The sequence below is a fragment of the Mytilus californianus genome, unplaced genomic scaffold (genome assembly GCF_021869535.1).
Source record: "Mytilus californianus isolate M0D057914Y unplaced genomic scaffold, xbMytCali1.0.p SCAF_12, whole genome shotgun sequence".
In the NCBI taxonomy this organism is placed as follows: Eukaryota; Metazoa; Mollusca; class Bivalvia; order Mytilida; family Mytilidae; genus Mytilus; species Mytilus californianus.
In genome coordinates, this window is record NW_026262604.1 from 14,533,579 (window position 1) to 14,594,526 (window position 60,948).

Below are 60,948 nucleotides of genomic sequence, written 5' to 3' on the forward strand. Positions count from 1 at the left end.
ATTACCCCCAAACTCAATCCCAGCCTTCCCTTTGTGGTATGGAACCTTGTAGTACAATTTTAGAGAGATCCATACACTTACACGCAAGTTATTTTTGGAAACAAGAAAAAATGCAATGAAGTTTATTAAACTAAAGTTATTGGCAAATTTCCAATGGAATTTATTAATTATAAAGTTTTTGGCAAATTTCCAATATACATAATTTAAAAGCAGTTTAGGTGAGATAAACAAAAAAGCTTCATCAGCAACATTTTACATTGGCAAATTTCCAATGAAGTTCATTAAACTAGAGTTATTGGCAAATTTCCAATGGAATTTATTAATAATAAAGTTTTTGGCAAATTTCCAATATACATAATTTAAAAGCAGTTTAGGTGAGATAAACAAAAAAGCTTCATCAGCAACATTTTATATTGGCAAATTTCCAATGAAGTTCATTAAACTAAAGTTATTGCAAATTTCCAATGGAATTAATTAATAATAAAGTTTTTGGCAAATTTCCAATATACATAATTTAAAAGCAGTTTAGGTGAGATATTCAAATGAGTTTCAATTACCAACCTTACACTGCCTTTTAAATTATGTTTTGTACTTAAGTAATTATCCATTAACCTGGAAACCCTTTTCCCCCCTTTTTTGCACCTTATTCCTTAACGGTTTGAGCCATAACTCCCAAAGACAATTCTTACCATCCCTTTGTGGTATTGCAATATCCAAAATCTAAATACATGGTTAGATTCAGCATATCAAAGAACCCCAAAAATTCAATTTTTGATGATATCAAATAAAGTTCAATTTTGGACCCTTTAAACCTCAATGTCGACCAATTTGATAACCGGGCCCAAATATCAAAAATCTAAATACATGGTTAGATTCAGCATATCTAAGAACCCCATATACTCAATTTTTGTTGAAATCAAACAAAGTTTAATTTTGGACCCCGATTTGGACCAACTTGAAAACTGGGCCCATAATAAAAAAACTAAGTACATGTTTAGATTCAGCATATCAAAGAACCCCAAGAATTCAATTGTTGTTAAAATCAAACTAAGTTTAATTTTGGACCCTTTGGACCTTAATGTAGACCAATTTGAAAGCGGGACCAAAAATTAAGAATCTAAATACACTGTTAGATTCGGCATATCAAAGAACCCCAATAGTTCAATTTTTGATGAAATCAAACAAATTTAAATTTTGGACCCTTTTGGCCCCTAATTCCTAAACTGTTGGGACCAAAACTCCCAAAATCAATCCCAACCTTCCTTTTGTGGTCATAAACCATGTGTTAAAATTTCATAGATTTCTATTTACTTATACTAGAGTAATTGTGCGAAAACAAAGAAAAATGCTTATTGGGCCCTTTTTTGGCCCCTTATTCTTAAACTGTTGGGACCAAAACTCCCAAAATCAATCCCAACCTTCCTTTTGTGGTCATAAACCTTGTGTTTAAATTTCATAGATTTCTTTTAACTTATATAAAGTTAAAGTGCGAAAACCAAATGTCTTCGGACAACGACAACGACTACAACCCCAACGTCATACCAATATACGACCGCAAAAATTTTGCGGTCGTATAAAAGGAAAAAAAAATCCCCCCCAATCTTTTGAACCCTCTTATGATTCATCACCCCCAAACTCAATCCCAGCTTTCCCTTTGAGGTATGGTACCTTGCAGTACAATTTCAGAGAGATCCACACACTTGAACACGTTATTGTCTGGAAACTAGAAAAATGCTTGTTTTTTGGCCCCTTTTTGGCCCCAAATTCCTAAATGTTTAGGGCAATTACCCCCAAACTCAAACCCAGCTTTCCCTTTGTGATATGGAACCTTGCAGTACAATTTCATAAAGATCCATACACTTGCACACAAGTTATTGTCCTGAAACTAGAAAAATGCTTGTTTTTTTGCCCTTTTATGGCCCCTAATTATTACAATTTTGAGGGAATTCCCCCAAAATTAATCCCAGCCTTCCCTTTGTGGTATGGTACCTTGCAGTACAATTTCAGAGAGATCCATACATTTGAACACAAGTTATTGTCTGGAAACTAGAAAAATGCTTATTTTTGGCCCCTTTTTCCTAAAATTTTTGGGCAATTACCCCCAAACTCAATTCCAGCTTTCCCTTTGTGATATGGAACCTTGTAGTACAATTTCATAAAGATCCATACACTTACACACAAGTTATTGTCATGAAACTAGAAAAATGCTTGTTTTTTGCCCCTTTTTTGCCCCTAATTCCTAAAATTTGGAGGCATTTACCCCCAAAATCAATCCTAGCATTCCCTTTGTGATATGGAACCTTGTGATACAATTTCAGAGAGATCCATACATTTGAACACAAGTTATTGTCATGAAACTAGAAAAATGCTTGTTTTTTGCCCCTTTTTGGACCCCAATTCCTAAAATTTTGAGGCAATTACCCCCAAAATCAATCCCAGCATTCCCTTTGTGATATGGAACCTGGTGGTACAATGTCAGAGAGATCCATACACTTACACACAAGTTATGTCTGGAAGTTACAAAAATGCTTATTTTGGCCCCTAATTCCTTAACTGTTGGTACCATAACCCCCAAAATCAATCCCCACCTTCCTTTTGTGGTATTGAACCTTATGGTAAAATTTCTTTGAGATCCATTCACTTAAACTAAATTTAGAGTGCGAAAACTAATGTGTCTTCGGACGACGACGACGACGACAACGTCATACCAATACACGACCACAAAAATTTTTTTGCGGTCCTTTAAAAACAAACAATCAACTTACAAAACCAACAACAATGAATGCCAAAAGATAAATAAATGAGGATGGCTAAACAATGGGCTATTTGAAAATAATTTTATCTGAATTCTTTCTAAAACATCATGTTGAACATCTCAATTTACTCCAATGACTTTAAATATATAGTGTCAACATTGTTTCCTACTGTTTCAAAGTTTTCCAGATGAACGTTTTGGAAGTTTTCTGGTATTATGATGCAAGTCAATGAAGATGCCGCATTATTTCCAAATTCAGTTGTGAAATTCTGGTTTTGGTTGTCTAAAACGATAACAGTATTTTTTGCTTGCTCTGCATTCTTTGGAATGGAACTTTGTTTGTTCAGGTTTTGTTTTTCCTTTGCTACAAGACAACGATGCTTTTTTGAATCAATGTGTCTGTTGAAGTGAGATTTGTTCCAGAAACTCATGCCACAAGTTACACATAATAATCTGTTTTTATCCACGTGAGTTTTACGGTGGATGTTAAGCGCAGAATTTGTCGGAAATGGTTTCATGCATTCGGAACACTCAAAAGGTTTCTCACCTGTATGAGATCTGACATGCCTGACATGAACATGTTTCTGTCCCGTCTTTTTACCACAATGGTCGCAGGTATAAATTTTATTCTTGTACGATTTTAGTTCCTCTTCTGTCATATGATATTTGATTTTATGATTTTTCAACCCTTCAGTTGACCTAAATTCTCTGTCACATGACACACATTTGTATTTTTTATCTTGCACATGCGTTCGCAAATGTAATCGTAATGTAGACGGTAGCTTAAAACACATTCCACAAGATTCGCATTGATGAGGACGCATAGAACTATGGGATATCATATGTCTATTGAAAGACATCTTGTGAATGAAACCTTTTCCACACTCTGCACAAATGAACCTTGACCCATTTGTGTGTTCCTCCATATGTGTCTCAAAATCTCTTTTTTTAAAGAATACATCTGAACACTGAGAACATCTAATTACCCTGTCTTTATGAACATCATTTAAATGTTTGTTGAATTCCAGATCAGTTTCAAATATAGCTCTACATCCCTCACAAGTGGTAGTAGTTTTGTGTTGCGTTTCTAAATGATAACTCAAATCTTCCCTTTTATCAAAACATTCTGTACAAAATCGACAGATACTGACTTTTAGACCGTGGGCTAACTTCTTATGAGTATAGAGATATTTTATGCTCATGAAATGTTTGCCACAAGTTTTACACTGGACACTTGCTATATTTTTCTTCAGGCAAATATTTTGTAATTTATGCTCAGTAAATACTGATTCAGATTCAAATAAGGATTGACATGGAAAACAACAGGGTCTTAATTCTTGATGGATCTTCTTTAAGTGCTTTTTAACTGATTGCTCATTATAAAATTTATTTTTACACAATGGGCAAGTCACACTTTTCTTACTTGAATGCCTTTGTTTATGTTTCTTTAACTGTTTTCTTGATAAAAACTGTCGATTGCAAAGGTCACAACAAAGGTCAGTACTTTCTGGTATAATGTCATCATCAAATATATTTTTGTGCATGTCAATATTGTGTGATGTATGTTCAGCTTTAGTTACAAAAATTAACTTGCAATAGCTGCATTCAAAGTTTCTTTCGCCTTCTAATACTTCCTTATTTTTGCATGATGCATTAAAATCTTGATCTTCATCTATTTCAGATTTGATGCCATTAAAATCTTGATCTTCATCCATTTCAGATTTTATTCCATTAAAATTGTAATCACCCTCAATTTCAATTTCCATACTGTTAAACTTCTTCGGCTCTTTATTTTTTAACCTTGATGACTTCCTAACAGCGCTATTTGAATTAGTTTGCAGTAGATTTTCCTCTTCAGTCAAACTTTCATTACATTGTATTTTACTCTGTTTTGAATCCTCAACACTATCATGTTTTGACAATTGGACTTTGTTTATTGAAAGATCCCCCTCTTTGTCTTGTATGTCTCCTTCCATTGCTACCTCTGATTCTGGGTTTCCTTCTTCATCTTCTAATGCAATAGATTGAATTGTCTCAGTTTTCCAAATTATGTTCCCATCTTTAGCTAAACCATACTTATCTACATAATAAAATATAACATTTATTTACATAGTTTAGTACATTTGGCAGATGACTGAAATTCAAACATAGTTTTGGGGAACATTTAGAAATTGAAAACTTTAACATGTTTAAAGCTATAACTTGTCCCAAGTAATTATATAATTTTGGCACATTTTGGATGTCACATACTCATGTTATTACCTCACAGTGAGAAGTGGTTGTTCAATAATGTGAACAGGCGTAACTCATTCTTAAAAAAGAACTCAAAATTGGTCTATTAAATGATAGCTTTACTGACAACAGTACTGATTCCAATACAACTTTTTTTTTAAATGAAGAGAGATAGGGTAGATTTTTGTGCACTTAACTGCATATTGCATCTTAAATTTTTAATTAACATTGGTGCTGAAAGTGGCTTTAAACAACAATCAATTAATCATTAACACAATCTGACCTGACTCAAACAAAGATTTGATTATGTCACTGGCTTACGAAAGCAAAATTGTGGGTAAATTTTAAAATCAAAATATCTATTTTCAATTTTGGACTTGATGAAGTCAGAAAATGAGAGACTTGTCAATTTATCATGTCTTTGGTTCATAAAACACTATGAAACACATATTTGACCTAATGTGGGCAAAGACCATCCCTTATGACCATGATTACATGTACATTGAAAATTTTACTGAGAATTAACAATGGTTTGATCATGTGCTACATGCATATGTATGTTATGATCTTATTTTCCTCACATCACAAGTTTTAAAGGTTATAAATGGTTGTAGAAGCAGGGGTTCAAATTAACATTTGGTATTGGAAGGTCCAGGACCTTTGACAATCCAAACTGAAAGGTCCACAACATAAATCCCAGGTCCTACTTTATTTGAAATATTTCATAACTCAGTAAGATAAAAAATTAATGTGTTTTTGGTTTAGGTTAGCTTGTTTAATATATTTGAACTGCATGCAATATTTTGTTAAGTTTACAAATATATTGCCAGGCAACCATATAAATGTAGCACTAAACTGTCAGTGTCACTATGGTATAACATATATAATAATAATTGATGTAATTGTCTTACAAGTATATTATGAATTCAAATAATCTTTTTTTTTGGTATTGGGAAGGGTGTCACTGTGGGTGGGTGTGTTGTCTCAATTATTGGTAATTATACCATTATCCGTAGTCATTATCCTTAGAATCCAGATTTCATTCATAGCTGGTCCGTTTCCCAACTCCGATCAGTAGTTTGTACAAACATTTCAATGGCGGACGAGAAAATTTACAAAAATAAATTATGGTTGAAACGCTATTTGGAAGGGAATATGACGTTTTTAATGCAATGAATGGATTACAAATTTACTTAAGGCAACTTTCATCACTTCTAATGGGTTAACAAACTTATTTTGCCGACAGTTAAAATGGTTTGAAGTACGCTCTCGAGGGGTAATACCATGTCAATAGTAATATGGCTTTGAAATGACGATACTGATGGTTAAAAAGGTCGGCAAAGTTAAATTTATTTTCTTTCAAAACAAAGGTCCGTCGGGCGTAGCAAGTAACCAAAATGAAAGTCTGATTGCAATAGTGGAAGGTCACGGACCTCGGACCACCGCTTATTTGAACCCCTGAGAAGAAGGGGAGAAATATTGTCTGCATTTTTTTAGACTCCTACTCATGTTTTTTTAACCAGGAGAAATTTTTCAGACAAAACATAATTAGGCTACAATGTAAAATGTATATTCAGAAATTTGCAAAGATTTTATTGCCATGAGATAAGTGTTGCAAAATTAAAACTTGCATTTTAAATTTTGATAGCACTACTTGTATGCAGCATTTTCTAAATTATCAAAAAATAAACTTGCATTCATAATTATTTCTGAATTTCCAGTAATATTGTCACAATTATATGTAGATGTGATTTTTTTTTATATATTTGTACTTGGGTCCTGAAGTTGTGAAACTGTGTAGCCTCCGACTCATTTACTTAAAAAATTAAGTGTAAAAAAAACAATTGACAGAAGAAATTTTTTTTTCATTTAAGAATGTTATAAAGAATTAAAATTTGATTTTGTAGATACATGAAACATGTTTAAAAATTAATGGACCACTCAAGTTTTTAAATGTAGATATGTTTAATGGCTCACTGTCTTCTTCCTAGAAATTTTAAATATCTGTAGCATGCAGGCCTTATGATTTTTTGTCAGATATTTGGAATCCTCTGGTTTTATCCACAGATCCATGTGGGGCCATTAAATTCTATTAAACTAGAGACAGAGAAACTGAAATGGGTCGAATTTGGAGCGCAATGTTGTGAGAGTTACATTATAAACGGTGTGACGTCAACGTGGGTCATTTGCATAGCTAGGTCAGAAGTACCATTCATTGACAATGTGGCTGCATAGTGATGTATTTACTAAAATGAGTGCAAATAATCGATATTATAAGATAAAATCGTTAGTGGATTAAATATTTAATTATACAGATATCATGGAAAATCTATAGAATTCGATATTTCATAAGGAACAACCATGAAACTAAGGAAAACGCGTGTGAAATTCCCCGATGTAATGGGTAGCAACGTCCGGGGATATGGGTTAACAACACCCAGGGGCTATGGGTTTTGTCACGACGTACTTTAACCAATCAAACTCCTAGAAATATATTAAGCCGGGGATAAATTTTATTACACATAGTTTAAATAGCATTCTTTTTAAATCTTATAAAGTCCTTGTTATTTTACAATAGTTTTTGAAAGAAAAAAGATGCCAATGTTAAATGTATGAGAAATCTAGAGAGAATCATTTCCTGCCAAATTTTCAATGGCTTATCATGCTTATAGCTCAAAAACAAGGACACCTTGCATTTGTTTCTGCTTTGTTAGTTCTGTTACATATATACTATCAATTTATATAATATAACTATCTTTTAAAATAACTCTCTTTTAAAAAGCTTGTTGTTTTTAGACAGAATAGCGACCATCCTTATACATGTAACTCCTTGAAGGAATCATTGATGGTATTAGTCATATCAGCATTAATGTATATCTTGTACTGCTGATCATTTTTGCTGTTAACAGGTTCTTATATCTTTTATAGTTTTCGAGATGAAAGGCGAAAACAGGAATATTAGTAAACAAGAAATAAGCAAACCAGATTTTTTTTATTTTGAAGGTGCTTTCATGTCTGTTTGACCTACCATGTTCTGTGCCTTATATCTATAAGTTATATCATTGGCACTAATCATTTTTTACCACATCTCCTTATTTATATTGTGTTTTGGTAGTTGATACATGGTGAAATCATATTGTAATATGATAATCTAACATCTGCATCATATCAAATTCCTTAAAGTTAAAACTTAACCAAAAACTTTACTGAACCTTAAAGGGAAAATTCACGATTTTTTACTTTTCATCTTATTATGTTCATATTACAATAAAAAACATATTCACCAAGTTTTATCTGGATATGAACACTAATAAAGAAGAAAATTGGGAATTAATAATTTAATTTATTCGAACTTCCTGACTTATGTGACGTAGTTTAAGTCTTTTTGCATGCCGGGAGTGAATAAATCTCATTGTAAGTCTTGTTCGTTAATCATCTAATAACGCGATTTAAAGCGCATCGACGACTTTTGGTGTAGCTATTAACCAACTAATAATTGAGAAAGTAAAGTGATCAGCCGTGCAACTTTCAAAATTAAAATGTACGATTTATATTTAAAGGATTTCTGATATGATTATAGTAATAAAAGTAAATCATACAATAGAATATATTTTTTTATGAATTTTTTTCCGACGGATATTTTGAACAAACATATATTACTGATATTGTTTTACAAATGCATGTTTGTATTCTCACCTGAAGGCTTTTACTTCAGTCTATCAAACATTTCATACTAGTACTGTGTAAATACAATGTGTATTGTACTGTGACACTTAGTGACTACCTGTTGAATGCGTGGTTAAATTCAAGGTAATTAAAAGATTAGCATTCTGTAATTCTATTCTTTTGATCTTCACTCAGTGAATTTTAGCCAACACGGTTCACCGTTACAGGTGTGAACAACATTTCGTATGAATGATAAAAACATTAATTATTTGGGGAGGAATATGGTGGCAAAATACCTGAATCGCCGTTATATATATCTTTTATATTTTGTGTAAGCTTAATTTTATAATAGATAGGTGAGTATTTTGTTGTAACATCGAAATTCTGTATTACTTTCAATTAAATAATTTTATAAATAAAAATGGCCCACGAAAACGAGCGTATAAACCAAACACTGTACTTACTTTTTTCAAATTATCATGGGTATTAAGCTTGAATATTTCAATGTTTAGCGAAAATTATCGTGGTTACATGATTAATATAGCTTGGTCCGTCCACCGCGATCTACATTTACCTAATCGGGAATGCCCTTATTAAAATATTTAAAATCTCACAACGTATACATACTTTAGCTATTTGACCAACGATGTTTGAAAAAAATAACAGAATCAATATAACGTCAACTTTCCTTTTTTGAATGGAGACAGACCGGCGGAATCAATTTTCAATGTGCTTTATATCTTGTACCTTTGAAAGACTTATCATTCATTCATAAACCAGATACATATATGTCAGTCTTAACTGACAAGAATACACCTCAAGCGGACAAGCAGTATATTCTTTAAATTTCTGTGATTTGATACGAAGAAAGAAAAAAATCCCGAAATTAATTTGATACTTTGATACTCCATATTTTCCCTGGAAAATAGTCACATCCTCGTTTGGTCTGAAAATAAGATAAGAATTTGGTATACAGAACATGCAGATGTGTGAATGTCATAAAACCTTGTTATCAGAAACCAATGTGAACCTGTATACGTAAGACCTCATGGGACGTCACCTAACCACATACAGGTAATATACAAGTAGCTCTGTTATACCCGGAAATGTCAAGGTAAATCACTACCGATACAGAATGTACCAATGCAAAGAAAATTCTGATGATTGTGAAGCGTGACCATTCATGATTTTAGAGGAGTCTTAGGTGGAAATTGCCGGTACGATTTAAATTCTGACTAGATTTTTTTCTCTCAATTTAAATCACTGAACTAAAAAAAAAAGAAACCTACGTCCAAGATCAGAATTATTCATGTAAATTCATAAATACAACGTTCTTATTTTGTAACTTTCAATATACTTTACCTCCAACCACCGCCCCCCTCCCAACCTGGGAACAGTATATCTAACATTACAATGTTTGTGTACCTGCCCAAATAAAAAAAAAAAAAGAAGAAGAAAAAAGAAAGAGATGAATGGTAAGTCACATCAGATTCAAATATTTATATGGTTGATTGTCGTTAACTAGAGATGTATAAATACATGTCTCTGCGTTAACTTATAAGAATGACAGGAAAGTATATACTTGAAATAGATTTATGATGAATAATATGCAACTGCGGCACCTCTTTTTGTCAAAGTGTACATGCATGTATTTTAATGACTGTCCGTTATTTCGATTAAGAATGACAATTGTACGTGAAATTCTATAGTTGCCAGTGAGACTTTCTTTTACCAGATATGCGACTTTTCGTATTTATATTTTCTCTCATATTACTCTCATTTAATATTTTATGCATAAGTGCAATATTTGGGAATAGTTTATTCCCCCCACAAGCCAACTAAATAAATTAATCAACCATCTAGCTAATCAGACGTTAATACAAATACTATCAGTCTATCCGGAGTGAAGTTTCTTTATTTCTTCAAATAGATTTTTTTGGGGATCATTAGTGTACGTCAAGTGGCATATATATTACATGCATGTCGGAACAGGAAAGTTAGCATAATGTACTTTTAGAACCATGTTCACATCATTATACATTATACTCATCAATTGTGGTGATGACGAATTTCTTTAACTGTTCGAGAACAATCTAAATGAAATATAAATCTGTGATTTTACTATGTCCATAACTTCGATGAACCAAAGCAAGTAAGATATCAACCTGTATTTAAATCAAATTGGTTCTGGATGTTTCTCTGTTATATTCAAAAACATGTATATATTTTTAATTGCGACTATCTATAGTTCCGTAACTTTCTATCTAGGCGTATTAACCAATGATCGACAAGTGCGTACATTTTTGTTAAATCAATATTTGTATGTTTCAAAATGTCCATCATTATTGACAACGAGTATATACTTACATTTCCACAATTTACCCTTGGAAAAATTTTATCAAATCTTTTTTTGGAATTATTTAGATTTTCATAAATATCATTCTTTACACCAGAAATGTTATTTATAAACAAGTGTATGTGTTTAGTAATGACTAGTATATTACTATCGGACACGCAAGACAAAAATGTATATTACACCTGATAGTTTCAAAATGGAAAGTTACAAGTTATCGGCCGTGTACACTGATCAATACCCTTAGAAATGAAGGGATGCATGAACTTGCTTTATGTAATTGTGTAATAAGAGTTTTTAAGCCTGACAGGAAATCACATGAATACCTGGACGTGTCACCTCACAATACCTCTGGGAATAATTCCTTTAGCCATGCTGGTGATCAGATAAGGGAAGGTCTGAATTTATTTAAATAATTAGATATAAGAAAATGTGGTATGAGTGCTAATGAGACAACTCTCCATCCAAGTCACAAATTGTCAATTTATAAAAGTAAACCATTATAGGTCAAAGTACGGTCTTCAACACTTGGTTTATTACATAAAAGTTTATTACATAAAAGAATTATGAACAAATTAGATTTTCGAAAACAATTATACACGGGACACTTATTTATGACTTTGAACTTTGACTTTTTAACTAATTCCCATATAAATTTCTTGTTTCAAAACTTAGTAAAAACAAGGATTTGTATAGTAACAAATACAAATCCTTGGTAAAAAAAAAACAAGTTTAAATACGACAGACCATAGTTATTTAAAAAAAATAATTACATTTTCCGTATCATGTTAGTTAGGAAAGGTTGCACAACCATGTCTATTATCATGATTATAATCATTTTTGTTACCCGGGAAACTGTTTATGCTTTTCTTGTCGGATAAAACAACTGTACGCTTGACAAGATATCGACACGCAATTACGACTACGTTAGGGTACTGCTGGTTTTGGTCCTTTGTGGTTTATAGATATATCGTGGTTTCTAAACCGAGAAGATGTCAAAATGACCCATGCAGAGAATTGATACTCTAAATTTAAAATCGATGGTGATCTCTTATATAGCAGAATAAAACTTTAATATTTATGAATTTGTGCTTTTTTATACAGAATGAACATAATATCAATTTTTCATTTTTTTGCGAATTTTCCCTTTAAAATCCAGGTTATATAATCATGATAATGGTTTGGACCTATGATTGTGTAATAATGTATATATATCATGTATATAAATGGCTATCATTTTAAAAGTAAATTTACACACCAGAACAAAACTGTATGAATTTCTGAGTAACATCTTTGTCTTCTTCAATAAATTTTCTACCAAGTACAGAGCCGCTTGCTGTCCATGACTTTGACTCTATATTCAAACTAACTGTAAAGCTTTCCATCTGAAATTAGATCAATGTAGAAATATTGTATACTTTCTAGTAAAGACCTTTATGTCCAAATAAGGCAATGAATTACAGTATACAAGAACATATTACAACATGTACAATGTAAAAGAAAAACACATACATGTATTTTTGTACATCATATCCTAACATTCAGTAAGGCATTTGATGTAAATGATATTCTCCAACAGACTACATGCTTATCATGATTTTTCTTTTTTTAGTTTTCACCCTTTTAAGACAGTTTTGGTCACAATTCAAATCACTTAAAAGCTAATATTTCATCAAATAAATATAAGTCAACCAAAGGAAAAGCAAGAAAATCCATCCATATTATGCCCTTATTCTTCCATCCCCTAAATTGGCCACCTTTATAGGATCACACTTTCACTGGTCTTTTTTTCTTATTTTCTCAATGAAGAAAAATAATGTCTACCATTGTAGGTGACAACAGACTTACTGATAATGGGATTTTAGCAGACAAGATGTGTTACATCTTACAAAGTCTATCAGATTCATTTTGTATAGAGTTCCGCTCGGTGCTAGGGGCCGTCTTAAACTTGGAGTGAGGTGAAAGTTTTTTTTTTTTTTGCTCCGTGTTGAAGGCCTCACTGTGACTTTGAGATGAAGAGCAGCAATAAAAGCACTGTTCCTTTGCTTTTTTGTGTTTTTTTTTTGCTCTGCATGTCCTTATAAGTTATTTTGTGTCATGGATGGATACTCCATATCCTTTGTTTTTCTATTAAGATAAATACTTGTCAATTTGTGTGTAAAATGGTATTTTGTTCTATTTCGAAAGAGTTATCTATCTTTTGTATATTACATCTGCCATGTTGTTATACAAAGAACTTGCATAAAAATTGTACTTTAATTGAGTAAAAGTGACAGTTATCTCAAAATTATAGTCTTTATTATCAATATAAACAGTATTGCACTATATAAGTTAAGAATTTTCGTGTTTTTGTAAAAATAAGATGTGGTATAATTTCCAATGAGACAACTCTCCACCACAGACCATGCATACGACATAGAAGACAACAACCATAACTGAACTGCCTTCAACAATGAGCAAAAGTGTTATACATAAATTAAATCATAACTAAATAGCATTGCTATACTGCTATAAATTTACTGCCCTACATTCTATCGATAATTATATATTTACATTGCACAAGATCATGTTTTTCTCTGACTGTTTATGACTTCTATACACCAAATCCATTGGATATGTAACTGATCAGGGATGGGGTCGACTTCTTTAAATGTTAATCACTACTTTAATTTTTTGGACAAACAATGGACGAGCTTGGGTGTTAAAAACTAATTGTCTAAATTGCAATAAGTAATTAAGTTATAAGTAGTTTATTTTTATTATCATGATTATATATGTCTATAACAAAATTTAAACAAATTGTAAAAAAAAAAAAATTTAGTTCCCATTTATTATTTCAGTAGGCTATTTTTTTGTTGATCATCAAAGTCAAAATTGGACTCAAATCCATATATTAATATTCTATGCTATTGAATGTCCATGTTGAGTTATAACATTTATAAACTGAAGTTGGAGTTAAAGTCATATAAAATGAGTTTCTTGTAATTTTATTGTTATCGAAAATATTAAACCAGAATGCATACATATACTAACTAAGTCCTGTATGCATGTTATTTTTATATTCATGACGAATCTATAACGAAGACAATAATTTAATAGGTGTACGTTTATGAAGAATTTGATAATAAAAAGGATTTTCTTTTACAAGAAAGTTCACACACTTGTTTTATAGTAAAACTTAGCTATCATAGTATATAAAACATATTCAACTTTTTTTATTAAATTTGAACAGGTTGAAGTTTCATATGACTTTAATATCAGAAGTGTTCCATCAGGGAACACAAAATGTTTGCAAAGCATATTCTTCTACCACAAGGACTCAATGTAACAAGGAAACATTAGCATGATTAGGACAGTAAATTCATTTAGTGAACTGTTTACAAAATAAAACACAAATTTTCACTCTACATGGCCAAGCTTGGTTATACTTTACTTGTTTTATAGAAGATAGAATCAGTCACTGTAAATACTAGTTTGATAAATTTTTTATCCAAATTTTTTATATCAAAAACTATTTCCATTTATATATATATACATGACATATATGAAATTTGTAATCAGCAAGTAATCATATGAATGTATAATCTAAAAGTAATCTAAAGTTATCATGATTACACCTGGCTTTCACCTTGTAATTGATTAAATTACGATTACATGTAATCAGAAATTGCATGATTACTGCATGTACTGATTACATGTAATATTACATTGCAAAATGTAATCGATTACAGATTATTACAATTACTGATTACGATTACCCCATGCCTGGTACTGATTGATATTTTAGTTTTGGATACATGATATTCTATTAGTTGCTATTGGCTCTGTAATAGCTTTCAGTAACTGTGAGTACTCTTAGATCGCACAGCAGGCTATAAAAGGCCTCCAAATGACAAATCCCAGCAAGAAATCTAAAGGCCTGATTTATATCGTAGCAGACGACGTCGGATCACTATCCCTATGTCGAGCTTTCTGCGACAAAAGTCACAGGCTCAACAAAAATAATAACTATATAAATATTGACTATGTTGACATGTTGAAGAGGAGAGAGCCATTCAGACCATTTATGGATTCATTGAATTTTGTATCAACATGATTCTTAATCAAATTCGTATTTTGAATGGAAGATGTTGTAGTGATAGCTCAGGAAGCTACAGTTGTTATAAACCTTATTGTTGTAGTGTTGTAGACTACATACTTGTATCTGAGAGATTAATACATAATATGTTATATTTCAATGTATCAGGTTTTAAGGCAAATTTTTCAGACTGTCACTGTACAGTAAAATATCTTTTAAAATCTTTGCAAATTTTAAACAGAATAAAAAAGATATTAATTTTAAAGACTTTCCATTAAAACTATATTTGGAAAGCTGAAAGTGTGCTTAAATTTCAGGAATCATTTACACAACCACAATATAAAATGATATTAAGCAATTTATGGATTAGGAGATCAATCCAGATATAACTATATAGCTAGCATTAATAATGCAGCAAGCAAAATACATCGTATTTTTGAAAAAGTATGTAAATTTGAGAATGGAAATGGGGAATCTTCTTTAAAAGGAAAGAAAAAGGTTAAAGCTAAAAATAAGAAGATGGTGATGACGAGAAGGCTTGTTTAAAAGTCAAAATTTCCAAAGGATCCAGTGGTGTGCATGTGTTGTGCATTTTTCAAAATGAATAAAAAATATGCAAAACTGAGGAAAATAAAGAGAAGAAAACTAAACAAAACATTCTAAATCGTCTAGATAAATTACAATCAAGTAATCCAAAAGAATACTGGTCTCTAGTTAATCAACTGCGCAATGAGCAGGCAGACAAGTCAGTGTCTAACATTGATGGTGATACTTGGTACAAATATTTGGATAGCCTGGGTTCAGTCCCAAACAATTTAAGACTACCCCGGTAAGACTACACAAGATAGAAAATAAATAAAAGAACAGAGTTCAATGTCCCCCATGTTGCACATATTTTATCTATCCAAGGGCAATAAACTTTTTGTAAATATCTTAAGAGAAATGAAGGCTTGAGAGCAAATCAAATGCAATTTCCAAGGGGCATTACTCTTCTAAAAATATTTCATCAGCACTGATTTTCCAACTTGTCCAAGACATTGCTCATATAAACCTTTGACAGAAATTTCATAAAAATCTGGCAAAAATTGTACACGTCAGAAAGCACTGACAATATAATTTTCCATATAATTAATATTTCAAAGGGGCATAATTACTCCTTTAAAAAATAAACTGTTGACACAGAGATATGTCTCGCCTATCAGCATAAAATTCAGAAAAAGACAATCTGATGGACAGCAACATTACTTATTAATTCAATCACTGGACCATGATTCAGTGGGCAAGGCCTGGAAATGGTCGACAAACTGAGCTGTACAGACAGTAATGTAACTTTATAGAAAATATCATTGTTTATTGTAAGTAGTCCCTATCAATATAACTTAAGCAGAAAAACTTGCTAATTAATTCTATAGTCACTGGAACATGTCCAAGGGGGCAGTGCCTCAAAATAGTCTTCAAACGGATATTGATAGTAATGCAACTTCATACAATATATCATTGATCTATCACAAGTAGATCCTATCAAACTAACTGAAGCAGAAAACTTAACATTGAAAATTACTAATTGACTCAAACATGGCAAAGTCACTGGACTATGTCCCAGGAGGCAGGGCCTCTAAATAGTCATCAAACTGATATGTACCTATATTAATGAAACTTCATACAAAATATCATTGATCTATCCCAAATAGATCCTATCAAACTAACTTAATCAGAAAACTTAACATTGAAAATTGCTAATTAATTCAAAGTCACTGGACCATATCCTAGGGGCAAGGCCTCAAAACAGAAATCAAACTGATATGTACTAATACTAGCTAGTGCAACTTTGTATTAAATATCAATGACCTATCACAAGTAGTTCCTATCAAACTAACTTAAGCAGAAAACTTAACAATTGTTGACGCTGTTGCAGGAAAAGCAATCCCTAAGCCTTGCTTTCCACAACTTTAGGCAAAGTCGAGACAATAATTAATCAGCACTTATTTTCAAACTTGTCCGAGACATTGCTGATATAAACCTATGATATGAGTTTAATAAAAATCTGGCATTGTACACCATGTACACATGAGAGTGCATACAATGAAATTTTCCATGTAATTAATATTTTCAAGGGCATAACTCTTTAAGAAATAGTTGATCAGCACTGATTTTCAAACTTGAACGAGACATTGCTGATCTGAACCTATGATATAAGTTTTATAACAAGAGGCTGTCAGAGTGACAGCAAACCGGATTTTCCTGCAGAGGTCGAACCCTGAACAGTTGAGCAAGTATGGACACTACATTTAAGCTTAAAACTGCTCTGAATTTGGATTGTGGTTGAATATTTGACACAGCATAGGTTTAAATTTTTGTGACACAAAATGAATGTGTTCAAAGAACTGAAATATTTGAAATTGGACATTTACCTATTATGGTCCAATATCCAAAATCTAAGTACATTGTCAGAATCAGCATATTAAAGAACTCCAAAAATTCAATTTTTGATGAAATCAAACAAAAGTTTAATTTAGGACCCTTTAGACCACAATGTGGACCAATTTGATAAAGGAGCTCACAATCCAAAATCTCTCAATACATGGTAAGATTCAGCATTTCAAGGAACCACATAAATTCATTTTTTGTGAATCAAACAAAGTTTAATTTTGGACCCTGATTTGGACCAACTTGAAAACTGGGCCCAAAAATCTAATATTTAAACATGTTTAATACAGGTTTAGATCCAGCATTTGAAAGAACCCTATATATATTTAATTTAAGTTGAAATGAAACACAATTTAATTTTATCCATATATTTTCTGTGCAAAGGGAAATAACTCAAACTGGATAAATAGATATGATTATAATCAATAAATAAAATGCTCCGCTGGGCACAGCTTGATACGACCGCAGAGGTCGAACCCTGAACAGTTGGGGCAAGTATGGACACAACATTCAAGCTTGATACACACTGACTTTGGATTGTGATTAAATATTTGACACAGCATGGGTTTCTGAATGGATGCACAGACCAAAAAACATAATGCCAATAAATGGGGCATAAAAAAAGAGATACATTTTTTGTACACGTTAAGGTGAACAAATGGAGTTATCCCTCTTCTTACTGGCTCTCTACCCTCATGTATACATTTTATTAAATCAGGTTTCTATTTTTGTTTTTAATAATTTTTTTAATTATTACATGTAACAATCAGTATGCATGCTAGATTGAATGTGCTTTTTGTGTGGATATTGTATGGACTTTGTGATTTGTATTGATTTACATGTATAAATATACATGGGCCCTTTAATTAGAAATAAAGAAATTTGATTTGATTTGATTATAAATGACATAAACAGTGTGACTATTCATCTCACCTGCAATTAAACATTTAATTTTTCAAGCCTGTTCATTTATGCAATTTAGACCACATAAATAGAGGACAAGAATATGTCAATGTGATGCTAGGGGACAATTATTTCATGTTTGGGGTCACATATTAGAGTAATGGTAAAAGGATTTTAAAATGACTAATGACATGACTTTGAAAGAAGGAAATTTAAACAACTGAAAAGTGTTCAAAGTAATTTGAAAAAAAATTCCTTTGTCACAAAATATTTCTTCATAATTAATTGTTCCCCGCAGTGACTGAAAAATAAATAACTGTGCAGAAAAGACAACCCATAAGATGATAATTATCTAGTAGTCATTTCCTATATACCCTTTTGAAAGCTGTATGCACTATTGTAATAAAATTATATGCTGTAACACATTTCTAACTAAGCAATAATAAAGCTTTGAATCAATTAAATGGTCAAGAACAAATTTGCAAAAATGTGGAATTTTTCTAAATTTTTTCTTATCTTGCTTTATTTTGCAACAGACTTTGTAAAAATCCTATGCTTTTCATATCAAGAGTTGCCTCACTTACACTGGTCACATAATATTGTACTGTTGTACACAATATTCACTTAAATAAATATTGGTATTTTTTCCCGTTTAACATGTTTAAGATAGTTTACAGTGTTCTAGCTACAAAGTTTGAACAGGGTGCAGCGCCTGCCCTTTTTTTATTGACACCCGTGCCCTTTTTGGTGACGCCAGTGCCTTTTTTCTGCCGTTTCTCGGGCGCCCTGTCATTTTTATTGCGAAATTTGCTTTTTCTTGGATGAGTTTTGTTGAAATGTTCGTCGCCATTTTTCTTCCTTTTTTGACAATGCGTAACGTGCCACCTATAACTATAATCAGCAAAAAAATTTGCATAAAATGTGTTTACCTTGACTATCGATCGATTTCGTGATTAGAATTAAACTGAGAACTTAATTAAGTCCAAATAAATTTTAAATCATTATTTTCACAATGCAGGCTTGAGATAGACGTCTGAAAGATGAAACCAAAGAGAATGCTAGCTCAAATAAAAGTCAAACAGAGAAGATTGTGCCAAAAGTATTGAATTTTATTATTCCACTTTAACTGAAACTTGATTTTTCCATAGTGCCTGAGTTATATAGAGTATTTTGTTAGTAATGTTATGTACATATGTATTTTATGACGTATGCTAATAAATTATGAGGCTTAAATAATTGCCCTTTTTTAATGACATTTACGCGTAAAATTGCCCTTTTTCTGACTAGCACCCTGCCCTTTTCAAATCCTGGCTAGAACACTGGTTTAGGTTGTAATTCAGTTATTTAAAAGCAAATTTTTCATAGGATAATTAACTTTTTAACAGTCAGGGCATTATTTGTCAACAAGTTAGTTCAAAATTTCCTATACAAGTTATGTTGAAAACGAGGCAATCTAAAATATTTCTTATGTAAGTACATTTTGTAAATTTTATTTAAACATGTAAAGTGGTCCATTCATTGTGTTCATACAGATTTTACTAGTGTAAATAAATTTTCTCATACATCTGGTTATTTTCCACATGAAATGTAAAAACTAATCCTAATCCTAATTGCCTTACTGACACATTACATTTCATATCGACACTAATGGATCAAAGAATAGTCTTTCAGAACTATTAAAATTTCATTTTCCTTGAAAATCTTGAAGGTAGATAGATATAAATAGCTGTGATTAAATTGAGACTTGAAGTTATTCAAAATTTAAAAACCATAACAATTACAGATGTTCCTAATATAATTATAACTATTGTACTAAATATTTCAAAGGTGTATAAACATGATAAAAATAACTTTTAGAAGTAATATTTTTGACCTTATTTTAAGATAACCTTTTATCTGTATACAGTCCTATCAAACTTGATTCATTCTTAATATTATGTAATAAAATAATGTCAAAATTTATAAAAACTTCATTTAGCCCATGCTTCTTATACATGTTATAATTTAAATCTAAAATTACCCCATGGAGTAATTTAAAAATAGAAATAACCTATATCATGTATATGAATAGGTCTTTGTTTTCCAAAAAAATATCTTCTAATCTAGTGAATGTGCTCCCTATAAGCACAATGGTTACATGTGAATATAAAACTGTTTATGCCATCACCTTAACTGAAATTTAAAAAATAGTTTATTAGGCTATGGACTTTCATTCTTCTCCAAGACCATCAAGGATGGAACATACTTCAATCTTAAGTCACCTCTGCGGATTTAAAAGAGGACTGCCATGACTGCTTTGAAAGCAAGCTCTGAAAGGCCTATATAGTTTTAATGTACAATAAATGGAGAATGTGTCCATGGGACACAGTCGAGCCCCCCTTGCATATAACGTTATATAAAAGGGACATAACTCAAGTTTTCGGGGGACTACATACATTCAAGATTAAATTCTGTTCCTCATTTGGAAGAAGAGGGCTGCAGTTCCATAGACTCTCCTTTACGAGGCCAATGATATATGGTATCTCAAAAGTTACGGATTGTTTTTTATTCAAATGATTATTTAGGGAATATCTACATATGGTAATACTATTAGGGGGTGTTTAACGACCTTGACTACCATCTCACAGTTGTAATGATGAAGGTATACCAATGAATAGGGGACCGTGGTTCCCTGTTGTAGATCCAGGGACGTTTTCATTGCCGGAACCAAATTTTCATGAACAAACTGCATGAACTGGGCCGGTAAACTTTCTGCTAAATTCAACAATTTTAGATTACTTTTTGAAATTTATAGACATGCCGGGGAGAAGTATTATCGACATTTTAGTTAATGAAACAAATCGTTATGCCACCCAGTGTATTGCTGAAAGAAGTCGACCCCAAGAGTAGTGCCAGAGTATGCACGATTGAAAAACTGGACTACTGTGACACGTCAGGAAATTCTGGCGTTTGTTGGACTTGTTCTTTCCATGGGTGTTGTAAAGAAACCTACATATGAGTCATACTGGGAGAACAATCCTAGATCATGGTCTATGGAAACACCAAATTTTGCCCAAGTTATGTCTAGAAATAGATTCCAGGCTATTATTCAGTTTTTGCATTGCAACAACAATGAGACAGCAGTGCCACATGACCAACCAGGCTACGACCCACTCCACAAGATCAGTCCTGTCATAGACATTTTAAATCAGACATTTGCAGAAAACTACAGGTACATGAACTGATAAATAAAGTGTCTGATAGTACGTTTTTTGTTCAAGAGAATACAATACATTTTAAGCTATTACAGTCAGGGGTACATGTACTACTTGTACAAGTAATTTTTATTTACTTGAAGAAGTAAATATTAATATACTTATATAAGTAAATTTGTTGGATACTTATACAAGTGTATTTTATTTACTTCTATAGGTAAATTATTTTTTGGCCTAATTATGTTCCTTAGACATTCAGATTTTTTTACCTATACAAGTAAAAAAATCATCCCATCTTCTTTTCTTGAATTCTTAGAACTTCTTTGCTCTAACAGAATTTTGAATTGTCTGTCCTTTGCAGATGTCTTTACTAATCATTTAAGTGTAATTTCATGGACAATGAAAATCTCATTTGTCTGTTATCTTCAGAACACTGCTCATTTACAAGCCTCCAAAGAGCAATTTTTGAAGGCCTTGCGCAAAAACTTAAGATCTTTGCACGATCAGTTTCTTTGTTGAATTAACGAGATGAAACATTGAACTCTTATCAAAAATTATGAGCTAACCTGAGCATGCTGAAAGAAATTGTTAAAGGCATGATTTTACATCTTCAAACTTGAGAATTTTAGTGCGATTGTAAAAATAATTTACTTATACAAGTAAATTTTTTAGAAAATTAAGGGCAGATAATTTAAATATTATAATTAACTTATATAAGTATATTTTATTTACTTCTTCAAGTAAATAAAGATTACTTGTACAAGTAGTACCCCTGACTGTATTAGGAGAGTGAAGATATTATAAAGAATGAAAATTGTATTACATAGTAAATAAACAAAAGTTTACACATTTTTCACATTTTATTACATTGTGTAACCAGAGATACATAATACATTAACATTGACTTTGTATATATAAAACTTATCCAAAGTTAATTACAATGTTGTCATTACTGTGATGAAAAAAATGAAAGCGGACTAGAAATAAAATCTAAAAGATATATCTGTATACCTGTTTTTCAATTTATATACACTCTACGTATGCTACGTGCATCTATAACGACGACATTTTTTTTTTCAAAAACGTAAATTTGCTTTGAATATTTTTAAACTGTAGTCGTACAAAAAATTTACCTAATGTTATTATCCTTATATTTTCACAGACTTAACCAGGATGTTTGTGTAGATGAGAGCTCGAGAGTTGTGGGATTTAAAGGCCGACATCAGCTAAAGCAATATTTGTCCAACAAAAAGGCTCATAAATGGGGGATTAAATTGTGGGTTTTAGCGGAATCCTACACTGGCTACACCCACCAGATTAAAGTATATAAGGGTAGACGAAACGAAGCAAGAAGTGAAAATGGGCAAGTAAGGTCAAATATTGCATTTGAAAATGTACATGTCCATGCTGTAACTAATTTAAAATATATAGTTCCTATATTTAACAAGAGTGCAAACGCTGAAATGTCTCGCCTTCTTTACTAATCATTGATATTATGTTGATAGCCCTAAATATAAAGCTTCATTACAACTGTCACATAAACTTAACATTAACCAAGTAAACTAAACATTGACCAATGAACCATGAAAATGAGGTCAAGATCAGATGAACCATGCTAGGCAGGCATGTACAGCTAACAATTCTTCCATACAACAAATATAGTTGACCTATTGCTTATAGTTTAAGAAATCAGACCAAAACTTAAAAACTTAACACTGAGCAATGAACCTTGAAAATGAGGTCAAGGTCAAATAAAACCTGCCTGACTGACATATAGATTATAAAATATTTCCATACACCAAATATAGTTGAACTATTGCATATAGTATTAGAAAAAAAGACCAAAACTCAAAAACTTAACTTTGACCACTGAACCATGAAAATGAGGTCAAGGTCAGATGACACCTGCCAGCTAGACATGTACACCTTACAATCATTCCATACACCAAATATAGAAGACTTATTGCATACAGTATAAGAAAAACAGATCAAAACACAAAAACTTAACTATAACCACTGAGCCATGAAAATGAGGTCAAGGTCAGATGACACCTGCCAGTTGGACAGGTACACCTAACAGTCCTTCCATACACCAAATATACTAGACCTATTGCATATAGTATCTGAGATATGGACTTGACCACCAAAACTTAACCTTGTTCACTGATCCATGAAATGAGGTCGAGGTCAAGTGAAAACTGTCTGTCGGGCATGAGGACCTTGCAAGGTACGCACATACCAAATATAGTTATCCTTTTACATATAATAAGAGAGAATCTTAACTTTTTTTTCAAGTAGTCACTGAACCATGAAAATGAGGTCAAGGACATTGGACATGTGACTGACGGAAACTTCGTAACATGAGGATCACTATCCTTATGTCGAGTTTTATGCGACAAAAGTTGCAGGCTCGACAAAAATTATAAAAAAAAATTAGATTAAATGCAATAAACGGGCATAATGAGGCATAGTCAGAGCATATAGTCATGTTTATAGAAGGAATCTACATCCTTTTTCCAACAAAATTCTTGGATTCACGCCATATTTCATCATGTTTCATATGTTATCTTTTTAGTAATCTAACAGCCCGTCACCTTGAAACATTTTTCGGTAAACCAGTCTTCGTTTGGTTTAATAGAATCACTGGTTCGTGTTTACCCCCTGTTTTTTTCAATATATATTTTCAGGAATTATTGAATAAAATTAAATGCTTAAAACTTAAATATTCTCGTGGAATTTTCTCGCTGTATTGAAGACCCATTTGTGGCCTTCGGCTGTTTTCTGCTCTTTGGTCAGGTTATTGTCTCTTTGACACATTCCCCATTTCCATTCTCAATTTTACTTACACCCAAGGACTTCACGAATAAACACATATAAACCCAAAGCATTGCTTTTTCAGGGGTACCAAGTAGTGACAGAGTTGATGACACCTCATTTCAACAAAGAGCATCATGTTACAGTTGATAGTTTTTTTACAAGTCCCAAATTGGTACATGATTTGAAAGATAATGGTACATTCTGCACAGGAACTGTAATCACAAGAGTGCACACGCTGAAATGTCTCGCCTTCTTTACTAATCATTGATATTATGTTGATAGTCCGAAATATAAAGCTTTATTACAACTGTCACATAAACTTAACATTAACCAAGTAAACTAAACATTGACCAATGAACCATGAAAATGAGGTCAAGGTCAGATGAACCATGCTAGGCAGGCATGTACAGCTAACAATTCTTCCATACAACAAATATAGTTGACCTATTGCTTATAGTTTAAGAAAAACAGACGAAAACACAAAAACTTAACACTGAGCAATGAACCTTGAAAATGATGTCAAGGTCAAATAAAACCTGCGTGACTGACATATAGATCATAAAATATTTCCATACACCAAATATAGTTGAACTATTGCATATAGTATTAGAAAAAAAGACCAAAACTCAAAAACTTAACTTTGACCACTGAACCATGAAAATGAGGTCAAGGTAAGATGACACCTGCCAGCTTGACATGTACACCTTACAATCATTCCATACACCAAATATAGCTGACCTATTGCATGCAGTATTAGAAAGAAAGACCAAAACTCAAAAACTTAACTTTGACCACTGAACCATGAAAATGAGGTCAAGGTCAGATGACACCTGCCAGCTAGACATGTACACCTTACAATCATTCCATACACCAAATATAGTAGACCTATTGCATACAGTATAAGAAAAACAGACCAAAACACAAAAACTTAACTATAACCACTGAACCATGAAAATGAGGTCAAGGTCAGATGACACCTGCCAGTTGGACATGTACACCTTACAGTCCTTCCATACACCGAATATACTAGACCTATTGCTTATAGTATCTGAGATATGGACTTGACCACGAAAACTTAACCTTGTTCACTGATCCAAGAAATGAGGTCGAGGTCAAGTGAAAACTGTCTGACGGGCATGAGGACCTTGCAAGGTACGCACATACCAAATATAGTTATCCTATTACTTATAATAAGAGATAATTTAACATTACAAAAAATCTGAACTTTTTTTTCAAGTAGTCACTGAACCATGAAAATGAGGTCAAGGACATTGGACATGTGACTGACGGAAACTTCGTAACATGAGGCATCCATATACAAAGTACGAAGCATCCAGGTCTTCCATCTTCTAAAATATAAAGCTTTTAAGAAGTTAGCTAACGCCGCCGCCGCCGCCGCCGGATCGCTATCCCTATGTCGAGCTTTCTGCGACAAAAGTCGCAGGCTCGACAAAAACCAGATGTGGCATGCCAAAAAAGCTACCGAAATGCAAAACTTCAAAAAGGAGACATGACAATGAAATATCAGGGACAACTCATGGAAGTTTAATGGGCAGATCGCAGACTGGTTACCATTCTTACAACAACTGGCTCTGCATGGTAAATTAAAACGTATATTACATATATATGCATTTTTAATATAAAATAAGGAGATGGGATATGATTGCCTATGAGACAACTATCCACAAGAGACCAAATGAAGTACACAATTTTTAAGCAAAGTAATGTTAAAATTATAGTCACTATAATATTACTGTTCTTAAATGATAATTTGATCAAATATACTGCGAACGAAAAAATCAATACTGTAACATTCTTATTGTTGCACAAGTTAAAAATGCCGATAATTTGAGTTTCTTTGCAACCACAGAAACTTAATTTAATTGAATTAATGTAATTTAAGAACAGTTGATGGAATGTTTAAAAATAAAATCTGTATATTGAGTATACTTTTTTTATATGCATTTTCAGCCTTCTTGAAAAGATTTACATGTTCATGGAGAAAACTTCTTAATCATGTTAATGTATGTTTATAAATTGTAGCAAGATTAACACAACAAACAGTAGAGGAACAGATGTGGCCATTCCATCCGCTGTTAAGCATTACAACTATACTTATATATGGGTGGAGTAGATCTCGGGGATCAGCTTCTTTTACAATTTGAGCCGAATTTCAAAAGTGTGAAAATGTGGAGAAAGCTACTATTCCATCAACTAGTTACAACTGCAGGTAAATGACAATTTGCAAGTTTAGAATACATAAATTTTCGTCTAAAGACATTAAAATATTGCTTTATAAAAATAAGGAGATTATGGATTGACAATGAGACAACTATCCACAAAAGTTCAAATGAAATGGATTAATTCACATTTTTTATATTGAAATGGATTAAAAATTATGGGAACGCTACATAACTTGTATAGTTGTTCATAGTTGTTCAATACATGACATACCCTTTATATATATTTTTGTATCAACCACTAGTTTTCTTTCCTTATATATGTATGTGTAGGCAGGAACAAAGGTAAGACAAATTGTTGAAACTAAATACCTAAATAAATTTTTTTCAATGTTTTTGCATTCAATATTTTTATATATTTTCGCAAATTTGGCATGTATCTTAATTGCACAAATCTAAATCCATTTTGTATTTTATTTGGTTTTCTTCTCTTGATTTACTCAAGGAAGACATTCATATTATGTGTTATTTTTCATTCCTCGTTTTCAGTTAATGCTTTCATCTGCTACAAAAGAACATTCGTCGTGGAAACAAAGCTCGACCACCTAAAGTTTCACCAACAATTATGTCAGGACCTTTTAGGCAATCACAGAGATGGGACAAGAAATCAACAAATTAGAACCGTAAGACCGGTACATCAGCATGCAGTTAGCCAGAATCACAGAGAGGCACTTCCCGGAGAAAATATCGGATGAGAAACGAAAGAAATGTGTAGTTTGTGCTGGCACGGAAAGATTCAGAAAATCCCGGATTCAGTGGTGGTGTGCAACTTGTAAAGTCGGACTCTGCATCGACGGATGTTTCAGGAGATACCACACCCGCAAAAACTTTAGAGAATAAGAACACTGCTATTCACCGATAACTCAGTGATGTGTCAACATGTTTGATTGATCTTATGCAATAAAATATTTGAATAATTTCATTATCATTTTCATGCATAAAAAAATACAATGATTGGTAACTTCATAATGAAATGTTTTCTTGATTTAAATGAATTCTCACCATAACAATAAAAAAAAAAACATTCTGCTCTTAATACATATAATATTTAATTTTTCATATGCGTGTCATGTCTCATGTGTGGTCTAATTATTCAATTAACGTAAACAACGTGCATGTGCCTGAACGTCATTCACATATGTATGGCAACGTAAAGTGAAAAACAACGTCCCGGCGCTCAAAGGGTTAAATAATTATTCATTCACACTTCGTCCTTTCTTGCAGGGATCATCTGTCTGTCTATAAAAGACATCTTTAATAATTATACTATGATCAAAGTATTGTCTTTTTACGATTTACAAGCCCCCAGGGAACAATTTTTTAAATGGCAACAGATGATTTGCTGTACGACTCACTGGATGTTTACTATTTCTTTCGTGCAATAATTTCCATAACAAAGAATTTACTCCTGTTTTGTTATAAAAAAAAAACTTTGTAACATCATTCTTACGCTTCAAATAAACACTAAATATGGAATTCTAATATTTTCGCTGTGTATGTTTTCGTTCTGACTTTCCACTTTCCGGAACCGGTTGCGGATTACAAATATTTATTAACTTCCGCCCACACTCGACTTGTTCGCCATTTGCAAGATTAGACTATTTTGGGTATCAAATGAAAGCAGTAAGAAACACACCTAAATACCTAGAAGATAACACAAATGTTGTTGACTTAATTCGGGATGATTATTTTAAGTATAGAAAATTGTGGCTCGACCTCAGGAACTGGCATACTGGGGTCTGCTTGATTGAGCATGTGGTCCGGGGGGAGGGGAAATAGCAAATTTAAATATTTTAAACACAGCGAGGACCAGACTTAAAGCCACTTATAAATAATATGAGACAGTTTTGATCTGTACAATAATACAAATTATTTTTTCGTTCAATCATGTCAATAAAAAATAAAAATACATTTTGAATTTTGATTTAATAAAAATACAAGATTACCAGTCAGTTATTACCCAATAAATATATTACCCAAGATTGGCAACTAATTAATATCGCGATTGAGAGCTGTCAACATCAGGGGTAAGAAAAGAAACTTATTCTCAGCAAGATCTTTTATTTTCAACCGATATATGAGGATAGGTCAAATCCCTTTACTGTCAGGCGTCAAGTGGTCATTTTCGGCTACCGTTAGCGTCAAATTGGTTAAAGTTTTATTGTGAGTCATCAATATATCCTTATCGTGATTCGTCAGAGGTCCTAAATAATTTATTTGTAATGACTGTGAAAACTTTAATGTGATTCGTCAATGTACATTTTATCGTCATGCACCAAAAATTACTGTTAACATCAATTGTCACAAGATTTTTTTACAGTTATTTGTCATGAAGGTACCCCCAGTAGGGAGCTGCCATTTGATTTTTATGGGTGGGGGGGGCTAGGATGAAATTTGAAAAAAAGGCAAGACAGGAGTTTTGAGTAAAAAAAAGGCAGGATGAGCAACTAGGCAAATGGCAAATAAAAAAGGCAGGATGACAATTTATGTAAAAAAAAGTCAGGATAAACTAATAAAAAAAAAGGCAGGTCCGAATAGTGTGAAAAATAAAAAGGCAGGACAGAGATTACAACTAAAAAAAAATGAATGACAATTTTTCATTCTAGCCCCCCCCCCCCCCCCCCCATAAAAATCAAATGGTAGCTACCTTACGACCCTCATATATTAATACAGGGGTGGAAGGAACCTTTTCAGTATGTTTAATGGATTGGACCGTTGAATTTGCAAGTTTCTTAAATAGCCAGTTATTTAGTCAAGAATTCATAATTGACTTATATCCTGATTGTGGAACGAACCTATTATTTTTATGAGAATAAGGGATTTGACATGTATTTTATCATGAATTCGGAAAGGACCCTTCTACCCTCCTCCTCTTCTACTATACGACAGGTACTGGTACTGTATTTAATGATAATTCGCTGGCCTTTAGTGTTTAGTGATATTAGTCTTGGAAGACAATATGTTACGCAATATAGTTCATGTAGTTTAAAGGTTACTTTTTTAGTTATTTTTGTACATTAGAATTTTAGTGAACTGCATAATAAGTTTCCAAAATTATTACACTTGTATTAATAATAATAAATTCATACAAAGCATGATTATAAAATTTATATTGTATTTCACACTATTTTGAATACTGTAAATTCAGAAATTATTGCATGCATTTATTATTGTGAATTTTATAGAATGGAATAAAATGCAAGATTAATTATTGCGATTTCAGGGAAATCTGCAAAAAGTTATATGTATCATGCAGATATAAGAATGTGAGCTCTTATTATTGCAATACTCATGCAGTCGCATTATTCGCATTAATAAAAACCTTGCAATAATTTCTGAATTTACAGTACATGGAACACATCTTCTCTTCTGTTTGCCTTGTTCCAAATTTTTAACTTTCCTTTCCTTTTTGACTTTTTGCAACATTATAAGTAGCCATTTCGAATCTCATTAAAAAAATAGATTACATGAGAGTGAAGTAAAAATTCTGTTTTGATTGTATGAACATGATGAACTGTTATCTGCATATTTATTTTTGGGAGATTTTAATTATTTATATACCATAAGTGACTATACAGCTTTGTCAATTTACCTACAGAAAACAACAAAAGTATAAACAAATAAATATTGCCTATTTGAGTTTAGTTTTAAATGGGGGTCCATCATTTCATTATTCTTAAATTTTTTATACCATTTTTCTCGTCTATTCTTTATTTATTTTGCCCATTATTCTCTATCGTGTCTGTTCTCGATTTTTTATTGCCTAAATTTTTCTCTATTCTTCCTTTTTATTGCAATTTATTCTGCACTTTTTACCAGTTATTCTCCATTCTGTAAATCCCATGCATCTAAACCCGCTTATATTTTGCACAATGACATATTATATTTTTTGGTAAAATGGAAATATTTAACCTTTTTTTTTTATTGCAGTTTTTCCAGTGAGATGATTGACTTTTGATAAACCAGTTTGCCAAAAACATGCTAGAGTTGTTTAAAAATTTCCTAGTTATCACATTAAAAAATGTTTGATTAAATTTCATTCTTAAAGAATTAACTTTTTAGATACATTTCTTCTGACTGTGAGTAGGCACTTAAAGAACTTTTAATTTCTTCATTTTATTTACAATAAAAAAAATTTAAAAGAATAGTTCACAACTTCACCGATCTTTTCAAATTATTTTTTTTTACATTTATTATGAATCCATAACATCCAATGACATATTATCAACAAAAAAATATTTCATTCTGTGATTGTAGGCATGTTTATGGAAAGCCTCAGCTGTCATATATTAGAGATTTACAAAACGTTATGCTGAAGCTTAAAATGTAAAGTTAAGACAGCGTGATGTTGAATTGAGTCACCAAAATGCTAACTCTAAATTACAATATGCTAAGTTGAATTTGCGCAATGTTGACTTGCAATGACAAGTGCTTTAGTCGTGATAGTATAATGATAAGTCACGATGTTGTGATGATATGCCAAACACGCGTAATGTTGGGTTTAAAGTACATGATGTAAAGTTGACGTTGCATGGTGTTAGCTTGCAGATTGATACTGCTCAGTCATCCATATCGAAAGCTATGATTACAAATAAAATGAATAGCTAAAATGTATGGTGCTGACTTGTTATTAATAAATGTTGAGCTGAGATAGTACGATGTTATATCATTGTGATATTACGATTGGTCTATCATGCAATCTGTTGATTTAAAACACCATGATGCACAGTTGAAAGTACATGATGTTAAGTTAAGATAACACGATGCTACACCACTATATTGAAACGAAAGCTTTACCATACAATTTGTTGACTTAAAACAACACGATGCAACGTGTTAAGCTAAGATGCTCACTGGAAACTACAGGACGTACAGTTGAAGTTTTGTAATGCTAAGCTACGATAGCATGATGTTATATCATTATAATGTCACAATAGGCTTATTATACAATTTGCTCATTTAAAACTACACAACGTACAGTTGAAAGTACTTGATGTTAAGCTAAGATAGCACGTTGTTATATCATTAGAATGTTACGATAGGCTTACCACACGATATGCTCGTTTAAAACTACACGACGTACAGTTGAATGTACGTGATGTTGAGCTATGATAGCAATATCTTATATCATAATAATATCACGATAGGCTTGCCATACAATATGCTCATTCAAAACTACACGACGTACAGTTGAAAGTACGTGTTGTTCAGCTGCGATAGCACGATGTTATATCATTATAATGTCACGATAGGCTTATTATACAATTTGCTCATCTAAAATTACACCACGTACAGCTGAAAGTACGTGGTGTTAAGCTAAGATAGCACTTTGTTATATCATTAGAATGTCACGATAGGCTTACCACACGATATGCTCATTTAAAACTAAATGATTTTCAGTTGAAACTAGGTGATGTTATGCTAAGATAGCACGATGTTATATCGTAATAATATCACGATAGGCTTGCCATACAATATGCTCATATAAACTACACGACGTACAGTTGAAAGTACGTGTTGTTGAGCTAAGATAGCACAATGTTATGCTAAGATTGCATGTTGTTATATCATTTGAATGTCACGATAGGCTTACCATACATAATGCTCATTTAAAACTACACAACGTACAGTTGAAAGTATGTGATATTGAGCTATGATTATAGCACGATGTTATATCATAATAATATCACGATAGGCTTGCCATACAATATGCTCATATAAACTACACGACGTACAGTTGAAAGTACGTGTTGTTGAGCTAAGATAGCACGATGTTATATCATTATGACGTCACGAGAGGCATATCATACAATGTGTTGACTTGAAACTACACGATGTAAATTTGAAGTAGTTTGGTCTTGACTTGAAACAGTAAAATGTTAAGTTATAAAAACAGAACGTAAAGTCAAAATAAAACAATGATAGGATGACATATACTTGTGCAGAATTGAAGATTTTTGGTGTTGACTTCGAATATATGCAAATATTAGATCGTTTTATGTTAAATTGAAAGACAATAATGATGCGTAAAACATTACAGAATTATGGTAATTGAAACTGTAATTCTATGGAAAAAATGATGGACAAATCCCCAGGATTTTTCCTTCTTCATTTGCAAGTTCGGAGGCAAAATGATATACAAAGAAAGTTTTCCATAAATTCATAAAGCAAAAGAATTACCCATCGCTATATATTACACTTGAATATAGTTTTGCCGTATATTTTACATGTTTTGTTTGGATTTTTGTTTATGATTAAAAACCAGACTTTTTTTATGAACATTATTTAAGAAAATATTTTTCTATGTTGTGTGTTAATATATACAACATAATATTGTGCTTATAAGACTCATGACTGTGAGGGTCAAATTTTACTCATATAAAATCACATCTCTGTAAGAGTTAGCGGATAATTTGTATTTACCACTCCCGTTTTCCACGAAATAAAATATATAAATCTGGAGTCTTAATCTTAAAAAACAAAGAACAACTGATATGACAAATAAAAGGATTGTAGCGCAGGACTGAGAGGGTCAGAGCTATATCAGAATGTGAACCCCCCCGGTCTTGTTAGAGGTATCTGAAAATTTGAATTTTCTTTTCCATGAAATAAAACAAAAGAATCTTGACTTAATCAAAAGCGATGCGATTACGATTTCCATAGAATGTCAGAGACAGTTTGTCGACTAGTTCGTTGAAAATTCGGCTAGGCAAGTAAAGTATGTCTTGTAACAAAGCAGGGTTTATTCATATTCATATCACACTTACATGTTCTCGTCCTGATATGCATGTAATATTTGCCACTGTACGTAAAACGCACCCCTTTTCCCCGAAATAAAACCAAAAAATCTGGACTTAATCAAAACCGTTGCTATTTGGATTTCCATAGATTGTCAGAGTCGATTTGTCAACTAGTTTGTTAAAAATTCGGCTAAGCAAGCAAAAAATGTCTTGTACAGAGCCAAGATTTATTCATATTCATATTACACTTACATATTCTAGTCCTTATATGCATGTAATATTTGCCACTGTACACTAAATACAAATACATTTTCATCAATTCTTTTTTATGAAAAGGAGCCTATCTTAAGCACATTCATCGATTTGACACCCTGTAGTTCATGTTTTTTGGGATTTCCTCGAAAATTATAACACATTCCTTCTTAATTTGCAAAATCGCCAAGTGACGGGTGCCACATATGAAACAGGATCTGCTTACCCTTCTGGAGCACTTGAGATCACCCCTTTTTGAGGGTTTCGTGTTGCTCAGTTTTTGGTTTTCTATATGTTGCGCTTAATATACTGTTGTTTGGCTTTTGATCTTTTTTCTCTCGTTTATTTCGGCTCATGAGTTTTTGTCATGACATTGTCAGTTTGGTTAAGATTTTTACTATCACTTTTGTATCTTTCGCCTTCTTTTATCCATTTTTGTGTATTTTTTTTTCGATTCTCCCCTCCCCCTGAACAGTATAATAGATAGATAAATGAAAACAGAAACCCTTTTCAACAAAAGGAGATCTACAAGTAACTCGACGTGACCGAAATTGTAAATTTCTTCCTCATTAGACATATTGCCCTTAGGGTAGATCGAGTGTCTTCCGCCATCTTAGGAAGCTACCATGTGATTTTTATTGGAGGCTAGAATGAAATTTGAAAAAAGGCAGGAGAGGAGTTTTGTGTAAAAAAAAAGGCAGGATGACAATTTATGTAAAAACAAGAGGCTCTCAAGAGCCTGAATCGCTCACCTGTATTTCAGAGGAGAAGATTTTTAAATGTTAGCAAACTTGATGAACAAATTGTGTAAAATTGTCTTTAAAGGGCAATAACTCCTTAAGGGGTCAATTGACAATTTTGATCATTTAAACTTTTTTGTAGATCTTACTTTGCTGAACATTATTGCTGCTTACAGTTTATATATATCTATAATAATATTCAAAATAATAACAAAAAACTGCAAAATTTTGTTAAAACTACAAATTCGGTGCCAGCAACCCAACAATGGGTTGTTCGATTCGTCTGATAATTTCAGGGCCGATAGATCTTGACCAATTAAACAAATTTACCCCTTGTCAAATTTGCGCTAAAAGCTTTAGTTTTTGAGATATAAGCCAAAAACTGCATTTGACCCCTATGTTCTATTTTTAGCCATAGCGGCCATGTTTGTCAATGGATCAAAACTTCGGATACAATATATAAACAAGATACACTAAGGAACATTTAGTTAAAGTTTGAAGGTATTTGGCCTAGTAGTTTCAGAGGAGAAGATTTTTTAAATAGTTTACGACGACCGACGACGACAGACGACGACGACAGACGACGGACGACGACAAACGCCAAGTGATGGCATAAGCTCACATGGGCCTCTTCGGGCCCCGGTGAGCTAAAAAGTCAGAATAAACTAATAAAAAAAAGCAGGACCGAATAGAGTGAAAAATAAAAAGGCAGGACAGAGATTACAAATTAAAAAAAAGGCAGGACAAAATTTTTCGTCCTAGCACCCACCCCATCCCCCCATAAAAATCACATGGTAGCTCCCTTAGATTCTCATATAGCTCTACACAATCGGTCTAGATCTAAAAAAAATACACATTTTGAGAGAGGAATGTTATTCATATGTAGTACTTTTCATCTTGATGAAGAAAATTATGAGATTTATCTGATTAAAACGACTATTTGTTTTTGAATAAAGGAACGTTTTTTGCATATGTTTTTTAACTTTTCCATATAGGGGAGATAACTCGGATAACATTATTTTTTGTCGTTTTTTATTTTTTTTAATTTTTTGCCATGGCATTGTGAGTCTGTTTTCGACTTATGAGTTTGAAATCCCTTTGGCATATTTCGTCTCTATTGATGGAATGTGTAGGGACTTTATCTATTTTGTTTTGTAGACAGAAAACGAGTCTCATGATCCCAATTTTTATTTTTATTTTCTAACATTGAGTTTTCCATGTATAGTTTATACAAAATCTGACAATACTGCATAACCTGTAGCGTGCAAAATGCTCTGTGGCCCAAACTTTTCATTATGTTTTTCAAAAAAGAATAAACTACATTTTGGCAAATAATAAACCGATTTTAATTTAGACCACACTCATTAAAACCATAAGAGAGAGAGAGAGAGAGAGAGAGAGAGAGAGAGAGAGAGAGAGAGGAGAAACTGTTGATACCAAAATAATTCATGGACTTTAACAATATTTACAGATTTTTGATTTTTTTTCTTTTTCTTTGAAAACACATATAGATATAGAGAAGCTGCAAAGAACCAAGAAAATCACTATGGACAAGAAAATAAGTGACGTAAATCATTAATTTGGGCCCCATGCAGTAGGATTCTATCACCTATCAATTTTTTTTGTTTTATTTCGTGTAAAGAAATTGAAATTTTCAGATACCTCTAAACAAGGCCAGGGGTGGGGGTCACGTTCTCATATAGCTCTGACCCTCTCAGTCCTGCGCTATAATCGTATTATTTGTCATATCAGTTGATCTTTGTTTTTTTAAGATTAAGACTCCAGATTCTTATGTTTTATTTCGTGGAAAACGGGAGTGGTAAATACAAATTATCCGCTAACTCTTACATAGATGTGATTTTATATGAGTGAAATTTGTGACCCTCACAGTCATGAGTCTTATAAGCACAATATTATGTTGTATATAATTAACACACAACATAGATAAATATTTTCTTAAATATTGTTCATAAAAAAAGTCTGATTTTTAATCATAAAAAAAATCCAAACAAGACATGTAAAATATACGGCAAAACTATATTCAAGTGTAATATATAGCGATGGGTAATTCTTTTGCTTTCTGAATTTATATAAAACTTTCTTTGTATATCATTTTGCCTCCGAACTTGCATATAAAGAAGGAAAAATCTTGGGGATTTGTCCCTCATTCTTTTCCATAGAATTGCAGTTTCAATTCACATAATTCTGTAATGTTTTACGCATCATTATTGTCTTTCAATTTAACATAAAACGATCTAATATTTGTACTATATTCGAAGTCAACACCAAAAATCTTCAATTCTGCACAAGTATATGTCATCCTATCATTGTTTTATTTTGACTTTACGTTCTGTTTTTATAACTTAAAATTTTACTGTTTCAAGTCAAGACCAAACTACTTCAAATTTACATCGTGTAGTTTCAAGTCAACACATTGTATGATAAGCCTATCGTGACGTCATAATGATATAACATCGTGCTATCTTAGCTCAACAACACGTACTTTCAACAGTACGTCGTGTAGTTTTGAATGAGCATATTGTATGGCAAGCCTATCGTGATATTATTACGATATAACATCGTGCTATCTTAGCATAACATCACCTAGTTTAAACTGAAAATCATGTAGTTTCAAATGAGCATATCGTGTGGTAAGCCTATCGCGACATTCTAATGATATAACGACGTGCTATCTTAGCTTAACACCACGTACTTTCAGCTGTACATGGTGTAATTTTAGATGAGCAAATTGTATAATAAGCCTATCGTGACATTATAATGATATAACATCGTGCTATCGTAGCTGAACAACATGTACTTTCAACTGTACGTCGTGTAGTTTTGAATGAGCATATTGTATGGCAAGCCTATCGTGATATTATTATGATATAAGATATTGCTATCATAGCTCAACATCACGTACATTCAACTGTACGTCGTGTAGTTTTAAACGAGCATATCGTGTGGTAAGCCTATCGTGACATTCTAATGATATAACAACGTGCTATCTTAGCTTAACATCACGTACTTTCAACTGTACATTGTGTAGTTTTAAATGAGCAAATTGTATAAGAAGCCTATTGTGACATTATAATGATATAACATCGTGCTATCGTAGCTTAACATTACAAAACTTTAACTGTACGTCCTGTAGTTTCCAGTGAGCATCTTAGCTTAACACGTTGCATCGTGTTGTTTTAAGTCAACAAATTGTATGGTAAAGCTTTCGTTTCAATATAGTGGTGTAGCATCGTGTTATCTTAACTTAACATCATGTACTTTCAACTGTGCATCGTGGTGTTTTAAATCAACAGATTGCATGATAGACCAATCGTAATATCACAATGATATAACATCGTACTATCTCAGCTCAACATTTATTAATAACAAGTCAGCACCATACATTTTAGCTATTCATTTTATTTGTTATCATAGCTGTCGATATGGATGACTGAGCAGTATCAATCTGCAAGCTAACACCATGCAACGTCAACTTTACATCATGTACTTTAAACCCAACATTACGCGTGTTTGGCATATCATCACAACATCGTGACTTATCATTATACTATCACGACTAAAGCACTTGTCATTGCAAGTCAACATTGCGCAAATTCAACTTAGCATATTGTAATTTAGAGTTAGCATTTTGGTGACTCAATTCAACATCACGCTGTCTTAACTTTACATTTTAAGCTTCAGCATAACGTTTTGTAAATCTCTAATATATGACAGCTGAGGCTTTCCATACATGTTGATCGAAAACTTAATTTAGGTGAGCACTACATGTGCTAATTAATTTTCAGTTTTGGTGTCAAACTTAAATACCAATTGCTACCTTTTGATAAAAAATTCATGGAGCACATGAAAAATAAATGATAGAGTGAGCCATATATAGTTGTTTTTTTTTATGTTGTCCATACATTCCCATTTTTTGATAAAACTTTATCATATCATTTGTCAACTGATTTGGTGAATTAACATTTTTCACAATTGGTTAATATCTTCTTTCCAAGGTTGTTTTTCTTTTATTTTCCCTCGCACTTGCAGTGTCTGTGTGGTTGCCTAATTACTAATGAAAGGTGCATGTCATTGCTAAGGTCACTGCATACCGAAAAGCTGTCGCAGTGTTAGAGTACAGGAAGACAATAATTCAATATCAGTACATTTCTGAAGATTTGGATAAAACAAAAGATTTTTTTTTATAAATAAGAAAGTCTATACACAAAGTCTATACACATTTTTTTACAGTATAACTTAGCCATTCAAGTAAATAAAGCATATTCAATTTGTTTGTTAAATTTGAAGTATCATGTGACTTTAAATGATGATTTTTGATTTATTTTAAAGATTTGCATAAATTATTTAAATTTTTGATGGGTGATTGATTCATACTCTTTTAATAGTAGGCACCTATTGTTTTACATAGATACATTGTTGTAAGTTATAATAAAAGTCGTATTTTCTTTTACATATAAAAATAAAAACATGTTGTATAATTGCCAATTAATGTCTGAGAGATAACTCTCCACCAGAAACCAAATGATATAGAAGTTAACAGCTATAGGTCACCGTACTGTCAATCTTCAACAATGAGCAAAACCCATACTGCATAGTCCGCTAAATAAGGCCCAGAAATGACAATCGTAAAACAATTCAAAGGAGAAAATTAACGACCTGATTTATGTATAAAACAAAGAACGAAAAAACAAATATGATATACAGCCACAAACGACAACCACTGAATTACCTGGTGATTACAGGCTCCTGACTTGGGACAGGCACATACAGAATTTGGTGGAGTTAAACTAGTTTGAGGGCACCAAACCCTCCCCCCTAACCTGGAACAGTGATGTAACAGTACAATATAAGAACAAACTATAAAAGTCGGTTGAAAAGGAATGTTCTCTTGAATTTCTCTCCACTACATTGCTCCAATAGAGTGTTTAACTGTCTGTTTTTAATACAAATAGTATATACATGTAGTTACATACAACAGTCACTGAATTACAGGCTCCTGACTTGGGACATGTTTTTAATACAAATAGTATATATACATGTAATAACAAACAACAGTCACTGAATTACAGGCTCCTGACTTGGCACATGTTTGTAATACAAATAGTATATATACATGTTATAATAAACAACAATCACTGAATTACAGGCTCCTGACTTGGGACAGGCACATACAGAATGTGACAGGAAAAACATGTTTGTGGGTGCCAACCCCCCCCCCCCCCCTAACCTTGGATAGGGGTGTTACAGCACAACCTAAGAACAAAATGTAAAAATCATTTAAAAAGGCTTGACTCAGATCAGATCAACACAGAATACAACCAACAAAAAGACTCTTTAGACACAAAGTACCGATATGTGAATACTCACAGTTATTGAGAGCTAGTTTGAAGCCAATAACAGCTAATAAAAAATCATGTATCCAAGACTAAAATATCAATAAGTACACATCCAATGGATTTGGTGTAATATGTCATAAACAGTCAGAGATCATGATGAGTTTGTGCAGTACAAAAATATAAGTATTGACAATGTATGACCATACATTTTAATAGCTGTATACCAATAATATTTAGTTATCTTTTAATTTATTGATAACAAAATCAATCTTTGTACTGATTTTATTCATGTTATTGAGCTTCTAAATATAACATTGTTTTTTTTTTATTTTGAGCAGGTTAGAGGTTGAATGACAAGAACACTACATTTTTGTATGTCAGCACACAGATGAATAACAGCAATGGTGATACTGTCAAGTTAGAGATCAATAAGGAATCATACTAAGATAAAAGATGGGTACTGAAGGAGAAGACAACATAAATATGGGTACTGGAGCAGAAGACGGTATCAATCTGAAAATCAATGGAGAGGAATCTTCTGTAGATGTGGTGTCTCTTGTAGACAAGAAGGATATTTCCAAGGAGGACTGTCTCAAACTTGTTCAGTCTATAGTAAGGACTATTAAATTTAAATGGGTGGGGATGCCAGTAGGATGAAACTTCTCATATTCCCCCTGAAACCAACATACTATTTTGAATTATTTTATATGCATAAAATGGACATCACCCATAATCTTGATAATTGTCCTCTGACCCATGTATAAAATAAAACTTGACTTCCTGCCCTCCTACATCCATTTTCATGGAATAGACATGTATAAGTGGAAAAATATGTAAACTTCATCAGAAGACCTGCTACTAAAAATAGCTAGACAGCTGTGATTGATTACTTATATTGTTATCAACTAATTTTTGCAAGTTATTCAATTTTTTCGCAAGTTGAAAAAAATAACTGGATAATAAATTATTGCAAAATTGTTGAACTTTGATTTTCACTCATATAAATACTCCAACAAAATTAAAAAATCATAAAGACAAATGGCGGCTAAACAGAAGTTTGGGTTTTAGCTGAATTTTGCATCCAAATGACCCTATATCTGTCTCCGAATAACCTTCTGACGTCATGCAACAGTCACTTTTTCTGCCCCTGCCGTAGCGGAGGGGGCATTAAGTTTTACCCTTGTCCGTCCGTCCGTACGTTCCAAAGTTGGTTTCCGTTCTCTAACTTTAAATTGCCTCAACCAAATGTTATGAAACTTATACACAATGCTTATTACCACAAAATACAGATCAAGTTTGAATTTTGGGAGTGTCACTTTTATTGTTCTAGAGTTATGCCCATACAAATGGAAAAATTGCTGAATTTTTCGTTTCCATTCTCTAACTTAAGTTTGCCTCAACCAAATGTTATGAAACATATACACAATTGTTATTACCACAACAAATTTGTGTAGTGTCACTTTTACTGTTCTTCAGTTATGTCCCTTTATATCTTTATATGATAGACAAGGGGGGCATGATCTGTGCCCCATGGACACATTCCCCATTTATCTAATTATGACGTCAATATTTTTGACTTGTGATGCAATACTTTGCGAAAACTTATATATACATGTATGATTTTTGTCTCGCCTTGACGGAGTCAAAAAGCAAGACATAGGTATGCTGTTTCTGGCGGCAGCGTCATCATCATCAACATGATCAACAATGTATTGGTTTGTGATGAGGTCTAGTTTAGGGTGAACCACAAGTGGTAGATCAATGATATTTGGTATTCAGTTGTATTAGCATTGGCTCATCTCATTTCCATGGAGATTATTTAGCCCTGCCCCCTCAGTCATGGTCTATTGACTTTGAAACTTTTGCTTAGTTTACATGTATTAGTTTAAATTTTGTGATTAGGTCAGTTTATGGGGAACCACTAGTGGTAGGTCAATGATATTTGGTATGTAGTTGTATAAGCATTGGCAAATCTCATTTCCATGGAGATATTTGGCCCGTCCCCTCACTCAGTCATGGTCTATTGACTTTGAAACTTTTGCTTAGTTTACATGTATTAGTTTGTTATTAGGTCAGTTTAAGGAGAACCATTTGTGGTAGGTGAATGATAATTGGTATGCAGTTGTATAAGCGTTAGCACATCTCGTTTCTTTGGAGAATATTTGTTCCTTTCCCCTCAATCATGGTCTATTGACCTTGAAACTTTTGCTTAGTTTACATACATGTATTAGTTTGTGTTTAGATCAGTCTAAGATGAATCACTAATGTTAAGTCAATGATATTTGGTATGCAAACGTGAAGGCATTTGAAAGTCTCATTTCCATGGAAATTATAAAGCCCCACCCCAACATCATGGTTCATTGACTTTGAAACTTTAACATAGTTTACAAGTTAATGTTTGTGTTTAGGTTTGTTTAAAGGGAACGACTTATGATAAGTCAATGGTATTTGGTATGCAGTTGTATTACTACTGGCATATCTCATTTCCATGGAGATTGTTCATGCAGCCTTGTACCTTCAGTCATGGTTCATTGACTTTGAATATTTGCATAACTTACATATTTTAAAAAGTATTGCTATTTTAATTTCAACATTTGTATTATCAAAATAACAAAAAGGCGAGACATATCTCTGTGTTAACAGTTTATTAGTGATGGCGGACAAATTTGCATACAAGTGTAAATACCTCTATAGACTTCAAAGGGGAAACATGAAAAAATGTATGCATGAAAATAAGTTGGTTTACAGTGTCTAAAATTGTATGTTTCAGTGTAAGAAGCTTGCCATAGATGGAGATGAAATAATGTTCATGACAGTTAATTTCTATGTTTCAGTATAAGAAGCTTGCTATAGATGGAGATGAAATGATGTTTATGACAGTTAATTTGTATGTTTAAGTGTAAGAAGCTTGCCATAGATGGAGATGAAATGATGTTCATGACAGTTAATTTCTATGTTTCAGTGTAAGAAGCTTGCCATAGATGGAGATGAAATAATGTTCATGACAGTTAATTTGTATGTTTCAGTGTAAGAAGCTTGCTATAGATGGAGATGAAATGATGTTTATGACAGTTAATTTGTATGTTTCAGTGTAAGAAGCTTGCCATAGATGGAGATGAAATGATGTTCATGACAGTTAATTTCTATGTTTCAGTGTAAGAAGCTTGCCATAGATGGAGATCAGGGGTTAAAAAATCCACTAGCCCGATGCCCGGGACTAGACTTTTACACTTCGAGCAATTAAAACTTGTAACCGAATATGCCCGACGGACTAGTAACAAACAATTCTTGGCATTTCCAACATAGTAAGTGGAAAATCCCCTCATCACTATTGTATCTTAGGCTAGCCAATCAGATTCAATTACGTACGTCATCCGGGATTCCAAGAATTTGAACCGATTTTGTACATGTTTTAAAAATAGAACAACTAACTCTGCGTGGACCGGTATCATGTATTGATCGCAATTCACGTACTTTCAATATCAATTTCTCAGTACAGGGGGTATTGTACATTGCTTATGCCGAGATTTTCAATTAATGGTACTTGGGTGTATGATGTAATGATCGATATTGACCTGTCTTGTCGGACAGCTGTTAATTTGAGCTTGAAACCATGCACAAATTATTTCTAAACATTTTAGTACGGCCACCACAGGAACTTTGTCAGTTTTAAAACGAAAAAACGGTAGATGAAGGGGGTAATGAGGCTGAAAATTGATCCCAAAAAATGCCAAATACGACCAGGAAAAGCGGAAAAAAATATTTATAGTGTCATGGACAGAAAGATTCCCCATGCGCAAGGTCGACTGTTACTGATGATAAACAAGAGATGATGTTTTGTGAATATTGCCGTTATTTTCCCGATCACGCTGATAAAAAGTCTGCTTTGTATGTGGGAACAACAAATATACGAATTGAACCACTGGTTTAACATGACAATATCAATGAACATGTTTTCTGTGCCCGAAAATATTTAACCCATAGTACAAGGGATATCCAAAAAGATGTCTAGAGATCCTTGTTATAACTAATAAAACAAAAATTTATTTGATTTATTTTATCAAATACCGTGTATAATGCCGCATTCAAAACAAGGGACACCCACTCTAAATTTGAAAGGTATACTCGGGCTAGCGGGTCAGTTTTGATGGGCTAGCAGCTCTTTCAACAGGGCTAGTAAAATCCTGCTACCAATAAGTCCTGGGCTAGTGAGCTGTAACAAATTTTTTTAACCCCTGGGAGATGAAATATTGTTCATGACAGTTAATTTCTATGTTTCAGTGTAAGAAGCTTGCCATAAATGGAGATGAAATAATGTTCATGACAGTTAATTTCTATGTTTCAGTGTAAGAAGCTTGCCATAGATGGAGATGAAATAATGTTCATGACAGTTAATTTCTATGTTTCAGTGTAAGAAGCTTGCCATAGATGGAGATGAAATAATGTTCATGACAGTTAATTTCTATGTTTCAGTGTAAGAAGCTTGCCATAGATGGAGATGAAATAATGTTCATGACAGTAAATTTCTATGTTTCAGTGTAAGAAGCTTGCCATAGATGGAGATGAAATGATGTTTATGACAGTTAATTTGACACAGAAGACAACCACTTGTGTAGGATCACAGCTTGGTGTCAATTTCCTTAACCACAAACTTCATATAAGCAAGGAAGATCATCCAGACAACCCAAACATATCGCAGATGTTCCAGCAATTCCTTGAAGGTCTGCTTATATTAACAGGGGCCAATCAAGGATTTTTGAAAGGGGGACGTACATGTAGTTACAGAAAACGGCTATTCCATTAAAACGTATTTGGGAGGGTAGGAAAGGAAGTTTAATTATTGAATGTTGGTCATGGGTCTTTTTTCAGTATGCGTCTATTATTACCATTATGCAAAATTATCTAAAAAATTGTTCTTGGTTGTAGGGATATTTTGAAAGTCCCTTCCTACCCTCCTACATACATTTAAATGGAATAACCCTTAATATATACTGCCAGAAATGTTTTGAAGATTTTTTCCCCCAAAATGAATTTTTTTTTATGATGGAGAGGGTATACACCCATCTACCCCTGTATCTGCCACTGATTAAGTGTCCATTGACACTATTTTGTGGTATGACAAAATGTGAAACAATTCTAAAGAGAAAACCAACACCTGATTTATGAGGAAACAACTAACAAAAAACATTTACTGTAAATTCCGAAATTTTTGCAGGCATTTATTATTGCTTTTTTTGTAAAAAAGGACAAAAATTCAAGATTTATTATTGCGGTTTCAGGAAAATCTGCATACAGATATATGTATCAGATATCAGAATGCGAGCTCTTATTTTTGTGGGTGTCACCTAGTCACATTTTTCGCAAAAATAAGAACCTAGCAACTATTTCTGAATTTACAGTACTTAAACTTTCTTTGTTTTCATAATACAAGAACTTTACTGAATGTCAGTACTTTGATCTTAAACCTTCACATTTTGAATTTCTACAAGTCCCAAACCTTTGGTATAGTTATTTGTGAACGATAAATATAAATGTTAATTGTGCGTAGTCCAAAGTATGTTTTTTGTTTGATTGAAGGGCTATTTATAAGGCAAAAAAAAAATATATGTCTGTTTACGGTTACCCGACCGACCCTACTTATGAGCGCCGACCCGAAGTCATTTTATTTCCATCATAAAGTGAAAAATAAACTGAACTCGTGTCAAAAGCAAAGTTAGTGTTGCCAATAATATAAACCAATTGCCTGATACATCCCAATGTTCACAATCGTGAATATGACAGTTGTTTTAAGGAAATTTGCGATGAAATAAACACTTTGCCGCCATTTTTTTCCAACCAATAACCAAGGGAAATAATCCAATCATTAAAATAACGGGTAAAATCGGCCCATGATCAACTCGGACAACGACAAGACGAAACCGCATGACTCAAAATCATGTCAAAAAATAAAATGGAAATACCGACCTACCTACCCTATTTTTTTAAAGTATGTAACCTTAAACAGACATATATTTTTTTTTGGCCTTATGAATAAAAAAAGATTCAGGACAGTAACAATACAAAACAATTAAGACATCAAGAGTTCTATTGCTGCTAAAACAAAAGTTTACTTTTGCCATTCTCAATGGTGATGGAAACCAGTTTTTATATTTGCATCATCATTATTATAAAGCTCTGACCTTCGTGGGTTAGTCATGTGACAAAATAACAATGTAATACAGAACAAAAAAATCACTCCTGCTGGTGTTTAAGGAATTCCCTTTGAATCTGGGTGAATAAGAAGATGTGATATGACTGCAAATTTAACCTGTTATGTCTGTAGAACCTGAAGGATATGATTTGTATTTTTCTGAAATAAGCTTCAGCAGGTCCACATTGGACTATTTTTTTATGCCCCCGCCGTGGCGGATAGGGCATTAAGTTTTACCCTTGTCCATCTGTACGTACATAAGTCCGTCAGTACGTCCCAAAATTGGTTTCCGTTCTTTAACTTTAGTTTTCCTCAACCAAATGTTATTAAACTTGTACACAATACTTATTACCACAAGACACAGATCAAGTTTGAATTTTGGTGGCATCACTTTTACTGTTCTAGAGTTATGCCCCTTTACAAATGGAAAAATTGCTGAATTTTTTGTTTCAGTTCTCCAACTTTAGTTTGCCTCAACCAGATGTTATGAAACTTATACACAATGCTTATTACCACAAAACACAGATGAAGTTTGAATATTGGTGGCGTCACTTTTACCGTTCTATAGCTATGCCCCTTTACCAATGGAAAGTTTTTCAGTTCTCTAACTTTAGTTTGGCTCAATCAAATGTTATGAAACTTATACACAATGCTTATTACCACAAAACACAGATCAAGTTTGAATTTTGGTGGCGTCACTTTAACCGTTCTATAGTTATGCCCCTTTAAAATTGGAAAAATTGCTAAATTTTTTGTTTCCGTTCTCTTACTTTAGTTTGCCTCAACCAAATGTTATGAAACTTAAATACACAATGCTTATTACCACAAAACACAGATCAAGTTTGAATATTGGTGGCGTCACTTTTACCGTTCTAGAGCTATGCCCCTTTACCAATGGAAAATTTTTCAGTTCTCTAACTTTAGTTTGGCTCAACTAAATGTTATGAAACTTATACACAATGCTTATTACCAAAAAACACAGATCAAGTTTGAATTTTGGTGGCGTCACTCTAACTGTTCTATAGTTATGCCCCTTTAAAATTGGAAAAAATGCTAAATTTTTCGTTTCCATTCTCTTAAGTTTGCCTCAACCAAATGTTGTGAAACATATACACAATGGTTATTACCACAAAACACAGATTGAGTTTGAATTTTGGTGGAGTCACTAACCGTTCTAGAGTTATGCCCCACAAATAGAAAAATTACTGAATTTTTCTTTTCTGTTCTCTAACTTTAGTTTGCCTCAACCAAATGTTATGAAACTTACACACAATGCTTATTACCACAAAGCACAGATTGAGTTTGAATTTCGGTGGCGCCACGTCTACTGCTGTAGAGTAATGCCCCTTTACAAATGGAAAAATTGCTGATTTTATTGTTTCCGTTCTCTTACTTAAGTTTGCCTCAACCAAATGTTATGAAACTTATACATAATGCTTATTACCAGAAAACTCAGATCAAGTACAAATTTGGGTAGCGTCACTTTTACTGTTCTTGAGTTATGTCCTTTATAACATTGTATGCAAGCGGGGGCATCATCTGTGTCCATGGGGACAAATTCCCCATTTATTTTAGATGTAAAAATAAAACGGTTTTAAACCCCAAAAATGCCCCAAACAACAGAATTACCAAAACAATCTGAATTTTCCTTTGCTGAGGGAGTTGCAACCTTAGTTTTATAACAGTTCACCATCTTAAAATCTAATGCATTTGGCTAATATTTTATGTTTTATAATATGTTTAAAAATGTACACCAAAATGTTGTGATTGGCCAATGACGTTCTCAATATAGGAATTAAATTCAAACAATGACTTGACCTTTATTTCATTTTGGGGTACAAACAATGAAATTACCCATAGTCCTTGTGACTTTGAAACAGGGAATTCAATGCTTTTATAAATAGGTATTAACATTATACACATTTATTGTCGAGCCTTCGACTTTAGTCAAAAAAGCGAGACATAGCGATCCTACATTCTGTCGGCGTCGCTGTCGTCGTCAGCGGCAGCGTCCACAAATATTCACTCTGTGGTTTAAAGTTTTTGAAATTTTAATAACTTTCTTCAACTATCCTGGATTTCTACCAAACATAAACAGAAGTTTGTTTATGATCATAAGATAGTATCCAGAAAAAATTTTTGTAAAAATAAAATTCCTGTTTTTCTGTATTTAACTTGTAAATGGACTTAGTTTTTCTGCCGGGAAACATTACATTCACTCTGTGGTTAAAGTTTTTGAAATTTTAATAACTTTCTTAAACTATCCTGGATTTCTACCAAACTTGGACAGAAGCTTGTTTATGATCAAAAGCTAGTATCTAGAAGGAAATTTTGTACCTGTTTATCCGTATTTTACTTATAAATGGACTTAGTTTTATTCCAGTTAACATTATGTACAGTCTGCAGTTAAAGTTTTTAACAAAACATTTATTAAATTCATAAACTATCCTGGATTTATACCAAACTTTGACAGAAGCTTCTTACAATCAAAAGATAGTATCTAAAGGAATATTTTTATTGATTTTTTTCCTCATTTTTGTTGAGCCTGCGATTAACAGCAAAAGTAGGCGAGACACTGGGTTCCGCGGAACCCTTACGAATTTTTTATTTTTATTTCAGATCATTATGAAATTTCCAATATATGTGATGACAAACAAATACCATTCAGTCCAGCGAGTTCTGTGATCATGGAGTCCCCTTCTTACACACCCTTCTCTTCACCACGACCATATAAAGCTGTCAAACTACCAAGTAGTAAATCAGGTCAGTTGAATATACAGTATGTTTAAAATTATGCCTAATAAACCTATGTTGGATATATATCAATGACACTGCAACCAAAGACACCAAAAACCAAATGATATCTTTAACATGAAACTTAAACTTTAAGTGAACATAATATCTTCACTTATCATAATATATTCACTTCTTATCATTATATCTTCCACTTCATTTGAACTTCAGTGGATAGTTGTCTCATTGGCAATCATACCACAACTCCTTATTTTTGGAAAGAACTGTGAAACATTTGGATTATATCTTTGTAGCAGTTCATTCAAGTATGTATGTCTAAAGTTTTGTCAATTTGCCAGCTATTTTTGTCATTTTAATCAGAAAAGTAGTATACTTATGTTTCAACTTACAAAATGCCCCCAAAACACCCTTTTTAAATTATTTTTTGCAGACTTATAAAGATCTTAGTTTCAAGTCTATCTGTTGGTCCGATGTCCTACACAAGTCTATCTGTTGGTCCGATGTCCTACACAAGTCTATCTGTTGGTCCGATGTCCTACACAAGTCTATCTGTTGGTCTGATGTCCTACAGGTCTATCTGTTGTTCCTCTGTCCTACACAAGTCTGTCTGTTGTTCCTCTGTCCTACACAAGTCTGTCTGTTGGTCCGATATCCTACACAAGTCAATCTGTTGGTCAGATGTCCTACAAGGATAATTGATAAACTTATTGGAAGAATCTTTATTTGGTAATTTCTTCTGTTTCTAAAGATAAAACGTACAAGCTGAAACATGTAATAGGGAACATTATTTGGTTAAGATATGCAATTACAATTTAAAAGACATTGTTGTGCAAATTCAGGGACACGCTATCATTGATTCAAATTTAGCTCATTTTATCTACTGAAAAAGTGCTTTTCTTTCTAAAGACATGCACTTAATGCAATTGTTAGAAATAGTGCAATATTAATGTTCTTTTTTGTCTACACCATACCTAAATATGATTTGAAATTATTCAAACTACTCTTCCAATCTTTCCATTCGATCACATTGATTATATAATATCTTCAACAATAGTCAGTTGGTGTCTGTACAATATGTTTAAATCCAAATTGTATTCAAGTTAAAAAAAGTTGAGATTAATTTAAGCATAAACCATAAAATTTCTTCCATCAAGACCAAATTCTACAAAAAAATAAACCATTAAGTATGTATGACACACAAACAAACACTTGACAAAAATGTATGAACCTTTATCTCAAGGCTGTTAACCAGTCAGGGGCATTACTTAAACAAGTAACTTTTAAAATTACCTATACAAGTAATGTTGAAAACTAGGCTATTTTAAATATTACTTATATAAGTAACTTTTCTAAATATTATTTTTATAGATGTCCATATATACAGATTTTACTAGCTTTAACAAATGTTCACAGTCATCTGGTTATTTTTCCCATGAAATATAAAATCTAATCCATCTGAAACACTAATTGCCTTTCTGACGCACTTATATCCACGCTTCTGGGTCAAAGATTGGTCTCTTGGGACTATTAAAATATCATTTTCCTCGAAAATCTTGAAGGTAGACAGATATAAATAGATAGGAACTTGTGAATTAATTAAGACTTGAAGTTATTTATAATTTGTAACCTAAACATATGTTCCTTAAATAAGTGTAATTACTAATTCTTTCAAAGATGTATAAAATATTACTTATTTAAGTAATATTTTTGTCATTATTTTTAAAAAATTCTTCATTTTATGATATAAAATGATATAAAAATTCATGAAAACTACATTTAGTCCATGCTTCTGTTGAAATTCAAAATAACTCTATTGAGTAATTTTATAATTTTCAAAAAACAAAAATTACCTATATAAGTAACTAAAAAAAATGACTTGTTTAAGTAATGCCCCTGACTGTTAACATGTTTACTTTATTGTGTGTATTTTGTAATTTTCACATGCTCCTCTATTTCTGCCAATTCAAAATGAACCATAGATTTTTTTTATAAATATTTAAATCAAAAGCTTGACTCTTTTTTTCAAGATTTAACTTATGTGGTGATATAAAAAAAAAAATAGCAGGTCCAATACAACATGTACAATTGACCATATGCATGTTGACTTTTGCCCATTCTGTACCCACTCCTATTGTGGACGGTTTGATATGAAGGAATCCACTTGAGCTGTAGTGTAACAAATAAAGCAGTCATGTCATTTTCAGCATGTTTCCTCGTGTTAAGAGGATGATATGCATTTGGGATATGGGGGTAAAAAATGTGGGGATATGGGATATAGGGGGGTAAAACAAGTGGGATCGGGAAAAAAGGAAATAAAAGTGGGAAGTGGGAAAAATTACAAAAAAGCTGAATTTGGAAAATGAGCTCCCCCAAATTACACCCCTCTACACTCTTGTGCATTTATTTTTGCAATTTTTTAACAATTGACCAAAGTGGGAGGTTAATTATTGCAATTTCAAAAGAGCTTCATGCAAATAATTCTATCATTATTTAACATGAGATTTTTTATTTTTGCAATATGTATCCTGTCACAATTTTCGCAATACTAAAAACATCACAAAAATTGATTAGCAAATTTATTATGAACTGCTTGTATTTAGTAAGGATCCATATCTCTTCTGACAATATATACAATTTTGATTATTTTTCCAGGTAAACTTTTGACCCCCAAAATTGAAGTGATGGAATCTGATTTTGATGGTAATTCTACAGCTACAGACAGTCAGGAAGATGACAACCAGCTGAGCTTGGAATCGTATGTCAACTCTCTGCCACTGACAGAACAAAGCTTTCTGATAGGAACCCCAAAGGATCAGGCCATTCAACAAGTGATAAATAACAATCCTATTACAAACCAAGGTGTATTAGCCCGTCTGCTGTCACCAAGTATTCAAGGTCTCCAAGCATTCCAGCAATTTCAATCACCAACCATTCCAAATTCTTCTGCAGTTCCAGTTTTCCAACCACCAGTTATTCAGAACTCTGCTAACTTCACAGGATTCCGGTCTCCAGCCAATCAGAATACAGCAGAGCTTCTGTTGCAAACCAATCAAAATGAATTTCATTCTCCAACAACATTGAATATCAGATCAGTTTTAGCAAGATTATTAACACCTTCCAAACATCAAATGAATGCTACACAAAGTCCAACATCAGTACCAGCTTTTCCAACACCAGCCAGTTTTCAATCAATTAAACCACAAACAGCTCAAAACCAGTCTAGTCCAGTTCCAACTCCTATTAGCCTTCATCCCATCCAGCTACAACAGGTTTCAAACCAGTCAGAACCAGTCAATTCTTTTATACCTGTTCAACCACCATCTGAACCAGGGGGTGAGAAACGGTCTACTGGTGGAAAGAGAGGACGAGGCCGTCCTAAAGGGAGTTTTAAGAGAGTTGAGGTACCAATGGAGAGTGAAACAGACGAAACTGAAAATGAAGGTGAAAAGACTGATAAAACAGTGACGTTGCGTAGTGGTCGAAAGGTCAGAGTTCCTTCATGGAGAAAAGATATATTGGAAGAATCATTGAAAATTAACAGAAAGAAATTGGAAGAAATCACAGATATTCAGATCAAGCAGGAACGTATATCCCCAGCTTTCCCAGAAACACCAGAAGAAGATCAGGATGAGGATGTTCGTGTAGAGTTTGATTTTGACATTCTGGCCGAACTAAAGAAAGAATCTGATCTGGATCCTGACCAGAGTGATGACTCAAGTTGGTGTGGAACCGTTCACTTGACTTCCGGTGATGATTCAACTCCAAATAGAGTTCCTTTCAAGTTTACATTTCCCGTTGAAAAGAAACAGAAATTGGAGGAAAAAGAAAACGATGCTGTTAAAGTTGTTCAGAATGAAGATATAGATATCAGCTATGACAACACTTTAAGTTCATTGGGACTTGCACGTAAACGAGCAAGAACCATCAACAGGTGTCCAGATTTTACAGGGAGAGGACACATATGGAGATGTGAGGATGGAAGGTTTAATTACTACCAAATGTATACTGTACAAAATATTTCATGGGGTCGGCAGTTCACTTGCAAAATATGTAAACGTGTCATGCAGGGAAATGAGAGCTTAAAAACTCATTGTTTTACCCATGAAGCTTTTAATAAACTGCACCCTGTTTGCCAGGCCTGTGACAGAATATTTGATAATCATCAAGCATTGGAAAACCACATTGGGTTACATGAGAAGCTTTACTCCTGTCATACATGTGAGGTCAAATTTGTATCTAAACTTGCACTGATTCAACATTTGAACTGGGTTCACAAGGAGATGTACAGTTGCCCTCGGTGTGACAAAACTTTTACTTCATCAAAAGATCTAAGCAACCATTTAGAAGAATGTTTTGATGAAAAAGCCCTAGTCACCAGAGGAGGAGTCAAACATTTGACCGAGGACTGGATCGGCATAAAGGAGGACGGAAAGGTAACTTTCAAATGTCGCTCCTGTAAAGATGTCTTTGAGACCGTGGAAGAATACAATAAACACATGCTGCAGCACAAATCTAAGTTTGTTCAGAAACTGAATGAAAAGCTAGAAAAAAGTATGTCAACAGAAAAGCCATCAACTGATGTCGATGACAAATCCACAACATGTGAATTGTGTAATAAAATCTTTGAAACTCCCGTTCATTTGGCAAAACACAAGAAAGCCAAACACAAAAAAGACCAAGATGATGATGAAGACACTGATGAAGATGTCTCACCAGATGCATATAAATGTTCGTCTTGTAATATACATTTCGACTCAGCAGTTGCATTTTCTCATCATTGTATGAAATATCACCCAGACAATCCTATGATTTCATTGGAAGATGATACTGATTTTCCTTGCAATTTATGTTCAAAGAGGATGCGTACTAAAGAAGGCTATGATACTCATATCAAGATGCATGATAATATGATGAAGAAACAATGCAAAATGTGTGGGACTTTCTTACATCAGGAGGCTAGCATTGATTTACACTGCTGTGTGAAAGAAGATTCGGAATTTACTTGTGAAAAATGCTCTCTTTGTTTCTATAACCAAGGCTTTCTTGCTGGGCATCAGCATCATGTACATGGCAAACCACTTGAGGATATCAAGGTCAAGGACAATGACACAGGTCAGCCGATTTGTAACATTTGTGGGAAGATTTTCAAAAAAGCTTCTGATTTGGAAGGACATAGGTCTATTCATACGGGAGAATTGCCATTTGTTTGTCATTTGTGTCATAAGAGTTTCCGTCTGCGTTCAACCCTGAAAACTCATCTGATGACTCACAGGGACTTCCATGAATTCATGTGCGAGGTCTGTGGGCGAACGTTTAAACTTATTGAAAGCTTAAGACTACATAGACGCCTTCACAATAAAACTTGCTACTTCAAATGTAAACACTGTCCAAGAGAGTTCAGAGCTTACGATGGACTGAAATACCACATGCTACAATGTCACAAAGATGAAGTGAAAGGAAAAAAGTTGAAAATTTATAAATGTGAACATTGCAATAAAGATATGGCCACTCATCAACAATATGTCAGGCATGTCAGCATCCATACCAATGAAAAACCTTTACAATGTGATCAGTGTGGTACTCGTTGGGCCACCATCTCACAACTTAATGCACACAAGAAAAAACACAACGCTGAAAATTTGAAGTTTGCCTGTGATGTCTGTAATATTAAATTCCCAATTCTTTCCAAACTTAAGCGCCATGTGAAAACTGCCAAACATATTGATAATTGTAGAATTCAGACTTTACCAATAGACACTGTCCGTCTAGAAGAGGAAACAGGGGCTGATCCACCGCAGAATACTAACCGCATTATCACTGATGTTACTGACATAGAAGAGAAAGTAGAGATTATGTTTTATGAAATAAATTTACCAGAAGATGAGAACTCCCTTGGTGAGGAGACTTCAATGATTTACGACATATCTGTTGTTCCGGAGAACCAGAATGGTGCACTGTTTGAAGCATCAACTTCAAATGGCTCTGGAACAGACTTGCAGGTGGCTGCCAATATGTCTGTTGTAGGGAGGTCAAATAATAGCTCACAGTTACAGCAAACTACAGTGAATGCTATTACAGGAAGTGGGAATTCCAGTAGTAATGCTGAATTGAAAGAGGCCATTGGAACAATTACAGGGAACACAAATTCCGAAAATGTTAATGTTCAAATACAGCAGGCTGTAGTAGAAGCTATGGCGCAAGCAATAAATTCAGACAATGTGAGTTCAAGTCAGGTAGACAAGTCTGTAGTCAGTACTGTTAAAAGTAATGTTAATTCAAATAGTGTTTTAGAAGTGTCCCCAGTTAGGGCCTCAGCTGTTACTCAGGGTATAGATCATATGACAAAAATTGGGGCAGTAGCTGTCAAATTGAATGCAGAAGTAGACAGAATTTCAGCAGTAACAAATACTGATAAATATAATACAGATCTACAATTAACTCAGAGTTATGACACAACTTCTGACACTGAAAACACTGATCTTATAAGTACAGAAGGGTCAGCTACGGAAGTTGATTCATGATGTTAAGATGATTTATAGTTTCTGAATTTTTTTGTTTCTTTTTTAATTTGTTTAGTACCATGTTGAGATCACACCATACATTATGATTCATTTTAAATTTCTGCTAAAAAAAATTTATTTTTAAGAGAATGATATTTCATTTGATTTTTTTGTTAAAACTTTCATATATACCCCACATATCTTTTATTCATATTTCATTAACAAATTGTTAAAATAGACTAAAAAATTACTGAATTAAATTTTTAATTTTGATTTAAATTTTAATTTTAGTATATTATTTTGATAAATAAGGACCTAGTATGATTTGGCTTAGTTCAAAGTTTGTTGTATAATTTTTTTGAGTGTTTTTTTTATAGAATGACACAACAATTTGTTTATTCTCATCTGATATAAAATTTTAAATATGGGCACGCACACCAGCTTTTTCTTCATTTTTTTTTTATATGGATATTGGACCTTTTCTACCCATTTAAGATGGTAGTGTGCAAAATTTAGAGGTGGAAAATTAAGCTTATTTTTTGTATTTGATATTTGAGTGGACGGCCATGATGGAAATGCCAATAAAGACCCAACTTGAGCTGTAGTGCAAGATCAAGAACAAGAACTTTGTTTTATTTTTACAATTTTTGTTTAAATTTAATTTTAAGAAAATTATTTTCTATAAACAAACAATAATGAATCAATTTTTTATAACATTTGCATTTTATGCGATACATTGTACATTTGTAATAATTTTTGAATTGAGAAAAATGTTGTCTGTATGTTTTATTTTGTTGAATGATATTACATATTTGTATATTGTTTTGTTTTGTGAATATCTTATATGTTTATAAGACTAAATGTTCAAAAGGTTCATGCTGTACAAGAAATTATAAGGGTGTTCAAATGTTTTTCTATTAGTTTAAATAAGAATTTAGAGAGAGTTTTGATGGTACATATTTTTGAAGTTTTGAAATGTATATTTTTGCTGTTAAGATTTTATATATATAAAGAATAAAATTCAAATTGTTGTAGAAATGGGAAAAACAGTATTGCATAAACTATCGCTCAAGTGGTTCTCGTCATCTTCTCCTGTCCATAGTGGAATTTAGCACAAAGATTTTGATATGCCACTAATTTTTTTTTATCATAAAAAATGCTCAAGCACAATACTGTGGATTCATTATTATTTGTTGAATACCAATTTCTACGGATTTTCTGGGTGACAAATTTAAATGTTCAAAGAAGAACAAATTTTCTATAGGCTTGTATACAGACTTTTGCAAAACCACGAAATCGAATATTCCAAAAAATGAATCCTCAGTAGATCAAACTAAGCTGGTCCATAAATGTAGTGGACATACCACTCATTTTCTTTCATCATAAAACCTACTCAAATATAGTACTTTAAAAATGAGTAAAGTTTTTTTTTCACAATCTAATTTTAAGAACGGGATATCTGAATTTAATGGACAGATGGAGATGACTGTGGTAAATCCACCTATGGTATAGTGTATACTGAACTGGCTGTTTGTAATCCACCTTTTGTATAGTGTATACTGAACCGGCTGTTTGTAATCCACCTTTTGTATAGTGTATACTGAACCGGCTGTTTGTGTTTTGTTAGTGAAATTGTTATAATTTTAGCAAATTAAGGCAATGGTGTAGTATACATCGAGGAGATGGCAAACATGCAATTCAGGAATATACATGTATCTTCCTCATACAAATGTCTGATTCCTTGTGTGGCTTTGTATTACTTTTGGATTTTAAATATTTTGGCCTTGAGCATTTATTGTCAAAATATACATCTGATGATGCAGTGAAATTGGTACCAATTATGATATTTACTTAAACAGCACTGCATTTCTGATTTAAAGTGTTATCTGCCCTTACCCAGGTTTCCTCTTAAATTGTACACGTTTAATTCCATTTTGAGTTTATTTCCTTTTCGTGCTCAAATTATAACTTAAGTTATAATTGTTATTTTTATTCCTGTAGAATAATGTAATTTTGTTTATACTGTGAAAAGAGTGCAGTATTTGTGGTTTAAATGTAAAAGGTTTTGATTTTTATACTCTATGAATAAGAGTGATTTTCATGTGTTTTAAGGGTTAAATGTTTTGATATTATCATGATATATCTAAACACATTTAGTTTTAACATACACATAGTGTAAATGATTTTTTCTGTGAATTTTGTCTTTTTCTGTGGTTTCATTATTATTCGTAGGATACCAACTATCATGGCCAAATTCAAAATAAAAAGATAATGACAAAATCCAACTATCGTTATGATCTTGTATTTGTTGATCTAGATTAACCGTTACAATTTTCTATAGGCTTGAATGATGACTTTTAAAAAAATTATGAAATCAAATGACAACGAAAACACAATTTTACCTCAATCCACGAAAACTTGTACTCGTTAAAAAATAAATGTTGAATAGACTGTACCCTGTGAAATGTGAATTTGTATTTAAAATCAGTTTGTCAAATTAAGACACTGCTACATAAATGCACATTTCATACAGGACAAATAGGTTGTAAAAACGCCCAAGGAGGTTGATATTTTGTGTGTTGATGCAACATTAGTATAATGTAAAAATATTTGTTAAGGATATCAAATTATGATTTGAGACAGAAGAAAATGTTTTTGGTACTTAATTAATATCAATGTCAAAGTATATTTTTTCCTCCTAACAGAAGTTCCTTTTGCAACTTTATTTTAAATAATGCTGTGATATCTGTTCCTGTTTATTCTAAGAAAAATTCTATACCCTTTTTTTATACGCCCGTTTACGGGACGTATTATGGTATACCGTTGTCCGTATGTCGGTCTGTCCGTCCGTCGTTAACATGTCGGACATTAACTCAAAAACGCTTCAACCAATTTGCATAAAACTTTGGTGAATTGTTCATATCTATTGATGTGAGCTCCCTTTTGTTTTTTATAAAATTTAGATTTTACGTTTCTGAGTTATGGAGTTTTATTCATTAAAAAAGGGGGGATTTTCCAGTTTTCGGACAATAACTCAAAAATGCTTTCACCAATTTGCAAGAAACTTTGGTCAATTGTTTATATCTATTGACATGAGCTCCCTTTTGATTTTTATAAATTTTAGATTTTATGTTTCCGAGTTATGGAGTTTTATTGATAAAAAAAAGGGGGATTTTCCAGTTTTCGGACAATAACTCAAAAATGCTTTCAGCAGTTTTCAGGAAACTTTGGAGAATTGTTTATATCTATTGATGTAAGCTCCCTTTCAAATTTTATAAATTTTAGATTTTACATTTCCGAGTTATGGGATTTTATTCATAAAAAAGGGGTGATTTTCTAGTTTTTTGACAATACCTTTAAAGTGCTTTGAGCAGTTTTCATTAAACTTTGGTGATTGGTTTATATCAATTAAGATAACCTTCCTTTAGTTTTTTCACAAATTTCTGATATGACATTGAGAACTTATTTAACTTTATTTTTAAAAAATGCGACGGGCGTATCATGCGCTCATGGCTCAGCTGTTTATTGTCAATCTGATATTGAATTGCACATCCTGTGTCCAAGCTTTGCTTACAAGGAACTGGAAATGCTCTGTTCTGCTTTTTGTTTTAAAGACCTTTCAGGATCCTCTGATTTTGCCTTAGTGATACACAACATCAAATTTGGCAATGTTTGAGCCACAGATTTGGAAATGTTTAGTACAACACATCCATTCTGTAAGGTGATGTGGATATTTATAGAAATAGAACTCTTCCTTGTGCATTCTTGGAGAAATAAAGAAATGATCAACATTAAAAATCAAGAGTAATGTTTGAGATGAAATCCATGTTTTTGTCTCGCCTTGACAGAGTCAAAAAGCGAGACATAGGTATGCTGTTTCTGGTGGCGGCGGCAACAATGTGTTAGTTTGTGATTAGGTCTAGTTTTTGGTAAACCCGAAGTGGTAAGTCAATGATATTTGGTATGCAATTGTATTAGCATTGGCACATCTCATTTCTATGGAGATTATGTGGCCCTGCCCCCTCAGTCATGGTCTATTGACTTTGAAACTTTTGCTTAGTTTACTTGTATTAGCTTGTGATTAGGTCAGTTTATAAGGAACCACTAGTGGTAAGTCAATGATATTTGGCATGCAGTTGTATAAGCATTGGCATATTTCATTTCCATGGAGAGTATTTGGCTCTGCCCCCTTAGTAATGGTCTATTGACTTTGAAAATTTTGCTTAGTTTACATGTATAAGTTTGTGATTAGGTCAGTTCAAGGGGAACCATTAGTAGTAGGCCAATGTTAATTGGTATTCAGATGTATAAGCATTAGCACATCTCATTTCCATGGAGAATATTTGGCCCCGCCCCCTCAGTCATGGTCTATTGACTTTGAAACTTTTACTTAGTTTACATGTATTAGTTAGTGATTAGATTAGTTTAAGATGAACTAAATGGTATGCAAATTTATTGGCATTTGCAAGTATCGCTTCCATGGAGATTATATAGGCCCACCCCCTCATCATGGTTCATTGACTTTGAAACTTTCACATAGTTTACAAGTTAATGTTTGTGTTGGTTTGTTTAAAGGAGACAACTTATAATAAGTCAATGGTATTTGGTATGCAGTTGTATTAGCATTGGCACATCTCATTTTCATGGAAATTGTTTAGCCATGTACCTTCAGTCATGGTTCATCTACTTTGAATATTTGCATAACTTACTTGTTAAAGTATTGCTATTTTAATTTCAACATTTGCATTATCAAAATTACAAAAAGGCGAGATATATCTCTGTGATAACAGCTAGCTAGTTTATTATTATAATTTCAGCATTCATTATATTAATTGTTACACATGTGGTGGGATTGAACAAGCTAACCATGAACATCTCAATCTAACACTTACAAGTAGCTTAAAGTACATTCAGATCTGTTATTGTTTATACACTGTCAATGGTGTTTTTAGATGAAGTGTAAATTTACTGCTATTATTGTAAATCTTTCAAGAAATTATATATTTTGTTTAAAGCATACAAAAAAGAAATAAACTTCTAATTTGAATATAAAAATACTTTGTTGTTTATAGAATTTGACTATAGAATGCATATTGAAGGAAGCACAAAGGGAGATAATATTGTCGTTTACAAATTTATAGAATTCTTTTTTATATGAACATTATATAGCAATAGAATTGACCATGATTTGTTTTTTGGTGAAAATTGTTATCCATTCCATTGTATACGCTCATCTTATAACTAATGGTAAAACTAGATTGGTAGTTTTTAAATTTTGTTTAAATATATCATTTTTTTCTGAATTATTGGTTTAATTATATTGATAACTTTGAATAATTATTATCAAATTTACTTTTTAAATAAAATTTTTGAATATTTTAATAATGTTACTGTTTGGTAGAATAGGAAATCAAAGAGGATATCTATAATCTATTAATTATAAATAGTTAAATGTTGAATATACATCAATGAGACAGCAACCTGAAGCCAAAAATAACCAAATGACATCTAAATACAACATACATTCTACAGTAATATCATACATTATCAGACAAGCTCAAAATCAGCTGGAGTAAATAAAAGTTGTGAATACAATTATACAACACTATATAATAGCTGAGAGGGTGATAGAGCAGATTGTATCCGAGAAAACATTGTCAACTGAGGCAAAGCCAAGGTTGACAATGTCTTTTCGAGGGATAACAATCTGCTCTATCACCCTCTCAGATATGTGTTATTAGTCCCCTACC

At 32.7% G+C, this 60,948-nt stretch overlaps 3 protein-coding genes across 3 annotated transcripts; 2 read left to right on the plus strand and 1 right to left on the minus strand.

Annotated features, from left to right (window-relative positions):
• Window positions 1-2,823: 2,823 nt before the first annotated feature.
• LOC127721426 (zinc finger protein 25-like) lies at window positions 2,824-28,200 on the minus strand. The gene is made up of 3 exons (XM_052228147.1): window positions 28,116-28,200; window positions 12,265-12,391; window positions 2,824-4,835 (listed from the first exon to the last, which is right to left on the minus strand). Exons 2-3 carry the CDS (start codon window positions 12,389-12,391, stop codon window positions 2,881-2,883), a joined length of 2,082 nt encoding a protein of 693 aa, XP_052084107.1. The 5' UTR covers window positions 28,116-28,200; the 3' UTR covers window positions 2,824-2,880.
• On the plus strand, window positions 21,474-24,520 carry LOC127722299 (piggyBac transposable element-derived protein 4-like). Its single transcript, XM_052229188.1, has 3 exons — window positions 21,474-21,625; window positions 22,771-22,971; window positions 24,508-24,520. Exons 1-3 carry the CDS (start codon window positions 21,474-21,476, stop codon window positions 24,518-24,520), a joined length of 366 nt encoding a protein of 121 aa, XP_052085148.1.
• A 31-nt stretch (window positions 28,201-28,231) lies between the features above and the next one.
• Window positions 28,232-60,583, plus strand: LOC127721428 (uncharacterized). The gene is made up of 5 exons (XM_052228148.1): window positions 28,232-28,288; window positions 40,093-40,366; window positions 44,292-44,475; window positions 48,564-48,707; window positions 51,351-60,583. Exons 2-5 carry the CDS (start codon window positions 40,208-40,210, stop codon window positions 55,217-55,219), a joined length of 4,356 nt encoding a protein of 1,451 aa, XP_052084108.1. The 5' UTR covers window positions 28,232-28,288; window positions 40,093-40,207; the 3' UTR covers window positions 55,220-60,583.
• Window positions 60,584-60,948: the final 365 nt, after the last annotated feature.

What these genes read in the sequence shown, in the direction of transcription:
- LOC127721426 (XM_052228147.1), bottom strand. Translation starts at nt 12,391, where the DNA reads ATGGAAAGCTTTACAGTTAGTTTGAATATAGAGTCAAAGTCATGGACA. An exon ending in ATTCATACAGTTTTGTTCTG is followed by an intron (nt 4,836 to 12,264) that starts GTGTGTAAATTT and finishes TTTATTATGTAG; the next exon opens with ATAAGTATGGTTTAGCTAAA.
- LOC127721428 (XM_052228148.1), top strand. Translation starts at nt 40,208, where the DNA reads ATGGGTACTGAAGGAGAAGACAACATAAATATGGGTACTGGAGCAGAA. An exon ending in TCAAACTTGTTCAGTCTATA is followed by an intron (nt 40,367 to 44,291) that starts GTAAGGACTATT and finishes TCTATGTTTCAG; the next exon opens with TGTAAGAAGCTTGCCATAGA. An exon ending in ACTACCAAGTAGTAAATCAG is followed by an intron (nt 48,708 to 51,350) that starts GTCAGTTGAATA and finishes TTATTTTTCCAG; the next exon opens with GTAAACTTTTGACCCCCAAA.
- LOC127722299 (XM_052229188.1), top strand. Translation starts at nt 21,474, where the DNA reads ATGTCTAGAAATAGATTCCAGGCTATTATTCAGTTTTTGCATTGCAAC. An exon ending in ACATTTGCAGAAAACTACAG is followed by an intron (nt 21,626 to 22,770) that starts GTACATGAACTG and finishes ATATTTTCACAG; the next exon opens with ACTTAACCAGGATGTTTGTG.